The following is a 72,089-nucleotide window of genomic DNA, read 5'->3' on the forward strand; positions in this document are numbered from 1 at the left end:
TGCCTAGTATATAATAGGGCATGGCAGTTTAAAGGCCAGCAGCCTTTCTGCACTTACATGTGTGCACTACTGAAGCCATTTTAAAAACACCCCAGTGTTGCAGGACTGCTTTTAAAATGAAAATTGTGCGCAAATTCGACTTCTCTGTTTGGGCCATTTAAAAATTGCTATACTACATTGTTTGGGCATATTAGGTACCCCCAGGGTCTCCCCTAGGTGTCCCAGGGGTAGGGGTTAGGTACTTATAAGGAGAGACCTTAGAAAAAAGTTTTTATATGCCCTGGGGTTAGTGAAATTACACATTTAACTCCCCACATTGTAGTGCTTCCAAAAATTATAGTTTGTGCTAGGAACACTGTAAAGTGAGAATCTGCAATATTTTGAAATATTCAGAACCCCAAAAGTCTTTCATAGGTCTTCCCGAGGATGGAGGTCCTGTAGGTATAAGCAGGCTCCTTATAAAAAAAATGTATTTTGGGAATTTAGGAGCAGTGTTTTTTTTTAATGAATTTTTATAGGCCCTGGCATTGGAGAGATTGCCCAGTTCATTAATCCAATAAAGATACCCAATGCCGCGCTCCATTCCGTGAGCGGTTCCCCTGGGGTTCTACCTGGACGCGTGTCTAACATTAGCCACGCTGCCTGTCTTACCGCTGCCGGTTTTTCCTCAGAATCGGCGAGTGATTCACAAATTAACTCTTCCCATGAAGCCACTACAGATAGCCTACCTCAGGATAATATATTGGTGAAGATTCACAAGCTGGCTATTTTACATTGGAATTCAAGTATAAAGACATGTATTGGTACATGGTCTTAGGAGTAAGATAGGAACCCCAAACACACAGAACAGAGCATCTGGACAATATTTCCATTGGATATATAAGGACTAAGTTACTTTGGAAGGAAATTACGTCCATTTCATCCTGTGAAGGGGTCATCTACGAGATCCCTTGCCCCGTGATATCTGTCCTGAAGAAGACTCGCATGGCCCAGGCATAACCAACCGCAAGGCCGCAAGACGAGTCGAAACGTCGACACCTACTTAAAAACCTGGACCACTAATGTTATTCCCCCTCCCCCCCCTTTATTAGTGCAGACATTTATACATCTTATGTCTTATGAATAGCACTAAGGACTGTATATTGACTTATTGGAGTGGCCAGGACATATTGTTCCAGTCCTTATTGGCTGGTTTTTTCTCAATAATACAGAATAATTTTTATATACTCTGTGTGATTTCTTTTCCTTTCATCTTATCACGATCACGCCCTTTTGACACTTCTTTTTCTTTACTGCACGCTCTCGATACGGGGCATTGTATATAAAATGTACATAATAATGTGGATTGATCCTTCATTACGACAATAGATTAAAATATTGCATATGGTTTGAGTTTGTTGCTGTTGCCTATTTTTCTGCTTTTCATTAATTGTGTTCAGGTTGGTGAATATAATACACACCGCAAATTGTTTAAGTTTTGACCTATTGCTTTCAGAAATAGATTGGTCTCGGACCATTGTTTGTTTATACCAATAAAGATACCCAGCACATAGGTTAACTTGCCAGGGGTTATTAATTAATACATGGAGAAAGGTTAGTCATAGAACTAGGATTAAAGGACTCAGTAGAATATTATTGATAATCCAACAATATGGTATTGTTGAATTTACTCTAAAATATACAGACAAGAAGTTATAAGACTTTTCTGTCTGTAAGCCAAAATTCAGCCCTCTAGTGCTCTGCCTTGATTGATCAAAGCTAAGTGGATTAGCCTGGCTGCTTTGGAGAGGTGATAAATGACCCTGGGGTTAGAAAGCCATTCTGGGAGGAGAGGTTGCTTCACATAGGAATGCCAGAGCCAGGGGGAGGGGTAGTAAATAATTATCTTCAAGGGAAGGAGGAGACAAGCTGGAGAAACCAGTTTCATTATCAACTCTCTCTATCTGCCGTACAGCCAGATGGGGGATTAGGAAGGAATTCCAAGATGTATGGGGAGTGAACCTATGCAGATGAAGTGTTCCTGTCGGCAGGTTTAGTTAGTACTGTTCCCTCTGCTGGAAAATCAGCTATGATAATTTCTGGAAAAATGGTGCTTGATGGGAGAAAATAATGCCACAACTTTGAGGATGTGGTAATACCTTGGGGTGTTGCTCTGCACCTCATTAGACAGGAGTGACCTCCTGGTTGACCCGAAGAACTTTGAATAAGTATCTAAGAAGAATATAGCCTCTCAGATCTGCTGATTGAAACTTGAGAGAAGAAGGATCCCTGCTGAGGAGTTTGATTTACACCAACCAGGCCCTGCACTCTGAAGATTGCGCCTGTTGCTCAATCAGGAACTACAGCCATGTGGACTACCTTTCTTCAAAAGGACTAAAGAGTGGACTCCCTGCAAGCTACAGGTTAACAGAGCTCACCTAGACCATCACCACCAAGAAACCCCCGCCTGGAGAACTACCATTGCATTTGAAGGGTTTTCTCCAAGACGCACTGTGGGAAGTGAAGTACCAAACATTCAAGGACCATCTTGGAGATTCCAGACCCTTGGCATACGTTTTGGACACCATGGGACCCTTTAGGAACTTCAGGAAGAAGTTCCGGACGTTTGGAGACATTTGGAGCAACTTTGGAAAAAAGCTCCATTAGTGGACCAACTCGGCCTGTCCAGCCAAGCCGGTGATCCTAAACCACAAACTGGCCTGCAGTCCTGGTCCATCCTGCTGAATATCCGGTAGGACTTCCAAAGTTTGACCAGGAGTAGGCGGAAACCCAAGCCAGTGAACCCTCACCGAAGCAGGCCTGGTGAAGGGCAGCGAGGGACCCCTAAACAAAAAGTTCTGTAAAAGATTCTAAGTCTGAATGTAGAAAAGGTGACCGAGACCACCTTCAACCTTCCACCGCGAGCCGCCTGGATCCCTGGTTTATCCCACTGGGAAGCTCCAGAGGTCAGACATCTATATGTTTGACCGAGAGCTTGTCAAAAGGCAAGCCAGCGAACTCTTACTGAATCCAGACTGTCTGAGAGCTTCGAGGGACACTGGGAAGAAAAGCTTCAAAAATGTTCTAAATCAGAAAGTAAAAACTTTGACCGAGACCTACTGCAAAGGATGGCCGCGCAGGGCTCCCACATGGCTTGCCTCAAACTTAGACTATTACCTGGTCTAGCACTACCAGATGCCCCAATAGGTGCTAAAAATACCTATGTACTATACGCTGCTAAATCTTTCAAAATTAATATCTCCGGTCCCTACATTGGATTTTTTTCATTTTGGTGTAATATAAAAGATAAAAATATTTTCAATTTTTATAAATTGGTGTTGGAATTTTATTGTGTGTTGTGTTTTAATTATTTAGTGAATTTGTGTTTATAGATGCTTTACATGCCTGTCTTTGAAGTTAAGCCTGCCTGCTCACAGCCAAGCTACTAAGAGTTGAGCATGGGAATATTTTTCTAAGACCTGTACTGAGCCCTATATTGTGGTAGTGGCCTTGTTGCCAGGAGTAGATATACATTTGTCCTGCCTAATAACATACTTTCCAAGCGTGAGTACATTTTCGATTTGCTCCAGTACACTATTATCCAAGAGTGGGCCCAAATGTTTTTAACTTCATGGAGCGCCGGCGTGAGGTTTGCTCTGGAATTTTAATGAATAGCATGATGTTGTCTGTAGACATTCATCACATCAAATGTTTATTGGTGAGGGCCAGCCCTCTGTGTGTATGATGTTGCCTAAGTTTATATGCCCATAGTTAGATTGTTATAAAAACTAGAAGCGACGACGAGGCAACCCTGTCTCATGGCTTTGGTGAGATACATTAGGTCTGAAATCTAGCTATTGATTTTTTTGTGGGTGATCAGATGAGCATACAGTAATTTGATCAGTATCAGTAGTTGTGCCCCTAAGCCCGTCCATTGTAAGACTGTACACAGAAAATACCATTCTGTTGAGTCAAAAGCCTTTTCTGTATTCAGAAAGGCCCTAATTTCCGACCTCACAAGATTTATCTGGTACATTACTGCAAATAATGTGCATATATTATGGGCAGTAGATCTGGTGGGTATAAACCATGTCTGATCCAGCAAAACCAGTTTTTTCAATAGTTGTGACAGTCTATTGACTAGTATTTTACTATCTAAATGGAGGAGGGACACGGGCCGGTAGAATTTGATGAGCTTTGACAGGTTTTGTTTGATGATCGGATCATTATGTCTTCTCGCAAGGATGGCGGAAGTCTATTCCAGTAAATTGCTTAGTTGTAAACTGGCAGTAAATATAGATTTAGCAGGTCGTTGAAAGCTGTATAGAATTCTGCCATGCGGCTTTCAGATACTGGAGCCCTCCTTTTGACCATACTCGTGCTTGCATTAAGGATACTATCTGTGGCCAGGATAATTTAAAGTTAGTTTATTGTCAAGTTCTACCCTGGCAATACCATTGACATCTAAATAGACAGCTAGTTGTGCTTCGTTGATTAGTAATTGAGATGATGTGAGTAATACTATGTGAATAGTCCTAAAATTTCAGTTGTAGTTAGTATAAGGATCGCTCTCTCAACCCTCACCCTTGAAATTTATGTGGTCTTTGAGTAGCTGTGTCAGACTTTTAATCAGATGCCTTCCGATCACATACTTTCTCCTTCAACATAAAGCTTACTTCTCTGTCTGCAGCATCTCAAAATGCTAGGAGGTTTATATCTATGTCAGCTTTTACTGTGTGGTCTGGGTTGTCAGAGAACTCCACGTCCAATGCTTTAAGCTTTTTCTAAAGTTGACATAACTGACCACTAATCGCCTTCAGTAAGCCAGCCTGCTTGGTTATAATGATACCTCATATGACAGATTTGGACACATCCCATGACATGGATCATGTCAATACAGTATCTATATCCAGTGTAAGGTATTCACTAATTGAGTTTGCTATTCCTGTCCTCAATACAGAGTCATCCAGTGCGCAAAAAGGGAATCTCCTTGGGATCCCAAGTTCCACCTAGCATGGGTGTGTAAATTGTAATAGTATTGGTGAGTGCTCTGATAGCGTTAAGGGGTGGTATAACTGTGCATCTTTCCAGTGCAAATGATGTCCAGAGCCCAAAAAACATCCTGGATGATCAATCATGCACTGACGAATAGAATGAATGTGCCTTCTCTGCCCTATATTTCTGTCTCCACATGTAGTGAAGGTCTAACATTTCTAATTCACATCTTAATGCCTCTGGGATTTCTGTAGAGGGAAGTGGGGATTGCTGGGTTCCATCATTCTGGGAATCTATACTACTATTATATAGAGAACTTGCACCTTTGAGCCAGGTAAACTCGAAAACTACACCACCAATCGAAACACCCAAGACATCTTAGAAAACCTCAGGGGGAGCAGAAGGACATAGGCTACATAAAAATAAAAAAAACGTTGTTTAAAATATTTAGAAATAAAAATAAAGTAGTGCCTTGCAAGTAGCTCCGGCCGGACGTCTGCGTGAGGGGAGGAGCGGCGTTCACCAGCAACAGGAAGAGCGGAGGACATGAGCGCCAGGAAGAGCTGCGGAGTGGAGTGCGACTTCATTTCGGGATCCTGTGGATAACATAGGATTGGAGAGGAAATACAAAAACAGCAGTGGTTCTGCCTTGAAGCCCCACACCTAAATGAGCGCCATGCAAATCTGGCATCCTGAACCAAATGAGAAGTAACTTTAAAAGTCCGGGCTGCGGTGCTCGCTGACTGGAATGATTCATTACTGAGGAATTGTAAATGAAGCAGAACAACACGTCACCTGATGGAAAACTCCTCGAGGTAAGCCTGTGTGTATGTGCCTACATTTAAACAACAAAGACTGAAAACTCGAAGCAAACCTTCCCAAATCACCAGTCGGTTCATAGTGAAAGATATGTGTTTCTTTTAGGCAGGCTGCGCAATATAAAACATGCAATTGTGAGTTTAAAAGTAAACCAGCATTTATAAAAGGCGGCAAAGTGCTAATTAAAACACAAACTTTCAATCACATTTGAAAATCATAACGCAGATTGTCATTAAGTAATTGCGTGCACAGCAGTAACAGACAAAAGCAAGAAAGGAACATTAAACAAATCTAGGCGAACATGGACAAAAGGGATGCAAAAAGGAAAGAGCTTTTGACAACAATGTTTGAAAAGGGTAACAAACAAGCTGCAACAACAAGTGATCCAGATAAACAAAACACATCAATAACAACGGACATGAAAAGCAAACTGAGACGATGGGAGAAATTAAGCAGGAAATAAATAAATAAATCCTGGGAATTAATTACCCTAAACAAATATTTGGAAGTACGTTGTATCCCAAGGGGATTAAGAATCATGCTAATACCAAATCAACAAGATGCTTCCAATGAGCTCCTACAGCTATGGGGTGAATACATAGGAAAGCAGAGAACATGAGCTCCGGGAGGAGCGTCTGCGTGAGGGCTGCGATGCAGCCCCCAGCCCCTTTCTGCCCCTGGCAAGGCTGGGGCGGGCTGCTAGTCTTATATAAAATTGGGACCCTCTCTGGTGATGGGTTCTTGCAAAAATGTTTCTTACAGCAGCTTAATTGAAATGTCATCCCTGTCCAGATATGGCTGTACCAGTGTAATCATGTTATTGTTCTTTGCCCATCTCATGTTCTATGAAATAAGTCAAATAGGATTGTATGCAAGTGGCTTAGTTACCTTGTTAGATGCCACTAAATCAGGGTCTCATTATTCCAAATGTCTGCTTTCCAATGTTCCCAGTTATGCGTAAATAAAGAATGGTTTTCTAGAGTGTCAATAGATAGTGTACTTTACCAACAACAAATGCATAACACAGTGCATCCCCCGAACAAATCCATCCCCACTTGACCCACCCTCAGTGAAAACACCAACTACCAGTGTCCCACCAGTGCTGATGGTACCAACTTTCAGTGAATATATTTCACACCCCCAACATAACCCAAAAACAGACCTAACAGCTCTCAGTGTTACACACATGTGAGTGTGGAATGCAGGTTTGACCCCTGTGGATGTGATACCTAGTTATTCTCAATAAATCCTCCCCAGCATTTAAAGTTTTTAGCAGGGGTTAATGACATGAATCCTCACCTGCTTCACTAGGTCAACTGTGGTGCAGCAAAATGGCCAGTGTCTATCTCTTTTGTCTTCAGCCAGAGGCATCACTTGATGTCGCTCATCACATTTGGTCCCAAATTTCATCTCTGCCATCCAGAGTGAAATCCTACTAGTTTCTCCAGCATTCTGCTTGTGGTTACTGCTTTGTAAACTTTAATGCAGCTTTATGATCCGTACAGAATATTGCCTTGCCGCCTGCCTCCACATGCAAAATAGCCAGGGGCTATTCATCTGTGATATCTCACGATTGCAGTGAAGTCAAGAAATATGAAATGAATGGAGCCTCCTTAGCACAAGTGTAAGCCTCAAAAGAATGTCCCCAACGCAGTATTTGAAAATGCAGGCAATGATTGGACATGGTGGCTGGCTTCGGAGCCCGTGAGCATGCTCAACAAAGAACATTGTTTCAAAATTGTCCTCAGCAAACATTTCCGATGGCATGTTTTCTAAAAACGTCTTGGGTTTATCGATGTGTACTGACTCTGTCAGTCCCATAATTCCGATATTAATTGCATCGGGAATGCTACTATAGGTCTTTATTTTTCTGTTGCCTCATCCGACAGTCTAGTCCATCCTAGTAACATATTCACGTGATTACTGTTGTCATCGTTAAGATCTAACACTTTGTATTCCACTCCAATCCAATGCACATTTTGCCTGTTTCGGCCTGCAGTCCGATGATCAAGCCTACCCATTGCCATGTGCAACTTTCCATCAATCAATTTAAAGCTTACTTTTAGATAAGAGAGCAAAGGTTTGGCTTCTCCATCTGTGCACTAGCCAGTATAGAATCCTGTTTGTCCGGGCAATCCCTGGTGCTTTCCTGCTGCTCAAAGGATAGTTTGCCTTATTCCTGGTCAGCTTTGGCCTTGTTTGCTCATAAACAGTGCCACCGTGAATCCAGTATGATGTACTCAATAACACTAGCCTCAAACGGATGTAATTAGTCCAGAAACACTAACGCTTGTAGGCCTTCTCTGCCACATAGGGTATGTCGCCTCCGCCAGACTCGTAATCAGGCCCATACTCATGATTTTGGAAGTTGTAACTCTTGATGCCGGGATTTTCCTTCTTCTTGAGATTTTCCCAACAGTGCTGCCCCTTACGCTCAGCCACAAAAGGGAAGTCAAATTCTTTGTAAACCTACACATTTTGGGGGGGGGGGGTCAACAAAAGACCAAGTCCAAGAAGATTGCTTTCAGCAAAAGAAAAACTGAAGCATTTTTTGATCCCTTGCTGATTTCTGAATTAACCCATTCAGATCTGGACAAAGCAATTTTGAACATAGGAAAGAAAAATAGTTAATCAAGGATCTCTAGGTAGCTTCTAATGATGCACCCGCTGATGAGAAAGATGACCATAATAAACTTAAAGTTATATCCCGGAGGTATTCAGTTAAAAGTTCGATTGAACCAATGAGGACAAACTTGACAAATAATCTTCAAATGTCTCAAGTCAGTCTATGTGAGATTGAGGGTGTGGGGGAGAGGAGAATTGGGGTACATTACAGAACTGGAAAGAAACATGGGTTCATGGCTTCCTGGAAATTGAAGGCTGGGGATCCATGCATGCAAGTATTTACTTCATGACCACTCTAAGAGGTTGAAGGCTCACTGTGCAGGGAGTAGGGGTCCTGTTCTGGGTCAAGATAGACAGAGCAGTGTAAGAAATCTTTACTTTCAGCTAGACTTTGCCTAGCAACTGTGCAAGCTGGTGGTCTTCCTCGTTCTTCATTTTAATTCGCATCAGCTTCCCCTCCATTTCACCTTTGTTTTTTCTTGCATTCCTGATGATGGATCCCATGAAGCTGCAGTTATATCGCTGTTGCTACTTACCTTTTGCATGTCTCCCTCAGCACCATTCACCCTGGAATCATTGGATGCACGCTGTTGGTGAAACTATCCCATAGACACCCAACAGTGAGCTACATTACAAATGCAGTAAGTTTAACTTGTTTAAATTAGCTAGATTGCTCTTACCTCTAAATCCTACTAAATATGATTGAATTATATCTTTGAACACATGTGGTGAACAAGGCTCAGAACATCCCATATTGCAGTGTTTCGCCTTTCCTGGTTGCCACACTGCTTTTCTATATATTCCATAGGATTTGCACAGCAGCGAGAAATAAAGGCATGACTATTTGTAAATGATGCAACGGTCTCTCCAAATGTTAATATTGCAGATGCCATGGACAAATAAGAGCTGTTACTTGAAATATGTCATGGGCTGTGGCAATCAAAGGTTAAAGCAGATGTGTCAAGCATGTAAGGTGCAGAAATCCAGAGAAGACAAGCAATGGGGTGAGGAGGGTTTTCTACAAGATGAGGTCTCAGGATTTTCATATACCCTCAAAGTGGATAAACAATGGGATGGGTTGTGAGAAGAGCAGAGGTTTTTAAGGTTGCTTAAGGAGAGGGGTTACTATCAAAATGGGTGGTAAAGTTGCCACAGTATGTTTCAGCGACGAGGCCTTAGCTAGAAAAGTATATTCGGTTCTGATGGCCAAACCTCCAGAAGGATAAACCTTTATCAGAGAAGGGGCAGGGGTAGACAGCAGAAAGTTCATGGTTTAGACCAGTGGTTCTTAACCTGTGGTCCGGGGATCCCTGAGGGGACCGTGACTGCTTGAAAAATGAAATAAAGTTAACAGATTGAAAAGTGAATATAAATAAAGAAGCACATTGCATGACTGAAAGTTTTAAAACATTCTGTAAATGGGAAATAATTAAAAATTGGAGGCTACAAATTATGTTAGTATTCCCAGAATCATCAATGGAAGCAGTGCAAGTGTTTCAAACATGGACAATGAGTGGCCAGAATAGAAATTTAGAAAAGTTTCAACCTTCCCATTCAAATAAAATGTTGGTTTTTTAGATTTGTTTGTGAATCAAACAAAATATTTAATTATTTGTGTATTTGTTTGATGAATGCTTGTTTCTGTATCTGTGATGTTTTGTTTTGTGGTAATGTCACGTAATAATTCAGTAGGAGTTTCCTCCTTCCAATAATAATTTAGTGGAGGTCCCTAGGTTGCCATGAGTAAGTGAGGTTCCACATAAGTCAAAAGGTTAAGAACCACTAGTGTAGACCACAGGCCGTAAAAGGTGAGTCTATATATATCTATACTACTATTATAAAGAGAGAACACAAACCTTTGAGCCAGGTAAACTCGGGAACCACAGCGCCAATCCACACACCCGATACATCGTTGAAATTGCCAGGGTGTGCAGATGGACATAGGCTATAAAAAATAAAAATTAAACGTAAATGTAAAAATGTAACTAAAAAAAAGTAGTCCCCTGAAAGTAGCACCGGCCGCGGCGTTGCGCTGGCCGCGACATAGCGCTGGCCGCGACGTGCGTGATGACGAGGAGGAGCGGCGGACATCGAGCGGCGGTGAAGTGAGGAGCACGGGGAGGAACAGCGGCTCAGGTAAGGCAAAGGCGAGGTGAGGCGAGGCGAGGTGAGGTGGGGCGAGGCGAGGTGGGGTTCGGGGCGGGAGGGGGTTGAGGTGGGAGGGGGGCGGGGGTTGGCCCTGCTTTCATCTGCTCCGTGTCCGTCCCTAAATACAACAAAAAACCAGCATTAGCGGCGGCTCAGGTAAGGCAAAGGCGAGGCGAGGCGGGGCGGGAGGGGGTCGGGACAGGAGGGGGGGCGGGCGGTTGGCCCTGCTTCCATCTGGTCCGTGTACCTAATAGGTGTCTTGGCGGCTCAGCAAAGGCAAAGGTGAGGCTAGGAGGGGCGGAAGGGGGTCGGGGCAATGTCGGGGCGGGCGGGGGCCGGGGCGGGCGGGGGCCTGGATGGGCGGTTGGCCCTGAAGCCTCATTGCCCCCGGACAACGTCGGGGCGGGCTGCTAGTTTATATATATATATATATATATATATATATATATATATATATTCACTGAAAAAAACATAGGTTTCACACCAGTTATAGTTAGGAATTAGCATTTAAAAAACCTATTAAATTCACTGACAAAACCATAGATTTCACACCATTTATAGTTAGCTGGAAATTTTACTGACATAAAACCATTGAAATTCCCACGTTATAGTTAGTTGGACTCACTATAACTTGCGCGCCTGTAATGCACTGCTGATGACGTCACATATTACATCACTCATGACATGGTCAGTGACATCACTCATGACATCACTGATGACACCATCCAGTGAATGTGTCTTTCTGAAAAATAAATTTGTTTTATATATGTATTTGTAAAGGTCGATGGAAGAATAAATGTTTAAATAAGTGTGTAAATGGATGTTTTTTTAAAAAAAAATTGGTTGGGTAACTGGCTTATTACGTGTATCTTAGTGAATACATATATTAGCGAGTATTGTTTAAATATTTAAATGTTTGTATCAGTGTTTCTCTTTGTGTATAAGTGGCTGCAGGGGTTGGTGACTGACTCACTGTTTGTATGTGTTTTGAAGACAGCATATGTGCAGGACTGTATGGGTGGATGAGTGTGTATATGTGTGTGTTAGTGAGTGAATGACTGTCTCACTAGTGTCTTCATTAGTAACGACATATGTTTTAATCTAGTATATGTGAGTATTGATGTATATAAGTGAGTATAGTATATATAGTGAGAGATTGTAGGAGTTCCTGTTTAAATAAGTATGTGTTTCTATAAGTGATTGTTTAAGAGAGTAAGTATGGGTAAGTTTCCTTAGAAGTAAGATGGTAGTGTGTGTATAAATGTATATGCAAATAAATGGATGTTCAATAGTTTATTTGCATGTGTGAGTATGTGTGTGAGTAACTTTTGGATGACTGCTGATGTGTAACAGGATGTATAGGTGTATCACTACATATGATGAGTGAGTATATATATGAGTGACTATATAGAACTGTTGGTGAATGAGTGGATGTGTATATAGATGGTAGAATTACTGAATTGGTTGTTGTTACTGGTTTGGGTATCTCCATTTTTTTGAAAATGTTTGTTTCTATTTTTGAATATGTGTTTCAAGCGTTACATTACACTGAAATTAGGTCTGTCACTCTGTCACAAGGATGGTGTCATCAGTGATGTCATGGGTGATGTCACTGACCATGTCATGAGTGATGTAATATGTGACGTCATCAGCAGTGCATTACAGGCGCGCAAGTTATAGTGAGTCCAACTAACTATAACGTGGGAATTTCAATGGTTTTATGTCAGTAAAATTTCCAGCTAACTATAAATGGTGTGAAATCTATGGTTTTGTCAGTGAATTTAATAGGTTTTTTAAATGCTAATTCCTAACTATAACTGGTGTGAAACCTATGGTTTTTTCAGTGAATTTCAAAGGTTTTTTAAATGCTAATTCCTAACTATAACTGGTGTGAAACCTATGGTTTTTTCAGTGAATTTCAAAGGTTTTTTTAATGCTAATTCCTAACTATATAAGACCTGAAAGCCCACCAGGAATCTCCAGTATGCGCCAGGGGACTGCATTGCAGAGAGGTGTAATGAAGCCACAACCCTTTTTACACCTCTCTGCAACGCAGCCCCCGTGCATGTTTGAAGAGGGGGAACTAATTCCCCTTGCATACTGGGGGCCCCTGGGGGCCAATTAGCCCACCTGGAACCTCCAGTATGCGCCAGGGGCTGCATTGCTGAGGTGTAATGAGATTATGCCCCTTGTTACACCTCTCTGCAACGCAGCCCACTGCCGCGTTTGCAGAGGGGGAACTAATTCCCCTTGCATACTGGGGGTCCCTGGGGTCAACTGGTCCACCAGGAGCCTCCAGTATGCGCGAGGGAGCTGCATTGCAGAGAAGTGTAATGAGGCCACACCCTTGTTACACCTCTCTGCAATGCAGGCCACTGGCGCGTTTGTAGAGGGGGGACTAATTCCCCTTGCATACTGGGGGTCCCTGGATCATATCTGCCCAAACACCGATATTCCGAACGATTGTAAATTACTTTTCTTGAGAAACATTTGGATTTGGATTATCATGTCCTATACTTTGGAATTTTTGAAAGACTGACTTTGAGGATGCTATAAATTACTCAAGTCTGCCCGAATTGTGTGGGTAAAATTGATAACTAGTCACTTTGAATAAGAATATACTTATGTCTCGTCTAACATTTGGAAGAAATATCTAGTTATATGACAACTGGATACCGACATAACTTGAAGGAAATAAGAACGCCCTGAAGAAGTTCTGTTGTACAGAACGAAACCTTTCGGCTGGCTGTGGTACATAAACTTAAGGAAAATAAAAGCATTTGAATATACACCAAGATTCAGCGCTTCAATAAGGACTCTAAGTGATATGATTTGATTGGACTCATTGTGAAAGTGGTGCTGTGCCAAACTTTGGAATATTCTCCACTACTCTCTACTACTTACTCTCTCCTACTCCACTACTCTCAAATACTCACTGTCTACTACTCATTCTCTACTACTCTACTACTCTCTACTACTCTCTCTCTACTACTCACTCCCTACTACACGCTACTCACTACTCCCTACTACTCACTATCTACTACTCTCTACTACTCACTCTCTACTACTCTCTCTCTACTACTCACTCTTTACTACTCACTACTACTCTCTACTACTCACTCTCTACTTCTCACTCTCTACTACTGTCTACTACTCACTCTCTACTACTCTCTCTCTACTAGTCTCTACTACTCACTCTACTACTCACTCTCTACTACTCACTACTATTCTCTCTGCTACTCATTCTCTACTACTCTCTACTACTCACTCTCTACTACTCACTCTCTACTACTCACTCTTTACTACTCTCTACTACTCACTTTCTACTGCTCTCTACTACTCATTCTACTACTTACTCTCTACTACTGTCTACTACTCACTCTCTACTACTCACTCTCTACTACTCTCTACTACTCACTCTACTATTCACTCTACTACTCTCTACTACTCACTCTCTGCTACTCTCTCTACTGCTCTCTACTACTCTCTACTACTCACTCTCTACTCTCTATTACTCACTCTCTACTCTCTACCTCTCTACCTCTCTACCTCTCTCTTCTTCTCTCTCTACTAATCTCTACCTCTCTACCGCTACCTCTCTACCTCTCTACCTCTACACCTCTACCTCTCTACCTCTCTCTACACGCACACATATACACATATATGCATATATATATATATGTATGTGTATGTATAAAAAAAACCAACAAAACATTTTTTTTTTTAAACAGCTACTTTTAAAACTGTCATTCTTTTCCCCCATGGTACGCTCCCCGGTACGCTTACCGGTGCGCGTACCGGTGCGCGTACCGGGCGCTCACCCCGCGAAAATCAAATTTTTTTTTTTTTTTTTTTTTTGCTCCGCAGGGCCCTTTTATGGCCCCCACATCAAACCTAGGGGGTCAAGGGGGGTCTACTCTGCCCCCTTATGGTCATTTCCCTCTTTGTTTTGGCCACCTCTCGTGTCTCGATCCTACCGAGACACAAGATGGCGGCCGCTCCGGACTGTTTAGAATGTTTACAGACACCCCAGAGCCAATCAGCTTTCTGCGCGCAAGTCGCGGTAAGCGCCCGGTGCGCGTACCGGTGCGCGTACCGGAGCGCGGCTATAGATATATATATTTTTTTGAACCTTAATTACTCAAAATCCACTGGAGCACATATCTTGAGACATAGCAAAGGCACATCGGGCTACCAGTCCCTACAATTTTGCCAAGTTTGGTGGAAATCCATTCAGCCGTTCGGGCTAAAAGTGAAATCGACCGCCCTATGGAAATTAACATGGGGAAAACGCGTTTTGGGACCCCCCTTTTATCTCGGCCCCCGCTTGACGAATCCCCCCCAAACTTTCAGGGAAGGACCGGAACGCCGCGAGGCCATTTTGAGGAAATTTTCAGGCAGATTCGTCAACCAGCGCCAAAGTTATTCCAAATAGAATTTTCAGATTTAACATTGAAAAAAATCCTAACTATAACTACCTACTGGCGACCGCCAGTAGGTAATATATATATATATATATATATATATATATATATATATATATATATATATATATATATATATATATATATATATATATATATATATATATATATATATATATATATATATTCGGAATTGCTCGCTTCAGCTACCAACTCCCATAGGGTCAGAAAAGAAAATGAGGCAGACCCTTCTTAGTGCTTTCTTTCAGTTTATTTCAACACCAGTCCTCACGACGCGTTTCGGCAGATCCCTGCCTTGATCACATGACCATCGCCAAACTTCGCTGTTTCGAACGAAAGATAGACGGCACTCCAAAGTCTTTTGTCCAGAAAATAATTTTATTGGCAGACCCCCTGCCCCCTCGACAAATGCGTTTTACCACTAGGGCTTCGTCAGTGTCAACCTGATTGGAGTGAGAAACACCATTTTATCCCCACCTCCTCCACATCATAGACTAGATCCCGCCTGGTCGGCGGCCATCTTACAATATGCAACATCGTATTAGGCATCATTTTTCAAACTTTACATGGCGGGTTATATGGTGTATAAAAAGTGCTCGTGCAATTTAAAAACACAGAAATATCCAGATTGATATTATGTCAATTCATTTCGTCGCATAAATATCATTTTACCTTAAGGGGACACCTGGAAGGAATAAAACATTTGCATCATAATCACATCCTTCCCCATTGTTATTTCCAAGTGCTCGTTGTTAAAAAATGCCCTCCTAATTCAAAGTTAATTAAGATTAGGGGCATCCAAAATTTATATAATGCACATTATTTTCAGAATTTACATTGTTGTAGGTGTTCTTGGAATTAAACCATTAGATGTTGCATTCATCAATGTTCAAATTTATCTTAATTCCTCTATCCCTTAATTGTTTATATGTAAATATGCAAATAAGTAGTCTAGCCCTGTATGGGCTTAGGTGTTATGCACACAAATCCCTGCTTTGCGATTGTGCCCTATATGGGCAAATACTCATGCACAGCTGAACAGTTCGTATTCCACTTTCCTATTGAAAAGAGATGTAGAGCAATAGCAACCTGAGACTGTATATTTTTCTCACATTCTCACATTCTCCCCTTTCTCATTCCTGGTGTACCCATAATTCTTCATCATTGTTTAAACCTCTTGGTTGCATACTTTGGAGGTCAATGATGTACCTGTATTCCAATGTCCGTAGCGATCTTATTCTGTCACCCCCACGCTCCTTCCTATCCAATTGGTCGATGAGGAAGTACGACAGTAGATCCCTATTGCTGTTGTGGTGAGTTTCAAAGTGGCGTGCCACGGGGTAGCTTTTATCCCTATTTGTTATGGCACGCATGTGCTCCAATATACGTTTTTGGCCTGATTGATTGTACTGCCAATGTATCTCTTGGAGCATGGGCATTCCAGGCAATAAATCACATATTCCGAATTACAATTCAGTAATTTTGTTATAGTTCTTATAGGGCGTGGATCATTGGGTCTCCCTTCATACTTCGTCCGTTTCTTGCTATACTTGCAGGCCTTACAGTGCATGCAAGGATAGAAGCCACATATAGGTTTTTTATTTGAGGCTTTGGGGGAGTCTTCAAAGTGGCTATTGGTCAGATGATCACTTAGAGATTTGCATCGTCTATAGGTTACAGAAGGTCTGGGGGGTAGCATATTTTTCATTACCGGATCTGTTTTTAAAATATGCCAGTTTCTGTTGAATATTGCCACCAATTCACTAGATCTCATGTTGAAGGTGGTTATCATTCTGGTAGTTCCCTCCATTTCTACCTCCTTTATTTTGGTTTTCATCAGATCTTTTCTTTCCAGGAGGTCAGCTCTACTTACTGCACTCGCTAATGATGCCTTTGAGTACCCTCCATCTCGAAACCTGCATACAGCTTCATCCCGAGCCTGTGAGAAATCTTCAGAATCTGAACAATTCCTCTTTAGGCGGAGTAGTTCCCCAAAGGGGATGTTCCTTATCATACTACTTGGATGGTGGCTATCCGTATGTAATACGGTATTGCCCGCTGTGGGCTTACGATACAATTTCGTTTGTAAGGAGCTCCATTTTACGAAGACTTCCAGGTCAAGATAATATACAGATGTGTCGCTAATGGTGCTGGTAAATCTTAAATTAAGATGGTTATCATTAAGAGCCGCAATATACTCCTCAGCCAAGGGTCTATCGCCCCACCATACGATAAACAGATCATCTATGTATCTTGCCCAGATCATGATCCGGTCCAACCATTTTTCGTTGGTCCCCCCCAGGCCACGTGCTTCTCCCACCAGCCCACAAACAAGTTTGCGTAGCTTGGGGCGAAGCACGTGCCCATGACGGTCCCCCTGATCTGTCTGTACATGTTTTCTGCAAAAAGAAAGATGTTATTATTGAGGCAAAACTCTGCCATTTGTAAAAGCATACAGTTGTGTCGATGGTACTTTATGTTTTTCATGCCAAGGAACCATTTCACCGCAGAGACACCCTCCTGATGGTCTATACAGGTGTAAAGATTGGCGACGTTGAGGGTAATCAGAAGCATGTCTGGCTCCCACTCGATACTGTCAATCAATCTTATAAAGTCTTGGGCGTCCCTGATGTAGGAAGGTAGATCTTTCACAAATGCGGCCAGGTAGGTATCTATAAACCTAGAAGTGTTCTCCAGAAGACTTCCTATTGAGGAGACAATAGGTCTCCCCGGTGGATCTTTTGTGTCCTTGTGCACCTTAGGGAGGTGATAGAATGTGGGAATTATTGGGTGCTCACAATGTAGATACTCGTACTCATTTTTATTGAGCATCCCCTCATCCCTCCATCCCTCCAATAGAGCGTGATAGTCAATGGTGCACTTTACAAAGTCTTTCCTGTTAATGATGGTTTAACAGTTCTTGTCCTGCAGTTGTTGCAGGGCCTCTTGTTTGTATTTGGTCTTACTGAAGATCACTATGTTCCCCCCCTTGTCTGAGGGCTTAATTTCGATCGATGTATCCTCCTTCAGTGATTTGATTGCTTCCCATTCCAGCCGGGAAATATTTGAATTCTTTCTGTTCAATTCCAGATTTTTATTGGTCATTTTCTCCAGATCCTGGAGGATAGCATCATTAAAGACGTCTATTGCGTCGTGTGTGGCATGAGGTAAAAATCTAGATTTGCGTTTCAGGTCACTGGGATCTCTGACTTGAACAATCTCCTCTCTCTGTAGTACCTCCATTGTGCCAGGCACATCCCCTGCTTCAGCCAGGTCATGGGTAATCACGAGCAGTGGTAAGTCATTATCCCTGAGAGTGGTACCAGTGGCCCCAGTTGTTTCAAGAGGCCTTTCTATTCCAGATTGGGTTTTCAAGGCAAATATTTTTTGCAATTTTAACTTCCTTACAAACTTAAAGATGTCTATTCGTGTTTGCACCGGGTCGAATTTTGACGTAGGACAAAAAGTTAGTCCTCTTTTCAGGACATTTTCTTCATGGGCATTGAGTTTTCTCTCGGAGACCTTCACTATGGTTTGCTCATCCTTTACCATCTCCCTCTCCTGCCCCTGCTGCGAGTTACCATTGGTTGCGCCACTTCCGTATTTCCTCCTGCCCCTCCTGCCCCACCTTGTTTTCCTCTTTTTTGTTGGGATTTCTGTGGCGTTTGGGCTTGGGGGCGTTGTCGTGTCTCTTTCAAGCCCTGGTATTTGTCTAAAAAAGGGACCGCAGTCGTGGTAGCTGGTCCTTTCATTTTGCCCTTTTCACTTCTCGATGATTCGTCTTCTGACACCGATACGTCTGATTCAGAAGTTACAGTTTCTGTTGTAGCCAGGGTCCCCTGAGCAAGCCTCTTCTTTGTTGCGTTGAACTTTTTCGCAAAGGTTAGTATTCTGCCTGTCAGGTAATCCTGTTCGGTTTGGTTTGTTTACGTTTCTTTATGCCACTCTCATAGTCTTTTAATCTTTTCATCATTGCTTCGCGCAAATCCTCCGCCATTTTGAAAAAAAAAAAAATATATATATATATATATATATATATATATATATATTTATATATATATATATATATATATATATATATATTCACTGAAAAAACCATAGGTTTCACACCAGTTATAGTTAGGAATTAGCATTTAAAAAACCTATTAAATTCACTGAAAAAACCATAGGTTTCACACCAGTTATAGTTAGCTGGAAATTTTACTGATATAAAACCATTGAAATTCCCACGTTATAGTTAGTCGGACTCACTATAACTTGCGCGTGCAATGCACTGCTGATGACATCACATATTACATCACTCATGACATGGTCAGTGACATCACTCATGACACCATCCTTGTGACATAGTGACAGACCTCCTTTCACTATAATGTAACCCTTGAGACACATATTCAAAAATAGAAACTGAAATTTTTTAAAAAATGGAGATACCTATATCAGTTACAACAAGCAATTCAGTAATTCCACTATCTATATACACATCCACTCATTCACCAACAGTTCTATATAGTCACTCATACATATACTCACTCATCATATGAAGTGATACACCTATACATCCTGTTACACACCGACATTCATCCAAAAGTTACTCACACACATATTCACACGTGCAAATAAACTATTGGACATCCATTTATTTGAATATAGAGTTATACACACACTTCCACCTTACTTCTATTTAAAATTACACATATTTATTCTCTTAAACAATCACTTATAGAAACACATACTTATTTAAACAGGAACTCTTACAATCTCTTACTCTCACATATACTCACTTATATACATCAATATTCATATATACTAGATTAAAACATATGTAGTTACTGATAAAGACACTAGTGAGACAGTCATTCACTCACTAACAAACACATATAGACACTCATCCACCCATACAGTCCTGTACATATGTTGTCTTCAAAACACATACAAACAAAGAGTCAGTCACTCATGCATCTATGTGCTAAGTAATACCCCCACCAAACCATATAGACACTCATACTGATACTAATAAAAATATCTAATAACCCATATACATACACATGAGTGGATGTGTATTAGATGGTGGTATTACTGAATTGGTTGTTGTAACTGGTATGGGTATATCCACTTTTTTGAAAATATTAGTTTCTATTTTTGAATATGTGTTTCATGGGTTACATTACACTGAAAGGAGGTCTGTCACTGTGTCACAAGGATGGTGTCATCAGTGATGTCATGAGTGATGTCACTGACCATGTCATGAGTGATGTAATATGTGATGTCATCAGCAGTGCATTGCACGCGCAAGTTATAGTGAGTCCGACTAACTATAACGTGGGAATTTCAATGGTTTTATATCAGTAAAATTTCCAGCTAACTATAACTGGTGTGAAACCTATGGTTTTTTCAGTGAATTTAATAGGTTTTTTAAATGCTAATTCCTAACTATAACTGGTGTGAAACCTATGGTTTTTTCAGTGAATTTCATAGGTTTTTTAAATGCTAATTCCTAACTATAACTGGTGTGAAACCTTTGGTTTTTTCAGTGAATTTCATAGGTTTTTTTAATGCTAATTCCTAACTTTTTATACAGACTCATACCTATGTGTTTTTTAGTGAATTGCTAAAGTATGTTTTTGTAAAAATGAACACTATAATGTATATTGAGATAATATTTTTAATTTAAAATATTTTTTTTTATATTTCGCTTTCGGTGCGCGCACCGGTGCGCGTACCGTCAGCGCACTAACAAAAAAAAAGAAAAAAAAATGAAGGAGGGACTGTGTAATAGATAGTAAGACAGATAAAAAGTGTAAAAGGAAGTAACTGAGAAAAGAAAAATGAATAAGGGAGCAAAAGAAAGAAGAAATAGGAAGAAGACTAAAGCAGAGGTTAAGGGAGATTGTAAATGGATGTTGAAAGTAAAAAGAAGGACAGTTAAGTATGGGAATGTCAGGTAGTGACGGAATCAGAGGAAAAGAATAGCAGTGATTGAGGGAAAGTAAATATCAGTGAATATAAGTAAAAAGGGGTGAAAGAGGGTACATGTAAGTGAATAAGGGTAACACATGGGGAGTAATAGAGACAAACAAGAGAGAGAGTAAAAGAAGGACTGTCACAAAGGGACTAAGTGAACCAGTAAAAAAGGTAAGTGAAGGAGTGTGCATAGGCAGAAGTACTGAAAGAAATTGAATGTGGTCGGAAGTAAACATGGAACAAAAGAATAAGTGAGGGAAGCAAAGTAAGGAAATAGGGGTGCGGTAGGGTGACAGAAAAATAGTGAAAATAAAACAAAAGGTGATAACAAAAAAGATTTTGTAAACACACTTACCATATAATCAATGCAAACTTGTATCTATGAAAGATAAAAGAAAAAACACGTTATAATTTCTTAAAAATATATAATAAAATAGAAACAACAGTTCATGAGGTTTAAAAATCTACAAAAGTTTACTAAGAAATGATGCAATAGTGAAGGATACAAAAACAGAAAGAAAGTAATGTAGAAAGAGAAAAAAAAAGGAAAAAGAAATAGAAAGAGAACAAATTCCTAAAGGTAAATAAGATACTAAAAGAATGTAAGATATCAAATCAAAATCAGTAAAGATAAGAAAATAAAAGAAAAATGAGTGAAAAGGAGAGAAGTCTGATTGAGAAACTATAAATAAAAAAGAGGAATAGAAGATGATTGAGAGTGAGTGAAGTAAAGTAACAGAGTGAAGGGATGAAAGGAATGAAGTTAGTATAGAACGATGGATAAAACAGGAGTGAGAGAGTAAGTACACAGAAAGACAAAAGGAAGAACTAAGTGAACTACAGTACAATGGATGCGAAAGAAAAAAAAAGGAGAAAAAGAAAGAGAGGGTTAGGAAACTAAAGCAGTGGTACTGTGAGAATATGAAAAAGATAAAAAGTGGTGGAAGGAACAGAGGAAATGCAGACAGTTCCTATTAGATTAAGAAGTTGTGAATGAAGTGCACTAAAGAAACAGCGATGAAAAAAGAGTGTAAATTAGTAAAGAGAGGTAAATAAGGGTGAAAAAGAAAATGAGTATAAGACAATGTGAACACAATATAAATTACACAATGCAAACTACACAATAACTTCTACAATATGTTACATTATTTATTTTTGCTGTTCTCAGAATATATTGAATTTCACTTAAATTAGTGAGATCAAAGTCTTCATCATATAACAGCGGGAAAAAAAAAACACAATCTAAAAGATTGTGTTTAAAAAAACCCATTCAAACATACATCTCATATAAGTACACTAATCTTTGATTCACTTACTTTTCCGTGACACCAAATTGCAGATAGTGAAGGTCCTTTTGGTGGAAAAAAGTCTGCTGTGCTCTATAACTTCCATTTCATCGACTTCCTATGAAAAAAGATCTAACAACATCATATGTTACACTTTCCTCACGGCCAATTTGTGTCAGATATATCAGTATTTTTTACTTTGAGATCCACTTAAAGTATCTACATGAGATTGCAGATAGTGAAGGTCCTTTTGGTGAAAAAAAGTCTGCTGTGCTCTATAACTTCGATTTCATCAACTTCTAACAACATCATATCTTACATTTTCCTCACGGCCAATTTGTGTCAGATATATCAGTATTTTTTACTTTGAGATCCACTTAAAGTATCTACATGAGATAAATAATTTCAAATATTAGATTAACTAACTAACTAACTAACTTTTATTAACTATTCCCGTCTTCAAAGGCCAATTCCCTTTACTAAAACTTTGGTTTTAAAAACACTAGATAAGAATTTGTAGAGTCATAAGGCAAACGTTGTTTATAAGTTAAATGAGAATCATTGCAGTAACTCCATCCATTTTCAGATTTTAAGTAGCATGTATAATGTCCTGAGGTGGTCGAAGATCCATCATGATAAATAATAGCTTCAGTTGTAAAGGTCCTTCCAGAAATTGATAACTGAGAAGCCACAAAATTTTTGATAGAAGTTGTCAATTTAGTTCCATCAGGTCTACATCGTTGGAAAGCTAAAATAATATACTGCCCATACCTTTGTATAAATAATGTGGACAGCATTGTACAGTTACATTGGGTACACACCATATTATGATCTGCTGCTTTAACTAGATTTTTAAAAGACACTGATTTACAGTCTGGTAAAGTCAAATATATAAATCTTTCAGTGTCTATTGTAGTAGTACTTGATAAACTACAATTGTGGCAGTCATGCTGCCATTGATAAGAAAGACTGAAAAGATTATCTACATCTACACCTTCATCTTCCAAAACACCAAACATATACATTAAAAATTCCTGACAATCCTGCTGAATGTTCTGTGAAAATTTATCTTGACCAGAACACAAATCTAAAATATTTCGAATTTCTGTTACACTTTCTATTTGTGCTGTAACACTGCTACATTTCTGAAACACAGAATTCAATAAACCACACAATCTTTGATCCCGATTTTCAACAATCTGTTCTTGTAAACTTTTAAGAAAAAAAACAACATTAACCACTACATTAGCATAGCAGTTGACACCAGAACTGTTTTCAAACTGAAATCCAACAACATTTTCTCCACAATTCTTTTTCTTCCTGTTTTCAATTACAGTTTTCTCTACTTTTTGTCTTTTTGCAACTACCTCACTACAATTATCCTCATTTCTTCTTTTTCGGCCTACCACACGTTTTTCAAACAGAGGATATTGAGGCAAATGTGGAGCATACTCTCTTCTTAACCTATTGTATTCTTTAACACAATCTAGATCGGCAGAAATCTTTGTCTCATCACACGCAATCAAGTACAATCCTGATAAAGTTCTGACTCGAGATAATGCCACATATGCCATACCCTCTTTAAACACAGATCTTCCAATGTTCACCAATGCACTATCTACACTTAAACCTTGAGATTTATGAATTGTCACTGCATACGCCAAACAAACAGGAAACTGTTTTCGGCGAACATATAAGTCTTTTACAAGTAAAAATCTAGCAGAACAACGACTTATTTGTTGTACTTGTTCAATGCCATCAAATTTTATTTTTAAAAATTCAATTCCATCTCTATTTCTGTAATTCACAAAATCAACAACATAACCCATTGCTCCATTTACCAGACCGCTTTCAACATTTAAATTCCTTCTCAAAATGATACGACAATTTAAACACACATTCAGAGTCTTTTCAAAACCAGCTGTTTTTGAAATACTTTTCTCCAATGAATGCAATTTAGTTTTCAAATTTTCTGACAAAACAATTGTTGCACCCATATGCTCTATTTTATCTATTGCTTCCAGTTTCACAATCTCTTCATTTTCTAAGTCTAACATTTTTTGATTGAAGATGGAACATTCTTGCAGAGTTGGCATCAAACATATCCCAGATTTCTTCTCAGTCATTTTTTTAAAAATATTCTCTGGAAGAATGTTTTCATTTGCATACAAATTTGAAATTAATCGACTATGCAAAGCTTTTTTCCCTTTCTCAGTCATTTTTCCAATTCTTACATCTTGTAGAATATTTTTATAATCTTCATCCTTGGCCTGTCGCATATTTTGAAGCAGTTCAGCATATTTAAAATTTAGCCATATATTAACATTTCCAATGCTTCCAAGGGACTTCCTGGTATCTTCATGCGTGAGCATTTTAAACACTGGTTGTCCTTTTACTGGAGTCAACTGCAATAGATCTCCAAAAACAATAATGTGTTTTCCTCCAAATAACACATCATAGTCTGTTTTAAGAATTTCTTGCATTCTCAAATGCACAAAAGCAAGCATTAGATTTGAGACCATGCTTACTTCATCTATGATAAGAAGTTTCATTTTCTTCAAGACTCTTGAAACTTCAGAACACGCATCTCCAGATAGCTTGTTGTAATGCAATTTATTATCATGTTCAACTGGCAGCATCAATAAACGATGTAGAGTAATCCCTTTAATGTTATGTGCTGCCAGACCAGTTGGAGCAGTTACAACACAAGACAGTGGTGAATCAGTCCTTTTCTGCAGATAACTTGCAACGGCTTTAATTAGAAAACTTTTTCCTGTCCCCGCTTCTCCACTTACATACAGTCGGACAGGGTCAAATAATATACATGAGCACTCTTTTTTCTCATGTCTGAATCCATGTTCAATCTGCTCTGTGACTTCATCATATATCTTTTTCTGCTCAATGTTTAGTTGCGTTACCAAATCTTCTAAGTTAACTCCATCCTCTTGAGCTTGTTCCATAGCTCTTTCCACCTCATCCATGGCAGTGGCAGCTTCATTTTGGATAATTGGTCCTCCTAGTGGATCCTGGCTCAATGAAGTAGAACTCTGACTATCTTGAGAACTGTTTCTAGCTATCTCTTCAGCAATTGTGGTTTCTTGCTCCATTTCTTCATTCAACATTTGCAGATAATTTAGAAAAATAGGACATTCTATGGTATCCTTAGTTGCATTAAAAGAGTCTTCATAACAGAGAAAATCTCCAAGTAGTTCCTCTTCTGTACGCCATGGCTTAAAGAGTTGCAAAAGAGCTAAATAGTAAAATTCTCTTTTGTCTGGAACTTCACAACTCAATTTTCGATGATTAATCAAATGGCCTTTTTTCTGCTTCACTAGACATCCTTCATAGCCAATGAGTGCATATTTTCCATTATTGATATCTTCTGTGATGTTCCTCTTATAACTGTAGTTTTGAAGAACTTCATACAAACATGTGTTCTCAAGGTGAGTACTTCTATTTGGATAGTATGTATCCAACATATTTGTCTTCAAAATATCTGTACTGTTTGGTTCTTTTTCCGCCAAATATTCAATTTCTTGTACAGATTTCAAAACTCGGTTTCGTGTTGCAGCAAGACCAAGACTCACCCAAATGATTGTTCTTGATTTGGCATAGAGACTTGCTGATGATAACCGATCAGAACATTCATATGCTCCAATTTCTCGATGCGACAACATCTTCAGACTGAAACTGTATAATTTCTTGCTTAGACTCTTTTCATGTGAAATGTCCTCCCACATTTCCTTCAGTTCTGTCTTTTCTTTTTTGGTGATGTAAGATGTCACATATCGAGCCACAGCAATAGAGTTGTCAGCAACGAACTGAATATCCATGTTAGCATTCCACATGGACAAAATCACTGGGTTGTAATCGTTGATGTACTTAGATTCTTCATTTCTTTTCAAATTATATGTGTTTTTGGGAGATTTTCTCGTCACAGTATGTCGTAGAGATGACATCAAATTATTTACTCTTCCTTTAGAAATCACTGGTCGAGGAAATGCAAAACGACATTTCGTGTAGTACTTTTCCTTGTTTTTAAATTTTCGACGACAGTACTTTCCACAACGATGAGATTGAAAACGTAAAACTTGTTGCCTTAAATTGTTTTCTTCAGTAGATTTTGGAACAGCACATGTTGAATACTCTTCAATGAAACTCATCACTGTTTCATCTGAATCTGATCCAAATTTGGGTGCATCTTTAATCCACAACAACATATGTATATGAGGAGCACCTCTCGCTTGATATTCCTTCCTCCAAAAGAAATCCAAAACCTCTCCAAGGGGAGGATTTTTTTTGTTGGTAATAAAAGACATCATAGCTTCAAATCTATGATTAAAATATCTGCAAACATTCACTGGATCTAAAGAACACAGTTCTCCTGGTGTTTTCAATTCTATATTTGGTATGTTTTCATTTGCCTCTCGTAGAAATTGAAGTAAATCGTCCCAGGCATACTCAGCACAGCTAAGAGTGAGGAACCATGTAGGAGTTCCTAAGTTTCTTAGCATACATTTCAATTCTCCATGACGACGAAACCAATACTCGTTGGTTCCACGTTGACATGCCATGAGATTGATTAGCTGAGATTCCAAAATACTGTCTTGCAGATTAACTTTCTCCATAAAGTCCCTTGCACATACATTTTGCAAATGAGGTCCACTTTTTAATATATGATTAACTGCATAAGAAAGCCCAGACAAATCACTTTCAAACAGTAGATGAAATAAATATGGAATGCATTGACGAAACCTTGGATCTTCTGCATATAATCTTAGAGTCCGGTATTCAGCTGCAGGAATTTGAACTGGTCGATCATCATATCGTCCACCACAACCTGTTGGAAATAATTGTGGAAAACAACGAGCTTCCAAACTTTCTTCCCATACACTAATGGGACTTCCTTTTGCTGCCTTCATTTGAAACAAGTCAATTGCATTTCCCATTACTTCTTTGGAATGCAAAGGATGAACAGTATAATGTTCATATATTTCTTCAGTTCTAGACACATCAACTTTTTCAATTTGACCAACTGAAGAATCACTATCTTCTTCTGTAGCTGTTTCCTCTACTCCAACACTTACATGTTTGTAGTACTCATTGTTTTTAACTAAATACAACGTTGCCTTCTTGACTTTTTTAACATCCACTAAATCTTGCCAAATTTTCTTACTCTTTGTTGGAACCCCATTAACTAGAATAACTAAAGGATCTTCTTCTACTCTTTCTACACCAATTGTATTAATATTTTTCTTTACATCTAGAGGCAAATAAACAACTCTTCCCTTTAATCCTCTCAGTAAATCTGATGGAGGCAATTTCCCTGTCTTAGGCTCCATGCGAACAATAGCCTGAAAAGGATGGACACATTGAATCAAAATAGATTCATAAGTATTTAGATCCATCAATTCAGAAGGAATATCTATCAACTGAAGATTATTATAAACTGCTCTTGCAGGCATTCTATTTTCATTTAATTTTTTCAAACAATAAGTGCAAATACGCTGATCCAAACTCAAATCAAAAGAATTCTCCACCAACAAATAACTTACAAAATCCTCCCATTCACTATTATTTTCCAATTCACTTTTTGCATATAAATCAACTAACCTAGTCTGAATTTTATAATGAGTCCGTCGACAACACACACAAGTTACATTAGGCCTCTCACTTGATTTCACCTTAAACTTGATAATTTCCTCATCAAACTTTTCAATACTTGAAATTTGTCCATTATCTTCTGCATTACCATCCATTACTATATCTATTTCTACACTGTCCTCTTTGTTCCCAAAATAACAAAACTCAATTTCTTCACAAATAGTCTTCACATCCACTTCAGATCCATGCAAAAGAGCACTATTTAACTGTTTAAGCTTAAGTGCAGGACTTTTTGCATAATACAACTTCCTCACTAATTTCCTTACGTTATTATGATGCACTGCTAACATCCTAAAATGATGAAAAACACTCCGACAAACTTTTCTAGAAAGACATGCTAGTGAATGCCCTTGCAAACCTGTGCTTTCTCTCACTCTGCAAGGATCTAACTCTTGCAGGATCTTCATTTTTTGTTTGAGACTTTTTTTACTATATGTACGTAAGAAATTTCGAAGCAAATCAATTGATTCCTGTCGCACACTACAAATACTACTGCATTTCCATGTGTACACTGGACCCTTAGTACGTCTCCCTAAAACTTCATCAGCTAAGACCTCTTCTGCATCTCTAGATACAAGTTTCTCTTTTTCCATCACACAACTATCTTTCACCTCATATGCACGACCACTGGTGTCAACTGCATGCACCAAATCATTTTCCTGAAAGTAACTCTCCTCATTAAAAAAAGGCTCAGAACTTGAACTATGCATCCATTCACCAGAAAATACTTCACAAAAATTACTCCGATTAATAATTCTTTTCCATCTACTGTTCGATTTGAAAACATCCATTGCCTTATTAAGTATCCTAATTCTATTGATTATTAAAATAAATAATTTTTTCTTAACTTCAAAAGCCTGATCAACAATCTTTTCTACACTTTTCTTTTTCTTGTAAAAAGCAGCTTTTAGTTTACTTTTCTTTTCATTTTTTAGCAAATTTAAAACTACCCTATTGCGAAACATTCGCCTACGAATGTCCCTAAAAACATTTACCCTTCTATTGCTAACCATTCTCTTCTCTCCTGGTCCAATGGAAACATTTTTTGTGGGCTTCTCTTTCCTTTTTAGATTTGTTGACTTTTTCTGTATATTCACATTAGCAATTTCATTTTTTTTCCTACGACATATGTTGCGAAGAAAAGACTTAATTGGCTTACCAGAAGCTTTTCTGGTGTTTTTTGAAGTAGTTGTTGAAGAGGATTCCATAAACTCTGTTGTTGATGTTCTCCTTTTCCGTATGGTATTTTTGATATTTCTTTGCCTTGAAGGCATTTTTGCTTCCTTTTCAGAAGTTGATTTGAATCTGTTGTTCTGTTAAAAAAACACATGAAAGACCACTATTAGCAAACAACAAAGTAATGTTAAAAAGCAAACAATATAAACAATAAATTGCAACATATTTAAGTTTATACAATAGCAACTCATGGCTTTATTTTTAAAGGCCTTGCGCCACCAGTGCGTCACTTATTACCCATGTTTAAAGTCAAGCATCAGCTGCACATGGCATTCATAAATAAGGGCCAAATGCAAATACCAATCAATTGCACCCAAAAATCGATTTTTCAATAACATGTAAGAAACACTGCGCAAAACCTAAGTACAACCACTCAATATCATCAAACAAAGTCAGGGTCTGATTTATAAAGGCCTTGCGCCACCAGTGCGTCACTTATTACCCATGTTTAAAGTTTTGCATCGGCTGCACATGGCAATCATAAATAAGGGCCAAATACATATACCAATCAATTGCACCCAAAAATCGATTTTTGAATAACATGTAAGAAACACTGTGCAGAACCTATGTACAACCAATCAATATCATCAAACAAAGTCAGGGCCTTATTTATGAAAGCCTTGCGCCACCAGTGTGTCACTTATTACCCATGTTTAAAGTCATGCATCAGTTGCACATGGCAATCATAAATAAGGGCCAAATACATATACCAATCAATTGCACCCAAAAATCGATTTTTCAATAACATGTAAGAAACACGGCGCAGAACCTATGTACAACCAATCAATATCATCAAACAAAGTCAGGGCCTTATTTATGAAAGCCTTGCGCCACCAGTGCGTCACTTATTACCCATGTTTAAAGTCATGCATCAGCTGCACATGGCAATCATAAATAAGGGCCAAATACATATACCAATCAATTGCACCCAAAAATCGATTTTACAATAACATGTAAGAAACACGGCGCAGAACCTAAGTACAACCACTCAATATCATCAAACAAAGTCAGGGCCTTATTTATGAAAGCCTTGCGCCACCAGTGGGTCACTTATTACCCATGTTTAAAATCATGCATCAGTTGCACATGGCAATCATAAATAAGGGCCAAATACATATACCAATCAATTGCACCCAAAAATCGATTTTTCAATAACATGTAAGAAACACGGCGCTGAACCTAAGTACAACCACTCAATATCATCAAACAAAGTCAGGGCCTTATTTATGAAAGCCTTGCGCCACCAGTGCGTCAATTATTACCCATGTTTAGAGTCATGCATCAGTTGCACATGGCAATCATAAATAAGGGCAAAATACATATACCAATCAATTGCACCCAAAAATCGATTTTTGAATAACATGTAAGGAACACTGCACAGAACCTAAGTACAACCACTCAATATCATCAAACAAAGTCAGGCCTTATTTATGAAAGCCTTGCGCCACCAGTGCGTCACGTATTACCCATGTTTAAAGTCATGCATCAGCTGCACATGGCAATCATAAATTAGGGCAAAATACATATACCAATCAATTGCACCCAAAAATCGATTTTTGAATAACATGTAAGGAACACTGCACAGAACCTAAGTACAACCACTCAATATCATCAAACAAAGTCAGGCCTTATTTATGAAAGCCTTGCGCCACCAGTGCGTCACTTATTACCCATGTTTAAAGTCATGCATCAGTTGCACATGGCAATCATAAATAAGGGCCAAATACATATACCAATCAATTGCACCCAAAAATCGATTTTTGAATAACATGTAAGGAACACTGCACAGAACCTAAGTACAACCACTCAATATCATCAAACAAAGTCAGGCCTTATTTATGAAAGCCTTGCGCCACCAGTGCGTCACGTATTACCCATGTTTAAAGTCATGCATCAGCTGCACATGGCAATCATAAATTAGGGCAAAATACATATACCAATCAATTGCACCCAAAAATCGATTTTTGAATAACATGTAAGGAACACTGCACAGAACCTAAGTACAACCACTCAATATCATCAAACAAAGTCAGGCCTTATTTATGAAAGCCTTGCGCCACCAGTGCGTCACTTATTACCCATGTTTAAAGTCATGCATCAGTTGCACATGGCAATCATAAATAAGGGCCAAATACATATACCAATCAATTGCACCCAAAAATCGATTTTTGAATAACATGTAAGAAACACTGCGCAAAACCTAAGTACAACCACTCAATATCATCAAACAAAGTCAGGGCCTTATTTATGAAAGCCTTGCGCCACCAGTGCGTCACTTATTACCCATGTTTAAAATCATGCATCAGTTTCACATGGCAATCATAAATAAGGGCCAAATACATATACCAATCAATTGCACCCAAAAATCGATTTTTGAATAACATGTAAGGAACACTGCACAGAACCTAAGTACAACCACTCAATATCATCAAACAAAGTCAGGCCTTATTTATGAAAGCCTTGCGCCACCAGTGCGTCACTTATTACCCATGTTTAAAGTCATGCATCAGTTGCACATGGCAATCATAAATAAGGGCCAAATACATATACCAATCAATTGCACCCAAAAATCGATTTTTGAATAACATGTAAGGAACACTGCACAGAACCTATGTACAACCAATCAATATCATCAAACAAAGTCAGAGCCTTATTTATGAAAGCCTTGCGCCACCAGTGCGTCACTTATTACCCATGTTTAAAGTCATGCATCAGCTGCACATGGCAATCATAAATAAGGGCCAAATACATATACCAATCAATTGCACCCAAAAATCGATTTTTGAATAACATGTAAGGAACACTGCACAGAACCTAAGTACAACCACTCAATATCATCAAACAAAGTCAGGCCTTATTTATGAAAGCCTTGCGCCACCAGTGCGTCACTTATTACCCATGTTTAAAGTCATGCATCAGTTGCACATGGCAATCATAAATTAGGGCAAAATACATATACTAATCAATTGCACCCAAAAATCGATTTTTCAATAACATGTAAGAAACACGGCGCAGAACCTAAGTACAACCAATCAATATCATCAAACAAAGTCAGGGCCTTATTTATGAAAGCCTTGCGCCACCAGTGCGTCACTTATTACCCATGTTTAAAATCATGCATCAGTTTCACATGGCAATCATAAATAAGGGCCAAATACATATACCAATCAATTGCACCCAAAAATCGATTTTTGAATAACATGTAAGGAACACTGCACAGAACCTAAGTACAACCACTCAATATCATCAAACAAAGTCAGGGCCTTATTTATGAAAGCCTTGCGCCACCAGTGCGTCACTTATTACCCATGTTTAAAGTCATGCATCAGCTGCACATGGCATTCATAAATAAGGGCCAAATACATATACCAATCAATTGCACCCAAAAATCGATTTTTCAATAACATGTAAGAAACACTGCACAGAACCTAACTACAACCACTCAATATCATCAAACAAAGTCAGGGCCTCATTTATAAAAGCCTGGCGCCACCAGTGCATCACTTATTACCCATGTTTAAAGTCATGCATCAACTGCACATGGCAATCATAAAAAAGGCCAAATAAAAATACCATTCATTTGCACCCAAAATCGATTTTTAAATAACATGTAAAAAACACTGCGCAGGACTTATATACTAACATACAATTTCACTTCTAAAACATAACTATCTGCTTCCAAATATTCTCCATAGAGAAAATAAATCTCTATCTAAATTAAATGAATCATTACTTACCTTTAGAAATGCTTTTGGAGATTGAAAACAGTGTCAGACACACACACCAATTTTTCTTTAGCAGAGGAGAAGGTGTGCTCTCAATACACTGAAACCAAGACTGGCATAGAAAATCTCTATCTTTGTACACATATGCCTTAATTCAACCAATGAAAACTCTTCCCTCACTATTTTCAAACCAACACCCATCCCCCTCTCAAACCTTTCTATCTGTTACCATAGCAACTCCCTCCTAACTGAACTGTAAGGTTCAAAAGTTTATCTTACAATGTTGCAAATTAACTCAGCAAGGATGTTTGACCTGTCAATACAGCAGCCTATACAGGGTATTTTTGCTTTTGGTGACTTTTTTTAAACCATTCAAATTGCTTCTTTCACACAACATAACCATACACCCTAACTTTCAGTTTTCAACTATCTGAATCCACCAATCATTGCTAGTGATTCAAGAGCACAGAAACTCCACAATTATTTTTTTGTGAACTCCTACTGTTCCAACTGCCATTTCATTCCCACACTTCATCTGACTGGACCAGAACCTTCTCACATCATGTACTCTGTTTGGGTTATTGGACATAGCTACATCCACTGGGCTCAAAGGTATGCAGCTAGCAGAAATTTTCATAACCTTGATTTATCAAATGTGGAAATCAAGTGGATTGGCCACAGAGGATTAAAATGTCACCAATTGATACCATTGGTGAAAACCTTTTTGCATCTGCCAGAACCTGACCTTATAATTGTGCACTGTGGTGGAAACGATCTAGGCACATTAACTGGGGTAGGTCTGGAAATGCTATTAAAGGACACCTTTCATCAATTGATGATACTTTTTCCCCACACTGCCTTGGTATATTCCAATATATGCCAAAGACAGAAATGGAACTGGTCCAACCAATTTGGTCCACAATTTGAGAAAGCACGGAAACATGTAAATAAATCTGTTTCTGCTTACATGAGAGACTATGGAATGGGTTCATTATACAATAATAACTTGCGTTACAACATGCAAGACATCTACAGAGGAGATGGAGTGCACTTCTCAGATGAGGGGAATAGAATATTCCTCCTGAATTTAAGAATGTGTATTGGAACCTACTTGTAGGTACCTAAATCAACCACAGAACCCAAAAGCTCTTTTCAGAGCTACCCTAACTCTGATCATTCAAAGCGTTTATTTTTTTCTAACTTTTTTCACTATTTTTCACCAAAGTACGCTTTCCGGTACGCTTACAGGTGCGCGCACCAGGCGCTACCCCCGCGAAAAATTAAAGAATTTTTTTTTTTTTCACGTTTATGAGCCTCCTAAGCCCCCCTCAGAAAACCTAGAGGGTCAAGAAGTCTCTACAGTTCCCCCTTCTATCCATTCCGAACATTGTTTACCCTCCATCTTGTGTCTCGATTGTTCCGAAACACAAAATGGAGGACTCCCGTAACGCTGCCAGTGCGCGTACAGGAGCGCGCACCAGTAAGCGCTCGTTAAAAAAAGGTGGGAAAGTAATTTACGGAAAACCCAATGGAGACACTTTCATCAAATATAGAATACGCCCTACTACATAGCAGTCCCTACCATTTGCCCAAATTTGGTGAAATTCCATTGAGACATTTAGGCTACAGGCCTGTCTAAATATCCTGAGGTAAATTACATGACAAAAACACACTTGTAATGTTAGAATTTACAACCAATTAAAAAGTATCTCTCATTTTCTACGATTATTTCCTGACGTTTGATTGGTTAAGTACAACAATATATATAAAAGAAGAGAGGGAAACACAGCCATTTTGACTACTGCTTCCTGAAGTACACTTGAAAACAAATTTCACTGACAACTTCAACTAATTTCTCTAAGGTAACTTCTAATTATGGAAGTATATTGTACACGTTAAGTTTATTTCTTAAAAAATATTCTGTTAGTGATATGCTATCCCTCTTTAATAGTTAGAGATAGAGATAGACTTCTCTGTAATAGTTATGGATTGAGTTAGGCTTCTCTGGTATACTAGCTCTACTAATATAGTTAATTTGTATGCAATTTTCAGAAAGAAAATGGAAGGAGAAAATAAGGCAAATGATACTTCTATCAAAGTAAAGGTGGAAAAACCAGAAGATGAAAAAAAAGAAGTTGATTTCATGGATGACTCTTTGGATGAACAGTTTATAGAATGTTTGGAAGAAATTGAATCATGTACATATAATTATGAGGAAATTCCGGACAATATTATGTTAGAAATTTTATTAAATTATGAAAAAGAATCAGAGGAATAAATTTATCTTTAATAATTTCAATTGTTTCAGACAATATTCTTTTTTATATGTAATTCATGAAGTATTACCAAAAATGTTTAAAATATAAAGTGAGACTTATAGTATACTGTTCAACTATTTTTCTGTTACATAGTAAGTTTACTCATAGTTACTACCTTTCTCCCACTATATTATCTCATATGAATATTTTACACCTCATTTTCATAAGTGAACAGGACAGACTACTCATGATCCCCTAGAAATTCTCAGGGAGTGCTTAAAAGATCTGTTTCTCCTTTCCAGACAGACTATATTATGAATTCCATATACCACAAAAAATACAATAACAACATGCAAGATGTCTACAAAGAAGATGGTGAACATTAAATTTAAGTCTCTTCATTAGTACCTACATGTAGGTACTTACATAAAATAAAAAAATAAAAAAAAAAACAATTCATAAACATACAATTTTTGAAGTGATTATTTTTCCATAGTACCCTCCTCGATACGCTCCCCGGTGCGCGCACCAGGCGCTTCCCCCGCGAAAATCGAAAAAAAAAAAAAAAATTTTGAGGCCCCGCGGGGCCCTTTAATGGCCCCCATATCAAACCTAGGGGGTCAGGGGGGGTCTACCCTGCCCCCTTATGGTCAATTCCACCCTTTGTTTTTGCCACCTCTTATGACTAGATTTTACCGATAGACAAGATGGCGGCCGCTCCAGACTGTTTAGAATGTTTACAGACAACTGAGATCCAATCAGCTTCCTGCGCGCAAGTCGCGTGTCGCGCCTGGAGCGCTCACCGGTGCGCGTACAGGAGCGCTGCTCTAGATATATATATTTTTTTGAACCTAAATTACTCAAAATCCACTGGAGCACATATCTTGAGACATAGCAAAGGCACATCGGGCTACCAGTCCCTACAATTTTGCCAAGTTTGGTGGAAATCCATTCAGCCGTTCGAGCTAAAAGTGAAATCGACCGCCCTATGGAAATTAACATGGGGAAAACGCGTTTTGGGACCCCCCTTTTATCTCGGCCCCCGCTTGACGAATCCCCCCCAAACTTTCAGGGAAGGACCGGACCGCCATGAGACCATTTTCCTGAAAATTTCAGGCAGATTCGTCAACCGGCGCCAAAGTTATTCAAAATAGAATGTTGAGATTTAACATTGAAAATTATCCTAACTATAACTACCTACTGGCGACCGCCAGTAGGTAATATATATATATATATATATATATATATATATATATATATATATATATATATATATATATATATATTACCTACTGGCGATAGCCAGTAGGTATATATAGTTAGGATTTTTTTCCTATGGGATTTTTGAAAATTCTATGTCGAATAACTTTGGCTTATTAGGACAGAATTGGCTGAAATTTTCAGGAAAATGGAACATTTTGTTTCTGAGCAGCCCCTGAAAATTTGGGGGGGTTTCGTCAAGGGGGGGCCGAGAAAAAAGGGGGGTCCCAAAACATGTTTTTCCCATGCAATTTTCCATAGGGCGGTTGGCCTCACTTTTAGCCTGAACGGCTGAATGGATTTACACCAAACTTTGCAAAATTGTAGGGACTGGTAGCCCGATGTGCCTTTGCTATGTCTCAAGATATAGGCTCCAGTGGTTTTTACGAAAATTAACTTTGAAAAATATATATTGGGCTACATTGGGCTATATATATGTTGGAGCCCAAATGTAGCCCAATGTAGCCCAATGTAGCCCAATGTAGCCCAAAGATGGCCACCAGAGACAAAAAAACCAAATGTAGCCCAAATATCAGCCAGATGTAGCCCAACTATAGCCCAATGACAGATTGTCCCAGAGTGTTCTAAAGAACAACTAGAGTGCTAACAGTCCTACTTATTACAAAGGTATGGCACACCTGAAGCCATCTTGATTGGAATAAAGTGGTAACTCTTAAAACATTTAATTTAAAAAGGAACAAAATGAGGGGGTTCATTTTGCCATAGAAAGTATGATTAGCGAATATATGACGAAATCCCGCATACCATCAGTCCGCAAAAAAAATCCCGCATGTACTATTAGGCCGCAAATTAAAATAACGAAAACTTTTAGAATGAATATGCCTTTAGCATACACTAAACAACTAAACTACCCTAAACCCTAAAACACTACCCCCAGCATGACCCTACACTACACAAACAGTACAACACTACCCTAAACCCTAAAACACTACCCCCAGCATGACCCTACACTACACAAACACTACAACACTACCCTAAACCCTAAAACACTACCCCCAGCATGACCCTACACTACACAAACACTACAACACTACCCTAAACCCTAAAACACTACCCCCAGCATGACCCTACACTACACAAACACTACAACACTACCCTAAACCCTAAAACACTACCCCCAGCATGACCCTACACTACGCAAACACTACAACCCGACCCAAAACCCTAAAACACTACACCCCAGCATGACCCTACACTACGCAAACACTACAACACTACCCTAAACCCTAAAACACTACCCCCAGCATGACCCTACACTACACAAACACTACAACACAACCCTAAACCCTAAAACACTACCCCCAGCATGACCCTACACTACGCAAACACTACAACACAACACTAAACCCTAAAACACTACCTCCAGCATGACCCTACACTACGCAAACACTACAACACTAACCTAAATCCTAAAACACTACCCCCAGCATGACCCTACACTACGCAAAAACTACAACACTACCCAAAACCCTAAAACACTACACCCCAGCATGACTCTACACTACGCAAACACTACAACACTACCCTAAACCCTAAAACATTACCCCCAGCATGACCCTACACTACGCAAACACTACAACACTACCCTAAACCCTAAAACACTACCCCCAGCATGACCCTACACTACGCAAACACTACAACACTACCCTAAACCCTAAAACACTACCCCCAGCATGACCCTACACTACGCAAACACTACAACACTACCCTAAACCCTAAAACACTACCCCCAGCATGACCCTACACTACGCAAACACTACAACACTACCCAAAACCCTAAAACACTACCCCCAGCATGACCCTACACTACGCAAACACTACAACACTACCCAAAACCCTAAAACACTACCCCCCAGCATGACCCTACACTACGCAAACACTACAACACTACCCAAAACCCTAAAACACTACCCCCAGCATGACCCTACACTACGCAAACACTACAACACTACCCTAAACCCTAAAACACTACCCCCAGCATGACCCTACACTACGCAAACACTACAACGCTACCCAAAACCCTAAAACACTACACCCCAGCATGACCCAACACTACGCAAACACTACAACGCTACCCTAAACCCTAAAACACTACCCCCAGCATGACCCTACACTACGCAAACACTACAACGCTACCCTAAACCCTAAAACACTACCCCCAGCATGACCCTACACTACGCAAACACTACAACACTACCCTAAACCCTAAAACACTACCCTCAGCATGACCCTACACTACGCAAACACTACAACACTACCCAAAACCCTAAAACACTACCCCCAGCATGACCCTACACGACGCAAACACTACAACACTACCCAAAACCCTAAAACACTACCCTCAGCATGACCCTACACTACGCAAACACTACAACACTACCCAAAACCCTAAAACACTACCCCCAGCATGACCCTACACTACGCAAACACTACAACACTACCCAAAACCCTAAAACACTACCCCCAGCATGACCCTACACTACGCAAACACTACAACACTACCCAAAACCCTAAAACACTACACCCCAGCATGACCCTACACTACGCAAACACTACAACACTACCCAAAACCCTAAAACACTACCCCCAGCATGACCCTACACTACGCAAACACTACAACACTACCCTAAACCCTAAAACACTACACCCCAGCATGACCCTACACTACGCAAACACTACAACACTACCCAAAACCCTAAAACACTACCCCCAGCATGACCCTACACTACGCAAACACTACAACACTACCCTAAACCCTAAAACACTACAGCCCAGCATGACCCTACACTACGCAAACACTACAACACTACCCTAAACCCTAAAACACTAGCCACAGCATGACCCTACACTACGCAAACACTACAACACAACCCTAAACCCTAAAACACTACCCCCAGCATGACCCTACACTACGCAAACACTACAACACTACCCTGAACCCTAAAACACTACCCCCAGCATGACCCTACACTACGCAAACACTACAACACAACCCTAAACCCTAAAACACTACCCCCAGCATGACCCTACACTAAACAACCACCACAACTCTACACTACACTAACACAACACTACACTACACAACACTACACTACACTACACAATCACTAACCCACGAAAAAATTAACACAAACCCACTTACCTCTCTCGTCATCGTGGTTTTCACAACGCAAATGCATTTACCATACATGCCTTTAAAACGTAATTCTTTGTAAAGGCATGCGCGATAAATGCACATGCGTTTTGAAAAAATGCGGGATAATGGTATGCGAGCTCAATGACCTTGCGGGTTAATGGTATGCGGACTGAAAGTCTGTGGGATAAAAAATGCGGGAAAATGACTGCAAACCATGATTAGCAGCAGACTTCCCTGGTGAGCACTAGCTTTACTACAGTGATCTAATGAGCAACTAGAGTGCTAACATTCAGAATTTATGGCAAATATGTGACACATCTGAATGCCTTCTTGATAGAACCAAAGTAAACAAGCATTGAAAATGCAATAGATCTCGCCCTCGTTTAAGTTAAAACCATTCTGTTTGTAATGAGGTGGCTTTTTAGCTTTGCTTTTATTAGTGTTTTTAAAACTTTCATGTAAATAACATGCATATGTATGCATATATGTATATGTATGCATGCATTTATATTTATATAGATATGCAGATTACATATGTTTATATATGTATATTACCTACTGGCGATAGCCAGTGGGTATATATAGTTAGGATTTTTTCTCTATGGGATTTCTGAAAATTCTATGTCTAATAACTTTGGCGTTTGTGGACGGAATTGGCTGAAATTTTCAGGAAAATGGCACATTATTTTTCTGAGCAGCCCCTGAAAATTTGGTAGGGTTTCGTCAAGGGGGGGCCGAGAACAAAGGGGGGTCCCAAAACGCGTTTTTCCCATTCATTTTTCCATAGGGCGGTTGGACTCACTTTTAGCTCGAACGGCTGAATAGATTTACATGAAACTTGGCAAAATTGTAGATATGGTTTGCCCGACGTGCCTTTGCTATGTCTCAATATATGTGCTCCAGTGGATTTTGAGAAATTAACGTTTAAAAAAATATATATATCTGTGACAGCGCTCCGGTTAGCGCCCCGGTTCGCGTACCTGACGCGTAACGGAACTTCGCGAAGCGAATCTGATTGGCTCTCCGGTGTCTGTCAACATTCTAAACAAACCGGAGCAGCCGCCATCTTGTCTCTCGGTACGATCGAGAGACAAGATGTGGTGAAAAACGAAGGGGAAAATGAAGGAAAGGGGGCAAGGTAGACCACTCCTGACCCCCTAGGATTGATGAGGGGGATATTAAAGTGCCCCGCGGGGCAAACATTTTTGCGATTTTACGCCGTAGAGGCGCGTCCCGGTACGCGAACCGGGCAGCTCACCGGGCAGCTAACCGGGCAGCTCTCCTGTAGCTGTCAACATTGTAAACAGTCCGGAGCGGCCGCCATCTTGTCTCTTGGTAGGTTCGAGAGACAAGATGTGGTGAAAAAAGAAGGGGGAAATGAAGGAAAGGGGGCAAGGTAAACCCCTCCTGACCCCCTAGGATTGATGAGGGGGATATTAAAGTCCCCCGCGATTTTTCGCGGTAGAGGCGCTTCCCGGTACGCGAACCGGGCAGCTAACCGGCAGCGTAACGGGAGTCCGCCATCTTGTGTTTTTGGAGCGTCCGGTTCGCGTACCGGGTAGCGTCCCGGTAAGCGTAACAAGGGGAAAACCAAGAGAAACAGTAAAAAAAAATTAAGGGAATAGATTTCCAGCAAACTTGGCAAAATTGTAGGGACTGTTTGTTTGATGTGCCTTTGCAAGGCCTCAAGATATGTGCACGTGTGGATTTTGTCTAATTAAGGTTAAAAAAAATATATATATCTGTAAGCGTGCTCCGGCACGCTTACGTTACGGGTTATGTTTGCGCTGCAGAACCGATACGTCACGGTTATGCGACGCGTCATGAGGCGTCTCACGTGGCTACGTGATACGTCACGTAATAAAGAATATATTTTACAGCTATAGATATTAGCTTTTAAAAAACCAATGAAATTCACTGAAAAAACCATAGGTTATAGACCATATATAGTTAGGAATTTGCATTTACAAAACCTTGAAAATTCACTGAAAAAACCATAGGTTAGAGACCATATATAGTTAGCTGGACATTTTATTGACATAAAACCAATGAAATTCCATATATAGTTAGTTGCACTAACTATATATCGCGCACCCGCAATCCACTGCTGATGATGTCACATATTACATCATTCATGACATGGTCAGTGACATCACTGATGACATCACTGATGACATCTCAAATGACATCACTGATGACATCACTGATGACATCTCAAATGACATCAGTCATGACATCATGACACACCAATACCAGTTACTACATACGCACTCACTGATTCCTACGTCTACACACACATTCACTCATTCACCCATACAATCACTCATACATACAGTCACTCATTATTACAACACTATCATATGCACTCATACACCTATGCAGACACTCACACACTGCCACTCATCCATGGAGTTACTCACACACCTAGTCAGTCCTGTAAAGAATCAATCACACTTCCATTTCCTCATCTATACAGTTAAACACAGAACACCATACTTCAGTGACATCACTGATGACATCACTGATGACATCTCAAATGACATCACTGATGACATCTCAAATGACATCACTGATGACATCATGACACACCAATACCAGTTACTACATACGCACTCACTGATTCCTACGTCTACACACACATTCACTCATTCACCCATACAATCACTCATACATACAGTCACTCATTATTACAACACTATCATATGCACTCATACACCTAGTCAGTCCTGTGAAGAATCAATCACACTTCGATTTCCTCATCTATACAGTTAAACACAGAACACCATACTTTTCACACATATACTAACACATACTTACTCTCTTATACAATCACTGATACAAGTACACATTGATATGCACAGAGTCACACACCTCCCAGCCAGCCACACACACACTCAGTCTTCCATACATCCACTCATTCTTCAATATGTAAAACATATTTAAACTTTACAAAAACACACAGACACTAGATGATGTCATCAGTGATGTCATTTGAGATGTCATCAGTGATGTCATCAGTGATGTCATTTGAGATGTCATCAGTGATGTCATCAGTGATGTCACTGACCATGTCATGAATGATGTAATATGTGACATCATCAGCAGTGGATTGCGGGTGCGCGATATATAGTTAGTGCAACTAACTATATATGGAATTTCATTGGTTTTATGTCAATAAAATGTCCAGCTAACTATATATGGTCTCTAACCTATGGTTTTTTCAGTGAATTTTCAAGGTTTTGTAAATGCAAATTCCTAACTATATATGGTCTATAACCTATGGTTTTTTCAGTGAATATATATATATATATTACCTACTGGCGGTCGCCAGTAGGTAGTTATAGTTAGGACCTAGTTTCCATAGGAAATCCTCAACATTCTATTTGGAATAACTTTGGCCCTGGTTGAAGAATCTTAGCGAATTTCTCAAAGAAGATGGCTCAGTCCGCTGCGCTCCTTCCCTAAAAGTTTGGGGGGGATTGGTCAAGTGGGGCTGAGATAAAAGGGGGGTCCCAAAACGTGTTTTCTCCATGTTATTTTCCATAGGACCTTTAGACTCGGCTACAGGTCGAACGGGTGAATGGATTTATAAGAAATTTGGCAAAACTGTACAGTCCGGCTCGCAGATTACGCTTTTTTTGGAATGGTGTAAATCCGTTCAGTAGTTGTTGAGAAAATTAAAGTTAAAGTCAATGATATATCTATAGGCGCGCAAACACGTGCGCGCACCCAAGCGGCTGCGCGTGAGCGGTATTTTTTTGGGCTGCGTGACGTCTGTTAAGTTCGATTCGAAGGAAATCAGGAAGTTTTGTCCGCGATTTTGTCACTGAGAGTAAATATATTGTTCATTTCAAAGCGTTGAAACATGGAAAGGGGAGAAGGTAGAGATTGTCTTCCTGCGTAGGTTTTCTCAGGGTGTGCAGTAAGGCCCTTAAACGCGAAAAGATATAATTTTTCTCCGAAAAAAAAATACGGGGTGCGCGCACTCGGTCGCGCACACCTATTTACAAGAGTGTGAAAATGGAGGTAAATCAGAAGTTTGAGTGCTTAGATATAAGGTGGCTCTGAAAAGAGCCCTTGTGTTAATTGAGTGTTTTCTGCATTTATAAGTAAGTACCGATGCAGAGCCTGATGTTGCAGAGGAAGATTCTGTTTCCCTCATTCGTGAAATGAACACCGTCTCTCCTATAGACGTCTTGCATGTGGTAGCGCAAGTTGTTGTGGTAAATAGAACCCATGCTATAATCTCTGAGGAACGCAGAAACAGATTTATTTACATGTCTCCTTGCTTTCTCAAATTGTGCACAATGGTGATTGGACCAATTCCATTTCTGTCTTTGGCATATATTGGAATATACCAAGGCAGATCGAGGAAAAAGTGTCATCAATTGTCGAAAGGTGTCTTTTAGAAGCATTTCCAGACCTACCCCAGTGATTGTGCCTAGATCGTTCCCACCACAGTGCACAATTATAAGGTCTGGTCCTGGGAGATGCATAAAAGTTTTCACCAATGGAATCAATTGGTGACATTTCAATCCTCTTTTGGAAATCCATGTTATGTGTACATTTGGTAAGCTGAGGTTGCAAATTCGTCTTCTTACTGCATATTTTTCACTCCAGTGAATATAACTGTGTCCTATTAGCCAGACCTTCATTTTCAAGGGATTTGTAGTCGTCCTCCGATCGGTTCTGGAAGTGGAATGGTAGTTAGAAGTTGAAATTCTAAATAAAGAAAAAGGAAGAGGCTGGGTGTAGTTTAAAAAATAAAAATGATTGGTTGATTGTAAGAAGTGGAGATTGAACAGTACGTTGCATGTTAATGTTTATGTTAAACGAAAAGTACTATTGGGTGTGAAAAAACAAGACATGTAACAGAGTTGTGGATTGGCAGGTGTTTCTGGAGGGAAAATAGTGTTATTAGTTAGCTGTAGAACGTTGAGACATGAACTTTTGACCTCTGCCTTCAGCAAGGTGCAGAATGAGGTGTTACCATGGAAACAGCCGGAGATGGCAGTTGGTGATGGGTTCACTCTTTGGTGCCTCTGCATCTGAGTCTGTTCTCTGGTGGCTGGAGGACAACTGTTTGTTATTGTGGAGATGAAAGGGTGATAAGGAGAGAAATACGACATAGCGTCTGGCCTGTAGAAGCGTGGGAGCAGTGATTAACTCTGAGTAAAGCGGAACTGTGTCGGTGCTTAGTAACAGTAAAAAAAAATATGTTAACAGTGGTATAACTGTGTTTACGGTGCGCAACCTACTAAGAAAGAGTTCACGGGCCGTAATTGGCTTGGAGGTTCTAGTATCAGTAAGTGAGTTCAAGAAAAGAAAACATTCAGGACTTTATTTATGAAGGCCTTGCGCCACCGGTGCGTTACTTTTTCCCATTTTAAAAAATGAGGCCCCGGCGGCGGAAGGTCTTCATAAATAAGGTCCTCAGTGTCTACAGTTAAGGTTATGTGGAACCCATGAATAGTTTTTCAATATGAAATCATTTCAGTTGAGATTATGGATTAAAAGAGAAACCGTGAATATTTGAAATGTTTATTTAGAAATGTACTATTTTAAAGGCAAATCATTATGTAATATGAGTACAGAAATTGCAAAAAACACAGTAATTGGTATTGTCAGTAGTACATGGAATACAAACGCTATAGTTGAAGAAAAATGAATATAGTTGGAAAAAAACATTGTACAGTCTTATAAGGAAGTATATTATATTTTAATAAATGAAAGAAGGTTTGTGGCCTTTCAGTTTAGGAACGATATATGAAAATGCAAGTGGTTATACATCATTACTTTATGAATCAGCTGTCAAACAACACAAAATCATAATGTCCATTGTTAGTAAAGCAAATAGGTCTGTTCTTCAAAAGAAAATATGGAAAATAACGTGAAGAATATAGAAAACCAAAAGGAAATGAGGACGTCAATGGGTTGTTTGAGAGTTATTGAAGCATTGTTTAGGCAAAATAGGTAGTTTCTGCTTGTAACAGGAAATCAGTTTTATCATTTGAAATTATGTCAGCTATCCAATGGAAAAGAGTAAAGCAGTACTGATAATCTCTTATAATCGGAGCCTCTTTTACCATCAGAGTGCAGGTCGGTGGGTTTTCGATGTAGCTCGCTGTTAGGAAAGAGTTAATTGTCCATTGTGTAGGCAAAGTATGCAGCAAGTGCCTCTAACATGAAATCACTGTTATCATCTGAAAACATGTCAGCCATCCAATTGAGAAGATCAAAGGAGCATTCATGATCTGTCATTATTGGAGCGTCTTTTACCATCATTGGGCAGCTCGGTGGGTTTTCGATGTAGCTCTCTGTTAGGAAATCTTGCGCCGCTGCGAATATATTCCAATGACCCAGAACTCCTTGTATCGCTGCAAAGGCCATAAACCCTCCGTTGTAACAAAGCTGTTCATGATCAAGTAACGGATTCATGAGGTGATTGTAATTCGGTTCAGGAGGTACCAAATTGCAGAGACATAAATCCAGGGCCCACGTGAAATCACAGCTCAGGCAATGAAATACAGGCTGCACACAGGTGAAATACGAATATCGAAATGATAATCGATATGATGCATTCAAAGTCGAGAGTGGTAAGATGCCGTAGTAGTCAAGCATCCTCTGGCGAAATAGTTCTAAGTGGCCCGGCTCGTTTGCGAAGGCAGGAGGGACATCCATTTTGAATTTCCCAAGATGGTAAAGGAAACGGCGCAGCACCGCTGGTTGTATAGCAACTCCACAGAATTAGGTCGCCGGCTATGCAGTGGAGAGAAGCAGAATGACTTGATACATTTTCTAAGAGTCTAGTCACTTATATATTGCTTAGTGGTTATTAAAAAAGTAGCTTTTTTTGAACTGGAGGATGCGTTAAAAAATAAGGGAGTGATTTGAGGGAGTTGCAAAGCAAGGTCAATTTTTTTTTACATCAATGCTGTTTTCTGTGAATGTTAGCTTAGTGAAAGATATGTGTGTGAGCAGATGCAACGTTCAGTTTTAAATGTGACAATGGCGGTCTTGTTCATGTCTTCCGATTCAAGGTCGGTATTCGCTGCCAAATACAAAGATTAAGAAACGCATGCGTGGGGTACATAGTGTGCATTCTTAAAGGAAAGCAAATGAAGGGTTATTTGTACCGCGTTAGCATTGTCGTACAAAAAGTTATAGTGATTTCTGTTATATGTGAAGAAAGTGTCACTGATGAAGACTGAAAATAAATCCTTATAAATGATACGGACTGGTGTATTTTAGAAAAGGTTTGTAACATTACATGAATTGTGTAAAAAAATAATGTAATTGAAAGTGTATGGTTTGAAAACGAAAAGTAGAGGTTTATAGTTCATGTTTTGAAAGCAGTTCTAGAGGGTCAGAAGATAGTGTATGGTTTGAAAATGAAAAGTAGAGGTTTATAGTTCACGTTTTGAAAGCAGTTCTAGAGGGTCAGATGCATGATAGATTTATTAAAAATAGAACATGTTTTTAAATAGTATTTTGGAAAAAATATGTGCCTTTATGTACTATTTACATTATGTGCCTGTTGCGTATTCTTTGAGTTTTAGTAATCCTGTGTCTTATAAGTTTTCTAGGGGCGGTTTGAGGTTCATGGTGGGTTTGGGCAGGGAGGGTAGGTTGGGGGTTTGTAATAGGGGGTTCGGCTGGGGTGGAGTGCGGAGTTTAGTGAAAAGTGAGGGGGCGGGGAGTTACGGTGTTTGGTAATGGAGCAGAGTCAGAGGACGCCACATTTGTGTTATGGGCTGCCACGGAAATATGTATTTATTCTCAGAGGTTTATTATATTAAGCATATATATTAGCATGGTGGCTCTTGTCGTTTTGTGGTTCTGTGTATGTTTATAATGCTGGCTCTGTAGTTTTTGTTTATGGACCTTATTGCGACACACAGGGGACCTACGTTGCACAGTTGGAGATCAGAGACTTAGGAAATAAAACTTTATAATTGTAAGGGCTGTAAGCGATAGAAATCGCCCGTTCTCGGTGTAAAAATATCACCGCTATTGGTGGTATTTTCTACGGTGTTAGTACTCGAAGGAGACTAGTAACATATATGTGAAAAAAAATTATGTAATAGGCTAAGCATTTTACATTATCTTGGAAAACAAAAGTTGCTTTTACATAGCAATACGTCTCTTATAATTAAGGGACGGAGTGTATATAGTGCTATTTAGTACTCTGCTATGTGATTGATGTCGAATATTTCATAAGAGGAGGCTTTAAAAGTTTTACGATAAACTGGTTTTCTAGGGAAGTGGGTGGAGTGTTCCGTGTAAATTGCAGAATAGAAACTAGTAAGAACCAATTCGAAGTGTTGTTTTAAAGTCACATGACTGCACATGCGTGTCTCAACGCGATAGGTGGGTGCGCGCACCCGGTCGCGCACTATAAGAAAGCGGCGAGAAAATATCAGCTACTATGCTCTTCAAGCTTGTTTTGGTACAAAGAGTTAGTTCTGAAAAGAACTTTTTTTTTTTTTTTTTTGGAAACAAGTGTTATGATGCTTTTGATTTCTTAAAGTTGCTATGATATTTTTCAGTATGTCATACTATCCAAATAAAGTGAAGAAATTTAACTTTTCTTGGAGCATTTATGACTCTCAATTTTGTGTTTAATTAGAGTAAAGCTTTGCTCTCCGTATACAAGAAGTTCTCCACAGTTGTTGCATTTTATGTGCACCTTCGCCAGACATGGTTTCAAGTCCATTTTAGCACTCGATGGAGATACAGGTCGTCCACCGGAAGATGTGCTGATTACTTCTGATGGTAATAGCGTGGCCTCCGTTTTTCTTGTCAAAGGTGGTCGCTCATTTTCATCATATTCGGAAGATGAATGCGGAACGGTAGCCATTGTACCGAAGTCTTCGGGAAGATGTTCGACGTTGTTGTCTCTTGAGAGTAGAAAAGAAAGTGATGGAAGTGGGTGGAGTGCTGCGTGTAAATTCCAGAATAGAAACTACTAAGAACCAATTAGAAGTGTTGTTTGGAAGTCACATGACTTCACATGGGAGTGTCAGGTCCTGTACGCGATAGGAGGGTGCGCGCACCCGGTCGCGCACTAAAATAAAGCGGCGAAAAAATATCTCATAATATGCTCTTGGAGCATGTTTTGGTAGAAAGAGTTAGTTCTGAAAATAACTTTTTTTTTTTTTTTTGGGGGGAAAGAAGTGTTATAATGCTTTCGATTTCTTAAAGTTGCTACTACATTTTTCAGTCTATAATACTATGAAAATGAAGTAAAGAAATTTATCTTTTCTTGGGGCATTTATGACTTTCAATTTTGAGTTGAATAAGAACGAGGCTCTGCTCTCCGTACAAAAGAATTTCTCCACACTCGTTGCATTTCATGTGCACCTTCGCAAGATATGGTCTCAAGTCCATCTCAGCACTCGATGGAGATACAGGTCGTCCACCAGAAGATGTGCTGGGCACCTCTGATGGTAATAGCGTGGCCAGGGCTCTTGTCGATGCTTTTGCATAATGCTCAGGGTGCCTTTGTTTAACATGCCGCAGCATGGTGTGTATAGAAAAGGAATATTTTCTATTTGGATTTCCCCTTGAGAGCTCCGAATTGCATATCGTGCAGGTTACTTTTGGCGCATTCACTTTCTTTTGATCTTCAGGATAAGTGAAAAATTGCCAAATGAAAGATTCCTTTTTTCTTCTTAACGGTGGTCGCTCATTTCCTTCAGATTCGGAAGATGAATCTGGTAGGGCAGCCATTTCAGCAAAGTCTTCCGGAAGATGCTCGACGTTGTTGTCTCTTGAGAGTAGAAAAGATTGTGAGGAAAGTGGGTGGAGTGCTGCATGTATATTCCAGAACAGAAACTACTAATAACCAATTGGAAGTTTTGTTTTCAAGTCACATGACTTTACATGCGCTTCTCAGGACGTGTAGGCGGTGATACTATCTAGTTACGAACGTGATTACATACTTAGGAACTAGCATTCAAAAAAACTATGAAATTCACTGAAAAAACCATAGGTTTTACTCACGTTATAGTTAGGAAGTAGCATTTGAAAAACCTATGAAATTCACTGAAAAAACAATAGGTTTGACACCAGTTATAGTTAGCTGGAAATTTTACTGACATAAAACCAATGAAATTCCACGTTATAGTTAGTTGGACTCACTATAACTTGCGCGTGTAATGCACTGCTGATGACATTACATATTACATCACTCATGACATGGTCAGTGACATCACTTATGACACCATCCAGTGAATGTGTGTCTTTCTAAAAAATAAAGATGTTTTATATATGTATATGTAAAGGTCAAGGGAAGAATAAATGTTTAAATTATTGTCTTAATGAATGTTTTTTTCAAAAAGAAATGATTGGATAACTGGCTTATTAAGTGTATCTTAGTGAATACATATATTAGCGAGTAATGTTTAAATATTTGATTATATGTATCAGTGTTTCACTTTGTGAATAACTGGTTGCATGGATTGATGAGTACCTACATGTGTAGGTATTTGGGTTCTTAGATGTTTTTTTAGTATCAGTATGAGTGTTTCTATGGTTTTATGGGGGTATTACTAATCACATAGATGCATGAATGACTAACTCTCTTTTTGTATGTGTTTAGAAGACACCATATGTGCAGGACTGTATGGGTGGTTGAGTGTGTATAGTTTTATATGCAAATAAATGGATGTTCAATAGTTTATTTGCATGTGTGAGCATGTGTGTGAGTAACTTTTGGATGATTTTCGGTGTGTTACAGGATGTATAGGTGTATCACTACATATGATGAGTGAGTATATGTATGAGTGACTATATAGAACTGTTGGTAAATGAGAGAATGTGTATATAGATGGTGGAATTACTGAATTGGTTGTTGTAACTGGTATGGGTATCTCCATTTTTTTGAAAATGTTAATTTCTATTTTCCAATATGTGTTTTAAGGGTTACCTTACACTGAAAGGAGGTCTGTCACTCTGTCACAAAGATGGTGTCATCAGTGATGTCATGAGTGATGTAATATGTAATGTCATCAGCAGTGCATTACACGCGCAAGTTATAGTGAGTCCAACTAACTATAACGTGGAATTTCATTGGTTTTATGTCAGTAAAATTTCCAGCTAACTATAACTGGTGTCAAACCTATGTTTTTTTCAGTAAATCTCATAGGTTTTTCAAATGCTACTTCCTAACTATAACGTGTGTAAAACCTATGGTTTTTTCAGTGAATATATATATATATATATATCACCAGGAGCCCTTATGCTGGATACCAACGGCGCAGAAGAAGAGAGGAAGACCCAGGGTGCAGGTGAGCAGTGATTTTATTCAATAACGTGGAAGGCCCACCTCAGCATAACGTTTCGGCCTTCACTGAGGCCTTGGTCACATGACACAAAGGGGAGGAAGGGCAGAATTTAAAGTGCAAATGCAAGAATAATTAAACCGTGATTGGTTGCATTAATCACATGCTCCCACAGTAAGTTCATAGACATGAAAAACATACTGTAAGGCTACTCAAATTGCGGGATAATCCCTGTTTAACAACTATACATGTGCAAAATTGCTAGAGTGTGAACAGTTATATCCAGGAGTAAGGTTTAAGAAAACATGATAGGCATATATACATGATAAAATAACCATTTAAAAATACGCACTTTATAATGTTATCTATAATTATATATCAGATACATTTCATCAATATAAAATCAGGATAAAACCATACAAAAGTAAAATACATTTTTAACTTCTGATAAAAACACTGATATCCATATTCAAATAGTGCACATTTTATGATGGTTGGCGCACATTACTGTGAATATGCCACGGAGGAGATAATCTCTGTCTAAACACATTATCGCAGCCTCCAATGCTGTTACAAAAACGGAAATATCATCTTTTTGCCAGCCCTCTCAGGGAGCATTCGATATATTACAACCAAAGTGACAGTGCATAGTGAAAAACATAAAATAAATTTGTTTTCTTTACTACAGTTATTTTCTCTCTTATTGCATAGCCTAATCCTAGGCTATGATGTTTGACTACTGTGTCCACATTGCTCATCAGACATAGGGCCTATGATATTACAACAGTTGAATTACCCCATGTACACTATACTGGGACCTGCTATATAGTAAATTCATGAACTCAAGTGCCAGATCTGCGCAAAAAGATACTGTGAGAGATAAATGAGGTTCAGAGGCAAGTGTAAACATCCTCCGTTGAGTTGAGACCTCCTGGTGTCTTACTGTCCATCTCTAAGATGTACCTGGTCTCTAACATTCTCAAAGTTCCCTCTCTATCCCCTCCTCTCCTGAGGGGGCCCACAGAAGCAATGGTGTAGTATGTTAATAATGCACTGTTGTTGTTATGGCACTCTTTAAAGTGCCGGGCTACCGGATATGCTGAGTCATTGGTGTTAATGGCTCGTACGTGCTGGAGTATCCTCTTGTGAACCTGCAACTTGGTACTACCAATATAAAGCAGGCCACAAGGACACTCCAGCACATACACCACGTATTCGCTCTTGCAAGTTAGTTGTTTATTAATCTTGCGCGGGGTAGCTGAAAAGGGAATATTGTATTCTGATTTATTGACCCCATGGAGGCAAGCCTTACAGCTGGAGCATTTTCTAAAGCCCCTACTTTTGTCCATCCAGTTTTTACGTGTAACCACCTCAGGACTAGGTTTAACTAGGGCATCCTGCATGGAATATGCTTTCCTGAAGGTGATTGACGGCTTGTCCGGCATTTTTCCTCCTATAATAGGGTCACATCTAATTAGATCCCAATGTTTGGTAACAGTTTTTCTGAGTGCACCGTGTTGCTTATTATAAGCCCAGATCAGCCTCACAGATTGTCTGGCATGTGCCTCCATGGGTTTAGGTTTTTGTTTGCGCTCAAGGGTCAGGTCCGGGAAAATGCATTTGCCTTACGCATAGCCTTATCGATCTCATCCACCTTGTAGGCCCTAGCCAAAAATCTAATTTTGCTAGCCTCCTGAGCTTGGCTACATTGTGCATCAGTACTGCACAACCGTCTAATTCAGAGCATCTCCCCATAGGGGATGCTTCGGATTAAATGGGCGGGGTGATGGCTACTGGCATGGAGCACAGTGTTCCCTATATAGCTTGGTCTGTAGTTTACCCTTATTGATCTCAATGGTAATATTCAGGAAGTATACATGGGATTGGCTGATGTCTGATGTAAACGCCAAATTATAGTGATTACAGTTAAGAGTATCAATAAACTGTTCAGCTTGTGTTCGTGTGCCACACCAAATTAAAAACACGTTGTCAATATAACGATACCACTGAACAATAGAACTTGCAGCTATGTCAGCGTGCTCACCATAGAGGACATGCCTCACCCAGTAGCCCATATGAAAACAGGCATAACTGGGAGAGAAACAGGCCCCCATGGCTACCCCCCTGACCTGCTGATAGTACTGTTTGTTGAACATAAAGAAATTGTGGTTCAAACAAAAAGTTATCATAGACAAGATCATCCTGTTGTGTTCCGACATAATTATAGGTCTATGTCCCAAATAGAATTCAATAGCTCTAATTCCATCCCTATGTACAATACTGGTGTACAATGATGTTACATCTAGGGTTATTAGCCACCAGTTCGGATCCCACTGGATATCCTCAACTTTGCGGAGGAAGTCACTGGAGTCTTGGACAAATGATGGTAAGTTTTGCACATGCTCTTGCAAAAATGAGTCCACATAAATTGTTGTATTCTCCAGCAAACCCCGCAAGCTGCAATAATAGGTCTACCAGGAGGTTTAACTGGATCCTTGTGAATTTTTGGGATCAGATACAGGACAGGCGTGATGGGGTGGTCATTTTTTAAGAACTTCAGTTCATCCATGCTGATAAGACCATAGGACCGCCACCCCATTAGCAAGGAATGGAAGTCTGTCTGGGCTTTTCTTACCACCCCACATCACAATGTCTATAGCAGTCAGAATTGTTTAATTGAGAGAGGGCTTCTTCCAGATAGAGTTGTCTGGGCCATAACACAATATTACCCCCTTTATCTGACTACCTGACAATGATATTATCATCTTGCTGGATCTTTTTAACCAGCTTAATATATTGGTCGTTCTGCTTCTATTTGTGTTGCTTAGTTTTGAGCATTTTGGTGTATAGCACCTTGATTTCTTTAATCGCAGCCTCATGGAATATGTCTATGTTGTCATGCAACATGACCGGCGTGTAGGTGGAACGTGGCTTAAAGTTAGTGAGGCTCCCTAAACTGGTGTTTGGTTGTTCAGGTGTGCTCTGTGAAGTTGATTGTTCACATCTGAGGGACTCCATGTCATGTAACAGAGGGGCATCGCGCACCAAGAGCCCTTGGTTGTCTGTTTCTGCTCGTACCCCAATTGTCCTTGTTTTAGTCCCAGCAAAATGTTTTTGTAGCTTCAATTTACGGACAAATTTGAATAAATCTATTCTGATATTAGCGTAATTGAAGTCACTAGGAGGACAATAAGACAGTCCCATCAACAGAATACGCAGTTCAGATGCTGAGAATTTGGTTTTGGTAAGATTTAAAACAGAAAGAGCAGTACCTGATATTGCCGATGAGTTATTCACTTCTTGGTCCACCGCCTGTTGAAATTCTTCTTTTTTTGTTGACTTTTTCCTTGAGTTGGCTTTTCGGCGCTGATAGCGCTTGGCGTTGCGGCTTTTAGCTTTTGTTGCACTGTTACCCTGGGGCGAAGAGTCTCGCATCTGTCCTTGCGTAGACACTCCACCTCTTAGGCCAGTAAAAACCGGGTAAACCCCAACCGCGGTTCTACATGCGAAGTATTGGAGTCCATGTCGCTTCCCAAACTGGAGCTGAGATTGGATTCAGACGTGTCTTCCTGTTGGACTAAACCAGGCATGGCATTGGAAGTAGATGGATGGATGCGTAGGGGGGACAGGCCTAAACGCTTTACTAGCTTTTATAGCGTCATATTTTTTCGCGAACGTAAAAATTTGCCCCTCAGCATAATCAGCCTTGTCGCGTTGAAACTTGTATGTTTTCCTTTTTCTGATTGTCTCCTCCTCTTTCTCTAACTTTGCCATCATTTCACTCCTTAGTTTGGTGCATTCAGCGATTTCCTCAGTGCAGATAGCTTCAATCTCTGCATTTAATTCCTCAATCTTTGCTTGGGTCTTCACACGGTCACTGTCCGCGTATCGTACCAATATTTGCACAAGCCGGAGGGAGGAGTCAAGATTACATTCCGCCCATTCTCTGAGCATATCTGGGTCGGGATCTTCATAGCTGGGGGCTAACATGACTTGCAGCCCCCTAGGTATTCTATTGACCTCCAGATAGCGGCTCAGGGAGCGGTGCTCCCACCATTTCGATTGTTCGCACCTCATACGTTTTTCAAGCTTTTTAAACTTTTCACGAGCACTAGCGCTTCCACTCTCTGCCGCTTCCTGCAATGTGGACACAGTTGCATCCCCGGCCGGGGAGTCATCACACGCGTTAAGGGCTGCCAGCTCCCTCCTACGTAAAGCGTCTGCTGACATGGCGCTTCCTAGATGTTCTTGACGCGCAATGCGCACTCACAGTTATGATAGCGGCTTAAACAAATGCTTTCCGCTAGCTAACTTGGCACTCACTTCCTCACCGGATCAATCTTTAAACGTGACGGCTTCACGAAACCGGGCTTCAGGTGCAAATAGAGACAGCCATCCCAGAGCTCCTCGCCAGGCTCAGTTTACTGCCACCGTATGCAGCGTTCGGGTGCTGGAGCAGTTTCTCCCCAACGGGAGGCACTAATAGACTTCAGGGTCAACAGAGATCTTGGCTTCCTGCTGCTCCGCCACTCGAGAAGGAAGGGGTCAACCAAAACCGGCGGGGCGGGAGGGGGTCGGGACGGGAGGGGGTCAGGCGGTTGGCCCTGCTTCCATCTGGTCCGTGTACCTAATAGGTATCTTGGCGGCTCAGCAAAGGCGAGGCGAGGCAAGGCGGGGCAGAACGGGGTCGGGGCAATGTCGAGGCGGGCGGGGGCCGGGGCGGGCGGGGGCCTGGGTGGGCGGTTGGCCCTGAAGGCTCATTGCCCCCAGCGGGCTGCTAGTATATATATATATATATATATATTCACTGAAAAAACCATAGGTTATAGACCATATATAGTTAGGGATTAGCATTTAAAAAACCTTATTTTATTTGCACAAAACCATTGAAATTCCATATATAGTTAGTTGCACTAACTATATATCGCGGACCCGCAATCCACTGCTAATGATGTCACATATTACATCATTCATGACATGGTCAGTGACATCACTGATGACATCACTGATGACATCTCAAATGACATCACTGATGACATCACTGATGACATCTCAAATGACATCACTGATGACATCACTGACATCTTATTTGACATTACTGATTACATCACTGATGATATCATTTATGTGATAATACATCTTCAGACTCTAATATAACCTTAGATACACTCAGTGTAAACAGGCACTCACAGACTGTCACACATCCATGGAGTTACTCACACACCTAGTCAGTCATGCAAAGAATCAATCACACCTCCATTTCCTCAACTATACAGTTATACACACCTTACTTATTCAAACATATACTAACACATATTTACTCTCTTATACAATCCTTGATACAAGTTCACAATGATTCAAACAGCCACTCTCACATTCACTGGCTCTTATGTTCAGTTATTTATATATGTCAACTCTCACATGGAGTGTGTTTTACATATGTACTTACTTTGACATGTAGAACTGAGATATCCATTCACTCACCAATACACTCATGCACACAGTCAACTGTCCATACAGCTGTTTCTACATGCACTTTTGAACCCATACACCTAGGGAATCAACTGCTCACACATCTATGCACAGAGTTATACACCTCCCAGCCACCCACACACATACTCAGTCTCCCATACAAATACTTGGGCAACCATTCAATAACCCATATAGTTACTGATATAGCTACTGATTTAAACATGCAGCAGTTTACAGAAGAACATAAATAATGATTGCCAAATTAAGACACTTTAATCACTAACCCATGCACTCAGTGAGACACATTTAATCATTCTCTCATACAGTCAGTCATGCACCTACTAAATCCTTCATCCAGACACTTATACATCCACTCATTCTTCAATATGTAAGACATATTTTAACTTTACAGAAACATTCAGTCACTGGGTGTTGTCATCAGTGATGTCATCAGTGATGTCATTTGAGATGTCATCAGTGATGTCATCAGTGATGTCACTGACCATGTCATGAATGATGTAATATGTGACATCATTAGCAGTGGATTGCGGGTCCGCGATATATAGTTAGTGCAACTAACTATATATGGAATTTCAATGGTTTTGTGCAAATAAAATAAGGTTTTTTAAATGCTAATCCCTAACTATATATGGTCTATAACCTATGGTTTTTTCAGTGAATTTTCAAGGTTTTGTAAATGCAAATTCCTAACTATATATGGTCTATAACCTATGGTTTTTTCTGTGAATTTCATTGGTTTTTTAAAAGCTAATATCTATAGCTGTAAAATATATTCTTTATTAAGTGACGTATCACGTAGCCCGTGAGACGCCTCATGATGCATCGCATAACCGTGACGTATCGTCTCTGCAGCGCAAACCAAACCCAAAACGTAAGCGCGCCAGAACACGCTTAAAGATATATATATATTTTTTTAACCTTAATGAGACAAAATCCACACGTGCACATATCACAAACGTTTTATAATGTAACTAAAGTCCTAAAACCCTCTATTAACTACAATGCTTTTTAATGAGGTGCTATCATGTATATTGGTCCCAAGATGGCTGCCAACACTTCTTGGATGAAGTGCTGACAGCCAATCAGATCAGATGTTGTGGTTAGGCTCCGCCCAGATATATATCTTTTTTTGAACCTAAATTACTCAAAATCCACGGGAGCACATATATTGAGACCTAGCAAAGGCACATCGGGCTAACAGTCCCTACAATTTTGCCAAGTTTCGTGCAAATCCATTCAGCCGTTTGAGCTAAAAGTGAGGCCAACCGCCCTATGGAAAAATGAATGGGAAAAACGCGTTTTGGGACCCTCCTTTTTTCTCGGCCCCCCCTTGACGACCCCCCCCCAAATTTTCAGGGGCTGCTCAGAAACAAAATGTGCCATTTTCCTGAAAATTTCAGCCAATTCCGTCCACAAACGCCAAAGTTATTAGACATAGAATTTTCAAAAGTTCCATAGAGAAAAAATCCTAACTATATAGAGACAAGATGGCGGCCGCTCCGGACTGTTTACAATGTTGACAGCCAATCAGCTACTCCTCAGACTCCCGTTACACTGCCGGTTAGCTTCCCGGTTAGCTGCCCGGTTAGCTGCCCGGTTCGCGTACCGGGACGCGTCTCTACGGCGAAAAAATCAGAATTTTTTTTTTTTTTTTTTGGGCCCCGCGTGACTCTATAATATCCCCCTCATCAATCCTAGGGGGTCAGAAGGGGTCTACCTCGCCCCCTTTCCTTCATTTCCCCCTTTGTTTTGGCCTCCTCTTGTCTCTCGATCCTACCGAGAGACAAGATGGCGGCCGCTCCGGACTGTTTAGAATGTTGACAGACACCGGAGAGCCAATCAGCTTCGCTTCGCAAAGTTCCGATACGCGAAAAGTACGCGAACCGGAGCGCTGCCCGGAGCGCTGTTACAGATATATATCTTGTTTTAAACGTTAATTTCTCAAAATCCACTGAAGCACATATATTGAGACCTAGCAAAGGCACATCGGGCTAACAGTCCCTACAATTTTGCCAAGTTTCGTGGAAATCCATTCAGCCGTTCGGGCTAAAAGTGAGTCCAACCGCCCTATGGAAATTAACATGGGAAAAACGCGTTTTGGGACCCCCCTTTTTTCTCGGCCCCCCCTTGACGAACCCCCCCCAAATTTCCAGGAGCTGCTCAGAAACAAAATGTGCCATTTTCCTGAAAATTTCAGCCGATTCCGTCCACAAACGCCAAAGTTATTAGACATAGAATTTTCAGAAATCCCATAGGGAAAAAATCCTAACTATATATACCTACTGGCTATCGCCAGTAGGTAATATATATATATATATATATATATATATATATATATATATATATATATATATATATATATATATATATATATATATATATATATATATATATATATATATATATATATATATATATATATATATATATATATATATATTCATCTCCTCCAAGGAAAAGAATGAGGGCCACAGCAGGGTAACAAGGTAAGGCAACTTCATTTCAATTACGGCGAATGCATTTCGGCTTCAAGTAAGCCTTCCTCAGCGCCAGATGGTTGCAGGAGCAATAAGCGCACTCACTGGAGATGACCTAAGAATCTGGAGGCCCAAATATGTGTAGCTTGGAAATTCTGGTCCCTAGGTAACATTAATTAATACTTTTTCGGAAACAAATAGTAATGGGTGCATAGAACAACTCTAAAATAAAAACGGCAGAGTTTGAATAATTTCCTAAATTCAAAAAAGGTGCTCGTCTGTAACACGGGGAGCAATGACAAATGTAATGTTGAAACCGAAGAACGTGAAGCCTTTGAGACAGGGAAGAGCGAGGAAATGTCTGAACGCATGTGTATGATGGGCCTTGCACTATGTCATATTCTCTGTTTTCACGTGTGGATATATATGTGGGCTTATCGAAAATACGAATATATTATTGAAGATTTGCTCTCTCTTATTATAATAGCTATGTAGTTGCTATAAACCTTCTCAGCAAAATTGCAGTTTTACTGGAAAATATGTGTAGAGTTGGAAGGACACTGGGCATAAGTGCTTGGAGTTTTACTGCTGAAATTGAATTTCCGAAAAAATAGCCAGTGGGATATATCTGATTATGCAAGCGGTGCACTTTTCCCACTACATATGGTTTCCAAATAAACAAACAAGCATTCCCATTTGTACAGAAAAATGCTGATGCTTCCATATTGCACTAAATGAATGTCCAGTGATGGCTAGCAAGTGATCCAATATTATGTTGCCAAAACATTTAATGGTAATTTGATGCCAAGCATTAAATGAGCCTGAGGAGGAAACGCTTGCTGACATGAAAACATACATTTATGCTGACTAGCACACTTCACATTCAGATAAAAAAATATTTTCAACAAGGGAAGCTGCATTTCTTAATAAGGCACATAATTCTTATTTGGACATTTCGAGCTTGATATAACTAAATTATTAATGACTAAACAGAACATGAGCAGTTGACTTATGAAATGATTGTTCATACCTTTCTAAATAAAGAAAAGGGGCACATTTACAAGGGGATTGCACCACAGGAACATCACGTTTTATGACGTATTTACAAAGTGGTTTTAAGCCACTTTGCCTGGCTTACAGCAGCTTTGTAACTATGGTCCTCTTTTGCAATGGGTTTTGCTGTGGGTGTTCCACAGCAGAACCCATTGCTTTTTGAGACTGCCATGATTTGCAAAGAGCTGTAAATCGGAGTCAGTGTAAAAAACTAACGTCATGTAATGGCAAGCATTAGAATTGCGCAATGAGGATAAATACTTTTATATCTCCTTGTTTTGCTTTTTCTATGTGTGCAGCACACATAGAAAGAGCAAAACGCCATTTTTTGATTGTTTATGTACAGGAAGGGACACGTTCCTGCATATAAACAATGATTCCCTGCAACGCAGGCACCATTGCACTATGGTGCAAGGGTGTCTGTGTTGGTGCGAGGCTGCTATTTTTAGAGCCAGCACTAGGGGATACACATGGGTGCACCGAATTGTTGTAAATACGCCACATCCCTGCATTTTGGAATGGTGCAGCATGGCGCTGCAAAATTTGCTGCAGCGCTGCTCTCAGCCATTTCCTAGTAAATATGCCCCCAAGTTTCCTGCTTGGGGTGGTTGGTGGGAAGGGTCAAAATCTATCCTTTCTCAATCCAGTCAGGCATGAGGGGAGGCAGGTCATCACATCACGCTCTAAGCTGATGCTTTACTCATGTTTCTAGCAGATACGGCTGACGCTCTCGTCGGGGCAAAACGTTTGCTCCAGGATCTTGAGGAGGTCGCGGGACTCAAGGTGAGTTGGGTGAAGTCCTGTCTGTTCCTCACTGCCCCGTTGGATGGGGGATTATCAGCTAATGGAGGGGGTGCAGTGGGAGTATCGTTGCTTGACGTACCTGGGGACCGTGTCTATCATACGCAGGATGACTTACTGGAGGGTAATGTGTGTAGAGCTTACCGGGGCCTTAAGAGTAACTTGGAATTTTGGGGGTCTTTGACTCTTTCGGTGACTAGCCGGGTGGCTCTTTTTAAAATGGTGGTCCTCCCCAGGTTACTGTAATATTTTCGAACCCCAGTAGTCTGGATCCCTGAGTCAATTTTTAAACAACTTCAATCGATGCTCACAGGTTTTCTCTGGGCTGCCAGTAGACGGCGGGTGGTGCTGAAAACTCTAATGAGACCGATGGCTGAAGGGGGACTGGTGGTGCCTGATTTTGAGACTTATTATTTGATAGCTCAGCATGCAGTGGCTTACCCAGGCAGTAGCGCTGGAATTTCGAGGGCCGGACCAGTGGATCGATGGGCGGGTCCCTGGACAGGTTCTCCCTCTAATTATTTTACAATTGCCGCTGAAGTTCCAGACATTCACTACTGAGCTGCGGACATTTCGACTGTGATGGAACAGAATTCAGCGGAGAGTGCAGATGGCGCATCCCTATGGCCCTGGGATCCCTTTGGCCATATGCACTGTTCTTCCACGTGGGATATATATTCGTTAATTAGCTGCTTCTACTTAGTGTATCCCTGCCTACATATCACTTTAACGCCACAGACCTCCCTGACATAGACTGCAGGTCGTTGGTGTGGTGACTCTTTGTCTCATACCCTGATGTTATTCTTAAATGCTGTTCTGTGTGACACGCCGGGGAGGGGGAGGGTTAAGAAGGGATAGGGTTTATTTAGCATTTTTATAACTTGCAGCTAAGGTCTTGCTCATAGAAATATCATTGATAACAAGCAGTTAGTATTCTGTTCTATTATCAATAGTCTGGAGGTCATCTAATGTTATTTTCTGTACACTGCGCACTATCTGCTGACTATGACTGTGTGACTTGCACCTGGCTGTGACCTGGGGATGATGTTGCTACATGAGCGCCTGGTTGCCTTGCATTCTGATCATGATGGAATATTTCTGTTTTGGATTTAAAAATGTTTAAAACAAAATAAAAATGTAGGGAGGCAATTGCCCTTATCCAAGGCCTGGAGGTGCTGTAGTGCGATTGAGAAGGTGGGAGGGGGAAAGAAGGGTCATTTCCTTTGTGCTCCCTCATGCAGAGATTTATAGCCTGCTTACGGATCAGTGACTAAATATTGAGGGACGGAAAATCGACTGCCCAGAATATCATAGCCAAAATATCGAGGGATATAATATCGAGTCCCTATCTACAAACAGGTAAGGACTAAAATATTGAGTACAAAGTATTGTTGTTAAAAATATAGTTAACTAAAATATCAATTTTTTCAACGTATTAAAACTAATATAAAAATAATTAAATAATAAACACAATTAAGTAAAACATGGTTAAAATAATGTAAAAAAACGTAAAATGTAAAAATAATAAATGTAATATATTTTTTGTACATATATTAACTTAATAATATTAAAAATAATTAATATTCTTAATTATAATTTTTTGTAAACATTATTAAAATATAATGACATATATATATATATATATATATATATATATATATATATATATATATATATATACTAGCAGCCCGCCCCGACGTTGTTCGGGGACAATGAGGCTTCAGGGCCAACCGCCCGCCCAAGCCCCCGCCTGCCCCAGCCCCCGCCCGCCCCAACATTGTCCGTGTCCTGGGGCCACCGCCCGCCCCCGGCCCCCTCCCGCCCCGACATTTTGCATGTTCCTTTGCCTTACTTGAGCCGGCGCTCCTGACTTCACCGCCGCTCCTCGCCACTCATCACCACTCCTCCCCGCCTGTCCGCCGCTCCTCCCTGCCTGTCCGCCGCTCCCCCTCGTCATCACGCACGTCGCGGCCAGCGGTACGTCTCAGCCAGCGCTATGTCGCGGCCGGCGCTACTTCCAGGGGACTACTTTTTTTTAAGTTACATTTTTAAATTTACGTTTAATTTTTATTTTATGTAGCCTATGTCCATCTGCACACCCTGACATTTTCAACGATGTATCGGGTGTGTGGATTGACACTGTGGTTCCCGAGTTTACCTGGCTCAAAGGTTTGTGTTCTCTCTTTATAATAGTAGTATAGATATGTATAAATAAACCTATTATATAAATGTAAAAATAAATAATATACAATAATTCTAATAATCATATTAATATTTTTTATGAAAATTAATATTTTACACTACATTAAATGTAACAATAATAAAAATGTTGCACAGCATAGGGAATACAGTTAGTATCCACACTCCAACAAGTGCAAAAGTATGGTATGTGTTACATAGTGGGTGGGTACAAATTACTATTCCCACTCCAGCGAATGGAATAGTAGGGAAAGTGTTGGATAGCGGGAGGGTAAAAATTACTATTCTCACTCCAGGGAGTGGAACAGTAGGGAAAGTGTTGGATAGCGGGAGGGTAAAAATTACTATTCCCACTCCAGTGAGTGAACAGTAGGGAACGTGTTGGATAGAAGGTGGGTAAAAATTACTATTCCCACTCCAGTGAGTGGAACAGTAGGAAAAGTGTTAGATAGTGGGAGGGTAAAAATTACTATTCCCGCTCCAGTGAGTGGTACAAAAGGGAAAGTATTGGATAGTGGGAGTGTAAAAATTGCTAATCCTACTCCAGTGAGTCGAACAGTAGATAAAATGTTGGATAGCGGGTGGGTAAAAATTACTATTCTGACTCCAGCTAATGGAACAGTAGGGAAATTGTTGGATAGCGGGAAGGTAAAAATTACTTTTCTCACTCCAGTGAGTGAAACAGTAGGGAAAGTGTTGGATAGTGGATGGGTACAAATTACTATTCCCACTCCAGTGAGTGGAACAGTAGGGAAAGTGTTGGATAGCGGGTGGGTAAAAATTATAATTCTGACTCCAGCGAGTGGAACAGTAAGGAAAGTGTTGGATTACGGGAGGGTAAAAATTACTAATCCCACTCCAGTGAGTGGAACAGTGGAGAAAGTTTTGGATAGCGGGAATGAAAGCATCACTAAATCCCCCTCCAGTGAGTGCAACAGTAGGGAAAGTGTTGGATAGTGGGTGGGTAAAAATTACTATTCCCACTCCAGTGAGTGGAACAGTAGGAAAAGTGTTGGAATGCGGGAAGGTACAAATTACTATTCCCACTCCAGTGAGTGGAACAGTAGAGAAAGTCTTGGATTGCGCGAGTTTAAAAATTACTATTGAATTTAATTTAAATTAATTCCCACTCTACTCCCCCGTGAACACTCAACACACTCCTAATTTTTTTTCATAATTAACATGTTATTTAAATGAATTATTAATAAATAATATTGAATTAATTACTAATTAATTTAAAAAATACACAATTTACATAATATCAATTAATTAACAACTTGTATTACTCACTTTAAAATGTAATAATAAATTAATTAACCTAATTAACAATAGTAATTATTAAACACTAAATTATCAATTAATTAGCTATTCATTTTTATAATTAAAATTGAATTACTTCCCACCCTATTACCCTCTTAACCCACAACCCACTACGGAACAAATATATGCAAAAAGTTAATTAACATAAAATGCATTACCTTAAAAAATTGTAACATACATTAAATAAATATTATATACTTTTAACACATATATTAACATATAATACAATTAAAAAAATCAATTTAATTAAATTCGATGTAATGACATTCGATATTACTTACCTATATGTTGATATTATTTTCAACTATATTATGTCTATTCTATATTCTGTCCACTCGATATTTTGGAGTCAATATTATGTCCTTTCGATATAAAAAAATCGATATTTAGTCCATTTATGACCCACCGATTTTTTTTCTCCAGAATGAAATGAGTGGACATATGAGGACTTTTTTACATCTGATCATTGACTCACCAAAAAAGCCACATTTATGTTACAACCATAAAGGTGTTCTTAACTAGACCAAACCTACAAAAAAAATTGCATTCATAGTGTTAACGTAATCAACACATTGCAAGTCAATACTAAGTAAGAGGATGGGTGTTAAGAATAGTAAATATATAATTACCTTAATGATGCAGTGATATCAGTGGCATAGCAAGCGGAGCGGGGGGCAGTCCGCCCTGGGCGGCACAGTTTTGGCTGTGGTGGCCTCTATCCCCCCTCCTGCTCTTCCATGCGGCCGCCACAGGGTGGCAAAGACAGGGACTGCCATGGATGGCAAAGAAGCTAGCTACACCACTGGGTGGTAGGCAATTTAGTGGTTGTGATGTTTTGGTAGGTCGTTAATTCTTTGATATTTATTTGCCAATGCTTGTAGAATTGCAGTACAGGCATTACCAAACTCTAAAGCAGTAAGTAGCCATCACGGACTGTGTTTTTTGAGAACTTCCAAGATGGCTGGCAAGCTGTGTCTAGATGCATTGAGACAGCCCTCTTGAAAGAGTATAGAAATATACAAAATTTGAAAGCAATTTTCTAATTACAGAAGTGTTTCAGCATCGACAGGCACTTGTAATAAAAAAATAAACAATGGCAGTTTTTAGGAACATTCACGATTTCTTGTGTGGACCTTTATATGGAGGTCACAGCCTGTGTGTGATGGTTCTCCATGGACACCATGGTATACTTAATCCTGGCTCTGGGCAAAATGGTATGACTGGTATAGTAGACTTATTGTGCGTTCAGCATCCCATGTTAAGTTAGCCTGGGTGGGCTTGAAGAGGAGAAGGGGTTAGCAAGCTCACATGGGAAAAATAATGATGTCCTTTGGGGCAGTTCAAACTCTCAATTGGATGTATAAGAGCTAAATGACTATGGAATAGCTTCCTTTGTGAGTCACAGAATCAGTGGAGGTTTTTTCAGAGAAACCGGGTAGTACCAGATTTCACTAGGAACTGAGCAAGAGCAGTAAAGAAGGACTCTGCCACACATTGTCTCAGAGTGTCATTTGGTATGAGAATATCATAGGATATTCTGTAGCAGACAAAGATTCCCACTGAGTGACTTTTGCTCCAAGGAGATGCTCGGGTCATGGCCGGCCTGCAAGTGCTCTTCAATGGGCCCTGTAACTAGTGGTCATGAAGGTGTCAGGAATCCGTGATGGACAAATCCATGCAGATTGTTTCACTGCAACCCTAAAGCTCAGATTCTGTAGTGTAGTTCCTAAACTCCCAATATGCTCTGCGCATTGGAATAACATAAACGATAGTTTAGACGTAGGACTGAAGTAAACTAGGTCTCTATTGAGTATGTTAGACTTAATTGTGAATGTCAGCGAGCTCAGAGGTCACTAGAAACTTTCTCAAATAAACAAGAAGGGATTAGTTTCTGACAACCATATAACATGACAGCTTTGTTCCCCAAGAATAAGAAATATATCTTCAGAGTCGCAGAAACAATGGATAGCTATTTCACTCAGTCAATCGTGCATGCTTCTTTTCACCAGGGTTTTTGCAGAGAAATAGAGAGACGGGCGTTTTCAATAAGAAGGTTATTTATTGAGCAGTCTTCTTTCTCATGCAAGAGAAGTGAATTGCAACAATCGTAATACTTGCTATGAGGTAAAGTGCGTACAGTAAAAAGAGTATTATGAAATAATACTGTAAAAGCATGATATGGTTTCTAAGCCATAAAATACTAAAAATAGATAAAATACATACAATGATAAATAATGACTAAAAGTACTCAACTGGTGCATGTAAAATACGCCTACCCCAGTGTACCTAACCTAAGTCTAGTACAAGGGAAGAAGTAAGTGAGGTGTAGCTTGAGTTAAATAGTTTCTTCCAATAATCTATCCAAGAATTTTCTAAGGGTCTGATCAGCTCCGTACCTTGGTTACAGAATGAAGGAGGTATTGTATCTCTCTCTCAGGACTCGATCTCCCAGTAACTCGCAAGGGTAGCAGGGAAACACTGGAGCTGGATTTCTCGGCAGGAGAAAAGACAGCGTCTCTCTCAGTGCGTCAGCTGGAGGGTCGGCTTCCTTTGGCACTCACTACAGTAGGTCGTCTGGCAAGTAGTTAGTCGATCTGCTTCAAACCACCGTGTGTTTGCTAGGGCAGATGTGGGTATATTTATACCTGGAAGGTGCCGAGTTTGACGTAAGGGTGGACATAATAACGTCACTAAGAACTCAAAGTTCTTTACCCGCTCCAGGCGTTCTGGGACAAATCAATACTGAAGCAGGGGGAAGTCCCGTACTGCTGAAGACTGGTTGTCTTCAAGAACTCGTTGTACTCTAGGAGCTTAGTGGAAGTAGCCATGCCGTATTTGTACTGCATTGGCTGTGCCTAAACATGGTTATGATTCTTATGCCTATATAAGGATATGATAAATTATACCTATATAAGGGCATGAATTGGGAAAATTACACTAGAGCCCTAGATACGTTTACAACAATTCTATGTATTATGTAGGATATAGTAGCATTCTCATCCAGACCCTGGGAACAAAGAAGAGAGTGGGGGAAGGATAGCAAGAAACACTGGACATCTGGCTGACATGTGGTCGCACAACACCAGACTGCTTTTTGAAACAAAAAGCAAAAACAATCACATTCAGGGATAGAAAACATGCATTGCTACATTTATGGCTTACTACCTGAAGGCTATAGCGCAACTCAACCTGCAGGTTGAATCCAGGACTCAGTGGAAGAAGAGCTACTGAAGATAAAATTTGAGATAAGTTATAGCACCTGCTTAAGTGAATAAACCTTCAGGTTTGGGAGGAAAATATGGTGCATTATGGAGAAGCAGGTGTGAACTGAAGCAGATTGCATGAAGCTTGCCACATACACAGTTCCCATGTAAAATGCAACCGTAAATTCTAATGTCTTCTTGTAATGTCCCAGCTACCCTCGATTGAGGACCCGGACCCCATCTTTGATTGTGTAGACACTCATCGATGGAAACCACCACTTACTGCCATCTTGGATGGGCACTACACCAGTTATTGGCTAGATAAATCCCTTCATCTGCTTGGCCACCTAAGATACCATGATGTAATGCCCTTTGGAGTTGGGACCTCTTTTCTCCACAACCTATGCAAAATATACTGATGATAGTAATGTCGCCCATGGATCCCTCTGCAGCATACAGTGTGAACTTCTCTGTCACTTTGTCACCCTTTTCTGGTGTAATCCTGACAGCAGGGAAGAAGGACCAAGAAGGCCACTTCACAGAGTTCCTGGCTCTATCAGCCAGAAAGTATAAAAGAGGAGAAACAAAGAAACCTTTGACAGAGCCAGGTCATTCCAGGCCAGTGTAAGGTTAGTTCAGATTTTGAAGCATCATTCTGAAAGGGAGGTGATCAGGACAAATGGATATCTTGGCACTGCTGGATCACTGTACCATTGCTGCAAGGCAGCTTTGTCAAATTCTTTGAAAATTGGGTTCATGCACCAAAAATATGCATTAGTTTTCCTTTATTAAAGTTGTGGGACCTGACAAGTTCCAAACATCCCACACTCTGCTCTAACTACATGGCCCCCTTTTTGACAGGGAGGAAAAAAAGCAAGGAGCATAAGCGCTCCAAATGCCTCTAAAATGTCTCAGTAAAGATTAATAATGAACTTGCCAATTATAAATCCAGAGGTTTTTGGCCTGGCTGGGTAGTGAAGGAAACCAAGTGGACAGACATTACTCGATAAAAACCAAAATGTCATAAAGAGGTGTGCCTTCTTTATCTATGATGTAGGAACAACATTACAAGCTGTCATTAACGTGGTTGCTTACGTCATCATCGCCCACCTCAAATGTTTAAGCCTACAAAAAAACACTCATCCCATTCTGTGAGCCCCTCAATTGTGAGACCTTTCTTTCTCATCACACTGCCGTTGAGATTTCTATGAGTATGATGAATCTATGTGTTTGATAAGACAACATTGACTTACCACTTACCCTGCTTTTTTGAAATTATTTGTGTACTTTGTGGGGTTAAGATAAACAAACATGACATTACATACTGGGAGAGGATGTGGGGTAACAACCAGAGCTGCCAACTAGAAGTGGGGAAGTGGATTCGATTCTCAGCGTCGGCTCAACATCCTGTGATTCTGGGCAAATCACTGAATCTCCCCTTACTTGCAAAGAACAAATGTGTCTTTGTGTAATGTAACTGGTGCTCATTAACCCCTTCGATGCTGATGACGAGCTCAGCTCATCATCAGCCACGGGGGGCGTGTGCGGATGACAAGCTGAGCTCGTCATGTATCGCGGCTTTTGTAAAAAAAAGCAGCGCAGCGCAAAAATGACCGCCGCAGCGATGCGGTTAACCTCTTCGGAGAGTTGGACGCCCCTGCCCGACGCTCCGGTGCTCATGTACTTTGGATGTCGGACATTCACATGCCATAGATAATCCCTCTGGTGTGGGCCCCAGAAAGGATTCCCTTTCACCCCCAACAGCCTTGGTAGCTGAGGAAGAGCTTTCCCAGCTCCCGAGGCTGTAGCTTTGGTTTCCCTGAAATGACGATCAATGTACATGTCGGGCTGATGTCATTTCAGTGAAATGAAACTGAAATGAGCCAAGAGGCTCATTTCAGTTTCGGTTTCTACGTGCTTAGGGGGTAATCTAAGCCCCCTGAGCACGTAGAAAGTCAGGAGAGGTAACGTTAGAAAGGGGAGAATCTCCCCTTTCCCACCGTAGTGGATCCCTGCTTGGGGATCACCCCAGGAAGGTGATCCCCTAGCAAGGATCCACCCACTAGCCATCAGGGAGGGGGTAGAGGCCCCTTAGGCCAGGGCCTTTGAACCCTCCCAAATTAAATTGGTACCTTCAGTCTTTCTGACCCTCCTGTGGGGCAGATGGGGCAGTAGCCCCAAATTTCTGCCCCCTGGGGGACAGAAAGTCCACTAAATACCAGGGATTTTTTATGGCAATTTAAATTAGGGATGGTGATGGCCAAAAGGGCATCTCAATTCCCCCACCCTGCCAAAACTACAGTATTTTTGCCCACCCTGGGGGGCTAATGGGGGCAGTAGCCCCCAATCTGCCCCCTGGGGGGGGGGGGGGCAGGAAGCCCATTAAATACCAGGGATGTTGTTCCCCTGCAATTTGGGGTGGGGGCTGCCCAGGATGGGCATGCCTATGTCTCCACCCTTCCCCCACAAAAATACCGTCTTTCTACCCCCCCCCCCCGGTGCAGATAGGGGCAGTAGCCCACAATCTGCCTCCCTTGGGGGGGGTAGAAAACCCACTAGACGCCAGGGATTTTTTTTCCACTGAATTTAGGGCTGGAGGTTGCCCAAAATTGGCATGCCAAAGCCCCCCAAAAATCCCTCAGTCATTCTGCCCCCCTGGTGGCAGATGGGACAATAGCCCCTGATCTGCCCCTAGAAGGGGACAGAAAGCCCACTAGTCCCAGGGATTGTTATTTTTCTTATACATAGAGGTGGGGGCTCCCCAAAATGGGCATGCCAATGCCTCAACCCCCCCCCCCCAAAACAATTGCCACAGCCTTTCTGCCCTCTAGGAGCCTGGGATTTTGTTATTTTATTTATACATAGGGGTGCTTGGCTGGCGGTGTGTGTGGATGGCGCTTGGCTGGCAGTGTACATGGCTTGTGCTTGGCTGGTGGTCTGTGTGGATAGTTGTGTGCAGGTACTGACTCTTGGCTGGTGGGTTTTGCTCGCATGGATCCCCAGCATTTTCTTACCCAGAATTCCCTGCAAACCTCAAATTTACTTACAAGTCACATTTTCCTCACATTTCTGTGTGGGTAAGTTATAGGATCACCGTGCAGGCACAAATCTACTACCCAGTATTCCCCTGGGTCTCCAGAGAAAAAAGATACCTCACTTGTGTGGATGCCCAAAGTAGCGTCAGCCAAAAAACATATTAACCAACTGCCCTTTTAGACCCGCTTTGGGCCCCACTCAATTTCTACACATTTTTGGCCCTTCCCTGTCATAGGCACTTGGCTCATCCACACAAGTACAGTATAATTTTTATTGGGAGACTGAGGGGAATGCTGGGTAGTAGTAAATTTGTGCCGTGTGGTGATCCCACAACTTTCCCACACAGATATTGGAGGAAAATTTGACTTTATAGCTAAACTTGAGGTTTGTAACAAATTTTTGGAAGGAAAATGTTGGGGGAGCAACATAAGCCACACCTCCCTGGACTCCTACGAGTGTCTAGTTTTCAGAAATGACTGGGTTTTTCAGGTTCACCTAGATGTCTGCAAACCCGGGATCAAAAACACAGGTGCCCAACTACCTGTCACAAAACTACCTGGTTTTCAAGGAGGTCACCTGCGTTTTTCTTCCCGGGCTCAGCAGCATTTAATGAAACCTACCAAACCCACACATTTCTGAAAACTAGACGCCCGGAGGAGTCCAGGGAGGTGTGGCTTGCATGGACTCACAAATGTTTCCCTAACCAGAATCACCTGCAAGCCTTATAATTTAGCAGAAAACAATCACATTTTTCTAAAATTTCTGTGTGGGATCAATGGGCTGACAAAAATTTTCTATCACTAAACATTCCCCCAGGTCTCCCGATAAAAATGGTACCCAACTCGCGTGGTTGGGCCAAGTCCCCGTGACAGGCACGCCGAACCTGTGGCCCCCATCCCAAAACTAAGTTATTTTGTGATAGGTAATTTCGATGTCTCCTCAATACTTTTTGGGCTCTTGCCTGTTGCGGGTACTTAGACCACCCAAATGAGTGTGGTATCATTTTTATAGGGAGACCTGGGGGAACGCTGGGTGTAAGGAAATTTTTGTCAGCCTGGTGATCCTATAACTTTCCCACACAGAAATTTGAGAAAAAGGGGATTTTTTCAGCTAAATTTGAGGTTTGCAGGTGTTTCTTGGTAGGAAAACCTTGGTTGGGTCCACGCAAGCAATACCTCCCTGGACTCCCCAGGTGTCTAGTTTTCAGAAATGTGTGGGTTTGGTACGTTTCCCTAGATGGCTACCGAGCCCGAGGTCAAAAAGCCAAGTAACCCTGCATTCAAAACCAGGTCATTTTGTGATAGGTAATTTTGATCTCTCCTCAATACGTTTTGGGCCCTTCCCTGTTGCGGGTACTTGACCCACCCATGCAAGTGAGGTACCATTTTTATCAGAAGACCTGAGGGAATGCGGGAGGTGGAATTTTGTGGATCCACACAGATTCTAGAACTTTCCATCACAGGAATGTTGGGAAAATGTGTTTTTTTTAACAAAGTTTGAGGTTTGCAGGGTATTCTGGGTAACAGAACCTGGTGAGAGCCACACAAGTAACCCCTTACTGGATTTCCCTGGGAGTCTAATATTCGAAAAATGCATAGGTTTGCTATGTTTCCCTAGGTGCCGGCAGAGTTAGGGTTCAAAATCCACAGCTAGGCACTTTG

The 72,089-nt window shown here is 40.3% G+C and overlaps 1 protein-coding gene across 1 annotated transcript; it reads right to left on the bottom strand.

Moving 5' to 3' along the window:
- Positions 1-17,921: 17,921 nt before the first annotated feature.
- LOC147711190 (uncharacterized) lies at positions 17,922-33,003 on the bottom strand. Its single transcript, XM_086919429.1, has 3 exons — positions 32,899-33,003; positions 23,543-29,238; positions 17,922-18,723 (listed from the first exon to the last, which is right to left on the bottom strand). Exons 2-3 carry the CDS (start codon positions 29,197-29,199, stop codon positions 17,922-17,924), a joined length of 6,459 nt encoding a protein of 2,152 aa, XP_086775555.1. The 5' UTR covers positions 29,200-29,238; positions 32,899-33,003.
- Positions 33,004-72,089: the final 39,086 nt, after the last annotated feature.

Source organism: Lissotriton vulgaris, chromosome 5 (genome assembly GCF_964263255.1).
Source record: "Lissotriton vulgaris chromosome 5, aLisVul1.2, whole genome shotgun sequence".
NCBI lineage: Eukaryota > Metazoa > Chordata > Amphibia > Caudata > Salamandridae > Lissotriton > Lissotriton vulgaris.

Bases quoted from the DNA above. Each gene is read 5' to 3' on its own strand.
- LOC147711190 (XM_086919429.1), bottom strand. From the start codon at position 29,199: ATGCCTTCAAGGCAAAGAAATATCAAAAATACCATACGGAAAAGGAGA. The intron at 18,724-23,542 runs GTTTGAAAACAG...TCCCTTTTTTAG, and splicing joins GAAAATGTTGTTGGATTTCA to ACAAATACCAGGGCTTGAAA.